General features: G+C 43.9%; 3 protein-coding genes across 3 annotated transcripts; all 3 read left to right on the forward strand.

The window, feature by feature from the left end:
- Window positions 1-10,582: 10,582 nt before the first annotated feature.
- Window positions 10,583-13,224, forward strand: LOC147866483 (uncharacterized). The gene is made up of 2 exons (XM_087316936.1): window positions 10,583-11,481; window positions 12,707-13,224. Exons 1-2 carry the CDS (start codon window positions 10,681-10,683, stop codon window positions 12,794-12,796), a joined length of 891 nt encoding a protein of 296 aa, XP_087173062.1. The 5' UTR covers window positions 10,583-10,680; the 3' UTR covers window positions 12,797-13,224.
- A 1,956-nt stretch (window positions 13,225-15,180) lies between these two features.
- Window positions 15,181-17,332, forward strand: LOC147866484 (cytochrome b5-like). Its single transcript, XM_087316937.1, has 3 exons — window positions 15,181-15,346; window positions 16,613-16,679; window positions 16,781-17,332. Exons 1-3 carry the CDS (start codon window positions 15,263-15,265, stop codon window positions 17,026-17,028), a joined length of 399 nt encoding a protein of 132 aa, XP_087173063.1. The 5' UTR covers window positions 15,181-15,262; the 3' UTR covers window positions 17,029-17,332.
- A 5,053-nt stretch (window positions 17,333-22,385) lies between these two features.
- LOC147866485 (uncharacterized) lies at window positions 22,386-24,355 on the forward strand. Its single transcript, XM_087316759.1, has one exon. It carries the CDS (start codon window positions 22,386-22,388, stop codon window positions 23,805-23,807), a length of 1,422 nt encoding a protein of 473 aa, XP_087172885.1. The 3' UTR covers window positions 23,808-24,355.
- The last annotated feature ends 31,190 nt before the right edge of the window (window positions 24,356-55,545 follow it).

Genomic DNA, 55,545 nt, shown 5'->3' on the forward strand with positions numbered 1-55,545 from the left:
AGCCGTTTCCGTAACCGGTTCTCTCCGAATCGGCGCGCTTCTTCCAACACTCACTTTCCTTGTGGCCTTTCTTGCCACAATACCAACACTCCGCGATGGCCTTCCCTTTTCGGTTCTCATCGCTTCGACTCCCCATGTTTCCGGAGGGTCCAGAGTTGTTGTCGGCATCACTTCGGTGCCTTCTTCCTTGATCTCGTCGGCCGCCTCCATTGCGCGCCGACTCGCCTCGTCCTCCACGTCCACGGGGCCTATCTCCCTCCATGTACAACATTCTGTTGTCGGTGTGCGTGCTTGTAGACGCACCCGCGTGGTTCTCCTCTACCAGGAGCATCGACTGTAAATCGAAAAAGGACGACGTATTCTCCCGGGTACACACAGTCGTTCGGAACGCTCCGAACTTCGACGCCAAACCTCCGAGACAGATCTGGACCATCTCACTCTCCTTGATGTTCACCTCTATGGAGGCGAGGGAGTCGCAGATAACCTTGATCTTCGAGGTATAGTCCGCCACCGACAAGTCGCGTTGTCGTAGGTTGCTCAACTCCTGTCGGAGCTGAAGCTTCCTGGCTGTGGTGCTCGCGACGAAAATCTTCTTCAGATTTTCCCACGCACCCTTCGGCGTCTTTGCATCCCGAACATAGCTCAATAGTTGTTCGCCCACACACGACGCGAAGCAGTATAATACCCTGCTCGCCGATTGCTCCCACGACGGGAAGTCTCTGTGTGTCGATTCGGGTGCCCCGTCATTAGCTCCTTCGACATAACTCCGGTAGCCGTGCCCGAGCAGGTACTGGTGCATCTTGTAGGACCAAGACGCGTAGTTGGTTCTGTCGAGCTTCTCTGTTGGAAGCGAGCTTGTCATGCCTCTATCCATCGTTCTTCTTGTTCTTCTTCGTCAAGCTATGTCAGCTGTAGAGAGGTTCTCAACCCTCGCACGTTGATACCATGCAGAAAGTAGCGTGCGGAAGCAGGTATAAAGACGAAACAGAAGGAAGAAAACTCAAGTTTAATGGAGAGCTTGAGCTTACGCAGTATACGCGGGAGAGACAGAGAGAGTGAGAGAGAACACAAGAACTATATTCAACAACAAACAAAATCTCGATTCACTACTCTATACATACGTGTGTTCCATGAACACTTTTATACAAGTCCTCGAAGGACTGACTGAAGTACTGACCGTACTTCAATGCTCTTTAAGAGCTCCTACACTAACTCCCAAATATATTCCTCACGGAATATCTTTCCTAACGGCCTCCCGGTTTACGCACTCGGCCTAACCGATCGGTCCCAACCGATCCGGTCCTCGGCTTCTTCAGCCGATCCGGCCGATGTTGAGCTTGTCTCTCAACAATTCTCGATGACATGAACTTCCTCAATGCCCTATTCTTTTACAAACTTGGCAACCATTTGCTCAAATTTAGAGTTGGTGAGAGTGAGTATCCTTGCTTAACAACAATAATGCAATTGGAAAATCTTGAAATTTCACCGCCCATATGCACATAACATATAACCTTCTCATAGATTCAGAAAATTGCAAGCATATATTCACTTGCTACCTTGAGATCTTCCATGCACTTCCAAAGATGTTCATGATGTACCATGCCGAAAGCTTTCATGAAGTCTAGGAAGCAACAATACAAACCTTTACCTCTCAAGTGACTTTCTTCCATTAATATTGAAGGATGAAAAAGTGATCGATAGTGCTATGGTGTTTCCATAAGTTAGCTCGTCCATGAGCTCCCTTACCAACTTTTTTCAGTCAATGCACTTTGATTTTGTTATACATCCAAATAGTTTTGTCGTGGGACAACCATGATAATGTGATTGTTGTTTACATTATTTAAATTTCCACGTTTAGGTCATCCAATTCATACTCTAAAGCGTAGGGCCAATTTCCTAAGCCTTATGCATACTCTTCAATCATAAGAGAAGGGAATCATATGTCAAATGGAATGGTAAGGTGACATTTGGTTGTTCATATAACTTCTTACATCAAATACATAAGAGTTAAGTCTCCATAACTCTCAATGTGTGTTTTCTCTTGTGTTAAGAGGAATCATTGAGTAACTTCTCATATTGTTCTTTTTCTTTGAACAAATATTTCATATTTATGCAATGCTTTTGATCATTTTCCTTATCCTTGACTACATCCAAACTCATAAGACATTTTAGAGTCTCGTGGCATTCCTAATCAAACCATTTTTTTCATCAAACTACATTTCTTGATGTCTTTCCAAGGTATGTGCTTGGCCCAAAAGCATTTGTTTGTGCATGAGAAAACGATCACTTTCTTGAAAGCTTCCTGTTTGCATTCTAGACCCGCACGATGTTGTGTCTTTGTTGATTATAGATTTCCTCAACCATCTTCGAATATATGGGTGCTCATTTTAAGGTTTATGCTCAAATATGGTTGTTTGATATTTTCAATGACCTTCTAAGACTCAAACCTTTTCATACATTTGAGGTTAATACGTAAAGTCTTATGACTAGATTCTAATGTCTATTCACCAAGTCAAATTTTGTGTATGCGTTCCAAAATGCCTTTGAAAAGTAGCACATAATCAATCACACTATTTCTATTATGTTTTCTGAAAATATTTACGTGCGGAAGCTAAACAGAACTCAACCGGCTCAACCGGACATTGGCTTTGAAATAAGTGTTGATCCCTATCAAAACAAGCATAAAAGTTAAAATCTTGATGAAAAATGTAGCATCAAACTACAAAAGTGGGCACACCATTTGGTATTTCTATTTTAAGCCATATGTAGCACTTGGGTGCCGAATCGGCTGCGTGCCAATTCACACTAGCTTCCCAATCGGCTAGGTGCCGATTCGGCTCAAGGCTAAAAGGGGGATTTTTTCCAATCCTTCTCCTCTTTGTTGTCTTTGATTTTTTCACCCATATCAAGCAATGTACATTGTAGTTGCTAGACCTTGAATCCTTTGAGTACCTGTATTTTTATAATCCTTCTTCTCTTTATTGTCTTGGATTTTTTCACCCATATCAAGGAGTGTACATTGTAGTTGCCTAGACCTTGAATCCTTTGAGTACCCATATTTTTCCAATCCTTCTCCTCTTTAGTTTCTTGGATTTTTTCACCCATATCAAGGAGTGTACATTGTAGTTGCCCATACCTTGAATCCTTTGAGTATTATGCTCCCAAATTTCAACAAGACCATTGGTGTCTTGGATTTTTTCACCCATGTCAAGGAGTGTACATTGTAGTTGTCCAAAACTTAAATCATCTGAGTATCATGCTCCTAAGTTTCAACGAGAAGTACGATATCCAATTCATTGGTCAACTCCTCTAGTGTAAAAATAATACACACGTGTATGTGCTCATTATTATTGTTGGACATTTGAGTGTGACACTTACACTATCATGCTCATCTAACAAGTCATCACATCTCTTGAGACTTTCCTCATGGAATAAGCATGCGATAAATATTAATCCTCCATTGGGTTTTCATTTTGTTATCTCAACGTAGATGCATGCATGTTGCATGTGTTATATTAAATTATGAATGAATGTTTTATGTAAGTATGGATGGATGGTCATTTCAGTATTAATAATTATTATATTTGTTAGGGTAAATTATACATCAAGTTTGCCCACAATTATGGTGTGGTAACAATTGTGAGCATACTCTTTAAGTTTTAGGTTACATGAGATAAACAAGTTACATTGCACAATTGTGGGGCCATAGAGTTTAAAGAAATTGATTGAAACATGCACGAACTCTAGATATCCCAAATCTCTAGATGGGTTTCACATATGATATTTGAAAGTTAGTGCAATCTAGTTTTGTTTCTCTAAAGAGAATGACTGGAGTTTGGTAATAGACGTTTTGCCCAATCAACGTCTACTACCTTGTTTGGATGTTCCCATCCACTCATATTGCATTGCTACAACATTATCCTCCATGAGCATACCTCCTCCATGAACTTCTTTGATCTCAACATTCATTGTATGTTTGAATTGCATACATTATTTATATGTTAATGCTTTAATGATTATTAGTAATGATAAAGAGGATACACATAATAAGTATGCCATGAAACAATTACAATGTCATGTCGACAAAGTGCGGCATAAGAAAGACAAGCCTTCTTTGACATCGATGGGATCGTGACAAGTAAGAGTCTAAATTTATATACCCTTTAAGGCTTTCAAGAAAGTCATATTTTATTTTTCCCAAAAAAGATACTACATTAGTATTAGAAAACGCCATAAGGCTAAACATACAAGATATACCACCAATCCCCTATGTTTTTCTAAATTCTAACCATCGGCTTAAATAAATACTTTGGTGTTGAGTAGAACCACTCCACCTTATCAAAACGTCGTCTATAAAATATACCTATGTCCCAAATGACATGAAACTACAAACGCTTAAGCTCCGCTTGATGTGTATTACCTTTTATACTATCCAAAAACCCTCTGAAATTATGCACAATCTCTATCCAAATTCCCGAAATTATTTGGATAGGTCTTTCAGTCACATTTTGAAATACCTTCAAACATTGAGCCTTCCAAATATACCAAATTCTAATACTACTTACCAATTGTCATATTTGAGGTTTATCAATTTGTATTTCTGGATTTAGAGGGATCAATTTTTTTCCCATCAAACCATGTGTCATCACAATAGGATATGCAACCTCCTCCTATTCATATACCATAGGTTTATCATGTACCATCGCCCATAATATTGCACCCCATGTATACACTGCTCTAGGATATACTAAAGTTAATAATTTTATGATTCGTTTCCATATGTCCAGACCAAAACCACAACTCCACAAACAATGTTTAGCAGTCTCTATTACATTTGTACAGAAAGGGCACATCTTGTCTACATTTCCTTTTCGCCACCCATTAACTAGTATAGCATTATGAACCAACAACCATAAAAAACAAACAATTTTCCTACTCATCTTTATACCCCATAGCCATTTCTAAAATTGTTTGAGATGTTGTGGAGAAATTCCATTTCATCTCCAAACAACATTTGCAGTTGATTCTTTCCATGATCTAACATCTAATATTTTCCTACAAATCTTCACAAAATACTGAAAGAATGACACGTATTTGATGTGATCTTGCACCCACACCTTCCAATACAGTTCTCCAAGATCCCAAGTTAATCTAGATATTGGTATCTTTTTGATAATCCAAATCCTCCAAAAATAATTCGCCTTTTGAGGATCCGTGTCTAAGACCCAATTTGATCCATCATTTGCAATCACCCTCACTTCTTTATGCAAACAAAACCTAAACAAATCATTTTCCTTAGGTGTAAATATTAACCTACCATCATCTTGTACATCAAAACTCATACACTCTTGTTCCCCAATATAGGCTTTAACTCCAATTAAAACATCCAAGGGAGTAAATAAACCCATCCACTTCTGTGTAGCAGATCCAATTTGCATCTGAATATTAAAAAGGGCTTTTTGTATTGCAAAATACATTATCTTCCCACCCTTTATATTACTAATTAGTATCATTTGTTGATCTATAGGTTTAGATAGAAATGTTGCCCATGCACCTATAGACTATGCTGGCCCACGATCTAATTATGCCCATGCACATCTAATACGCATTCCCAACATCTGTCCTCTCTGGTCAGTCAACCATGAATTCCAAGTCAGGGGTTGTCTATAGAATTCAGATTTTGTTTTTGGTAATGTCTTAACTAAATCAAGAGAAATATCTTTCCATGCATTAACAACATATCGAGCAAATCTCTCTTCCCATTTTGTGGCAATAACCAATATATTATGTTCCATAAACACCCATCTAAAACTAGGCCTCCAATCTCCACAAGTTTGGGACAAAACTTTTGCAATTCATTAAACAACAATTGTTTCCAAGGTTTCGATCCTAGCAACAATCCTCGAATCACCAATTTTGCAATCAAAGCTTTGGACTGATGTAATGGATCTACAGTCCCTAATCCTCCTTGATCCAATGGCTTAACAATTGTGGACCAAGAGACTTTTGCCCTGGCATGGCTTCCATCATTACCATACCACAAATAATTTCGAATCAATCATTGTAATTATCCCATACATGATCTTGAAAAACTCAAACATGACATAATATACCAGAGGCTAGACAACAAAACTTGATTAACGACTATCACTCTACCTGCAAATGATAGTTTATCTTTACTCCAAAACAATAGTTTTTTTCCTAATTTTCAATAGCAAAGAAGCTACCTGAATTTCTGAAGAAATATTAAAACCTATTTGACATCCTGAATATCTAACTAAAGTGCCCTCGAGAATCCATCGGAAATCTGGATGAGGACTCCATTGTGGAGTTGTGGAATTGGACAACACCCAAAAACCCACTGATTTATTTCAATTAATTGATGCACCTGAAGCCATACAAAATGTTTGCACAGATATGTACATTTTTTGCATATTATTATTTTGACCATCCAGATACAAACTTGTTTCATCAACAAATTCTACATCGATAACATTTGTCCCATCAATGGGCATTGCTATTCCTTTCCATCCAACCTCTTTAGGAGTCAAAAACAAACTCATCGCTTCAGCAAAAAACAAAAATAAATATGGTGCAAGTAGGCCTTGTCGTACACTTCGAGAAATTTGAAACTCATCACCTTTAACCCCTCCTGCCAAAACAAAATTGCACGTTGAATTATACAGAGAAGACACTCCTATCACCCATTTCTCCGGAAAACCAGTCTTACAAGAGTACCTTGAAGGAACTCCCAATCAACTCGATAATATGTTTTTTCTCGGTCTAGTAACAAAATCACTAAATCCTCTTTTTTCTTACGAGCCAAGGCAATGGCTTCCCAAGAAAAGAACAAATTATCCTGTATACTTCTTTCCGGAATAAAACCTGTTTGGGTGAGTTGAATCAAATCATGTAAGAAAGGTTGCACTCTCAATGACAATGTTTTTGCGAAGTTTTTATATATTGTATTTAGCAAAGTTATTGGTCTCCATTTTCTAATATCATCTGATATACCTTCAACCTTAGGTATTAAATAAATCAAGCCAATTGCCATACTACGAGGCATGTACCTAGTGTCAAAAATTCTCTTTGATAAGCTTTTGTTAAGTCTTCCCCAATATATTCCCAATATTTGAGGAAAACATGTGGAGTAATTCCATCCTCCCCTGGACAAGACATAAGACTTAATTTTTTGGAAAGAAGAAGAAGAAGACATAAGACTTAAAGCTCTAAGTGCATTATGTATTTCCATAATGTCAAAGGGCTTAAGTAATGCAACCTTCATTTCATTTGTGACTTTAGGCTTAATTTTGTCCCACACACATTTCCTACTTGTGTGAACAGATTCAGTAGCAACTCCAACGGACAACAATTTAGCATAATAAGTAGTAGCAAATTGTATAATTTCTTACTCATCTTCTGTTAAGGAGCCATATTCTCTCCTTAGTTGTTTAATCCCTACTGTCGACCATTTCGGTACAAATTGGGGAAAAAACGTCTAGTCTACTCTGTCACCTTAGACCTACTTGTGTCCATTTTGAAGCAGAAGCTTGATATTGAAATTGTAATGTTGTCCTCAATATTTCTTAATTCCCAATTCGCATTATGTAAAGCATTTGTCGTCCATTCACACAATGGATCCCTTTCTTGAAAATGTTGCAACGATGTCAAGGCACAAGAAAGTCATATTATGTTAGACTATTTATAGATAGTTTCCGATTATATTTTTTGCAAAATATAAAAGTCCTAAAGGGAATTAAACGCCTACAAGCATATCTTAGCTTTTGCTATGAGACACCTCGTCCCACCCTCTTGATGCTCTTCTATTGTGGGCATCTTTCAAAATAACCAATGAATATATTAATGTCTTCATTGTCCATGTTGATCTTTTTATACTCTTCCTCAACATTTTCAATGAGAATAATAAATTTGAGGTTTTTATCCGTGCCCTCCTTTGAGTCTAAATTTTTATGGAGGGGTGGTTACTTTGTCACTATAAGGCTTGATAATGTTAGAAAACCCCAAACACTTTTTGGATTACTTGATGATGGTAGCAAATCTATTAATCTCTTTGATAAGATTGTCATGTGTATTCCTTGTTTCGTTTTAGTCATTAGATGAAAATTGGACAATCTGAGACAGTGGTTGGTGCTCGTGTTTTAGTTTACCCTATAGTTGACACATTTACTATACCCCGACATGAACTAGAGTGCATTCTGTATTTATTAGGAAAAACATGAAGTCACATTCGTTGACAAGTTTTCATGACATGGAAGTGCAACTTGATAGGAGAAATTTCCCAAATTGTGTTTTCATGGATAAGGGAAAACTTATTTCACGTGGGATAGATTCATTGTTAACACAATGATCAGAGGACATGCTTAATATATAGTTTGTGGGATGCCACATGCATCGAGTTAAGGAGTGCGAACATACCTTTTGGGAATGTGAGCAATGATAAAGCCCTTTGACTATCTCTTACCAATTATTAGCCACGTTCCATGAAGACATCATAGCGAATGGTCTGCCATGGAATGACATTCAATAAAGGCCCTTGGTACAATCACGAGGGTTAGATGTAATTCATGTCTTTTGAGTAATAACAGAATAAGTTTTTGTCTACCATGTGTAAGAGAGATAGGTTTTTTTTATCGTCCTCTGAGGTCACACGTGACCTATATGACCAAAAACATTTTAATATAATATATACAGAGTTATGACTCCCAATGTTCCAAATTTGTAATCATGAACAACACTCGCGTTGTGCTCCAAGAGAAATGTGTGAAGGGGATAAGGTCAAATTAACAATGTGGGGAAAGCAAAATTGACCATTTCTTTTATGTATTGTATAATCCATAACTCGCTTTTTTTCTCATTTTTTTGTGCAACTCTATGAAGTCAATGCTAGGGATCGGCAACGGCTCAGCTAAAGCCTTAACCAGTTTAAAACGGCATAGAGGCTCCGCTTAGGCTTGAGCCTACCTAAACACTTTTGAGTTTGGCTTTGCTCGCCTTGAGCCTTGCCAAACCGGCTCAAACCAGTTAAGTCGTTACATGAATTAATAATTAGGGTTTAGAAAGTTAGAAATTAGACGATTAGAAGTTATAACTTGAGAGAGAGATTGACAGGAAGCCATAGGCAACAAGTGTTGAGTGATGAGAGAGAGGGAGGGTGAGGGAGCCTGCATATGAACCTCCTTATTGTTATTAATATACATTCGTTCTATACATATCAACGATTAAGCCTAAATCGAACCGTTGTCGATTCCTAATCAATGTGAATGTTTAAAAAAAAACCATACGCATGTACTCAAGAGCCCTTTCCATGTCCATAATCATGTACGCAACAACCCTTTTCATGTTCATGATCTCGTTGGGAAGTGATATTGTATCAAGTAGTTGCATGTATGACATTCGTATAGCCTCACAAAAATCCATGAATATAATCTTATATCCCTAATGATGGAAAATCATATGGGTTTTACTAAAGGAATACCTCAAATGGTAACGATCTTGATTGAATGAGATAGTCTTGCCATGGCATTCCTATTTCGTTATTGGCAACTCGATTGGAGAGAAACATGTATGTCATAAAGCAAAGGAACTTAACAAAACACTTATGGATGCTTCGAACTCTTTCAAAGTGAACTTAAAAGACACCACCGCCACTGTAAACAAACTTCACGAAAACCACATAGAGAAGCATTCAAGTTCATCAAAGCATCGAAGATATATTCCTCGAGAACCCAATATATGATCCCTCCTCCATTGCAAGCACTTTCTAATGGACAATAACCTTGAGCCTACCCATGTCAATACATATATACAACATGGAAAAAACGAATCACGCAATGTAAGATCCATGTACGTCATGAACACGGGCTCCAATGCGTGTGTCAAGGTGAAAAAATAGGTTTTATACGACATGAAGATCTCAGGGCCTCTGAACCGAAGTGCCGCCATGCCCAAAAAGACAACCTCTGAACCAAAGGGGGTGTAGTCATCGCCACCCTCTATGGAGGAATAAAGTTGTCAAGAAAGTTTTGCAAGCCAAGAAAGAGGAGAGAAGAGAAAGAAGGCAAGCATCCTACTCTATTCCCCTATCCTCATACATAAAGACATACAAAAATACATACATATTGTTTCCTTCTTCTTCCTCCCTTTCAATATACATACATACAAAAATACATACCAAAAGACAAAAATACATGATACATATTGTTCCTTCTTTTTCCTCCTTTCCATATACATACATACATACATATAGAAATACATACATACATACAAAAATGCATACATATTGTTCCTTCTTCATCCTCCTTTTCAATATATATACATACAAAAGTACATACAAAATACAAAATACAAAAATACATACATACATACATACATGATACATATTGTTCCTTCTTTTTCCTCCTTTCCAATATACATACATACAAAAGTACATACATACATACATACATACGTACATACATACATACGCACATACGTACATACGTACATGCATGCATACATACATACATACATACATACATACATACATACATACATACATACATACATACATATTGTTGCTTCTTTCTCCTTCCTACTCTTTCCATTTTCTTGCTCAGCGACAGGGAGCGAGGTAGACAGACAGACACAGACAGACGCTCGCTCGCTCGCTCGTAGCTCGCCATGGATCCTTCCGCCGATCCTGCACCCGAAAACGCCATTAACAGCAGCAGCAAGCATGACTGGGAGGTCCTCTCCATGTCCATGTCTTCCTCTGCTTTCTCTGTTGTCACTCCTTCTTCCGACCCTCCTTCCATCGCCATCGCGAAAGACCAGATCGAAACCTCCCTGCTAGCCCCCAACCCTGACCCAACCGATCTTCACTTTGCTCCTGTTGTTGATGAAGGATCCTCAGGCTCCGTGCAAGTCACCGCTGCTCTGTTTAGCGATCTTTTCCACCCGCCATCTTCCAGCGATGGTGTCTCTGACAAGATTCCCGAGCCTTTCACAGAAGGATGGAAACCTCATCTCTCCGTTTCTGCTACAGATTTCTCGTATGCTTCTGAGGAGCGTCGTGGTCACCGCCATCATCATCTTCATCATTCATATGCTGATGGAGACAGCTTGGAAGGCGAAGATGAATCACTTGATTCAAAGAAACAGAACGTAAGGCCTTCCGTTCACGAGAGAGAATCATCGTTCATGGCTTCCAAAGCAGATGTTTTTTCTGCCACAGGAGGCGATGTGAAGGAGCTTGTGGTAAATGAATCCGAGGTGAAATTCGTGCAGAGGGCTGTGAAGAAGAAAACGAAGAAGAAAATTTATCAGAAGAATGGATGGTGGAATGAAGCTAAGGTATCTAGAGCCGTTTGGCCTATGGCTATGGCTGCTGCAATAGTTGGAATTGTTGTGATAGGGCGTAGCTGGAGGCACGAAAGGTATCAGAATCATCAGCTCAGACTTGATCTCTCTGCAAAGGAAGAGGTACTGTTCTCTCCCTCTCTCTGCCGCTTTCTTTCTGCACAATGAGATATCCATTATAAGTTTGAACCATGTTTGGAATTTTCCTACTTAGCCTTTTAGGCTAATCACAGTTTTCTGCATATTGATATCTACAAGCTGTTCATACGCACTGTTTGTGAAGTTTAGATTTGATCCTTATATATCTTCCACACTAAATTCACACCATCTGTTGAAAGTTCACTTACCTTTAAGCTGTCAGAGTTTCTTCAAGTCTCACTTGCATCTGGTCTCTCTGCAAAGATTGAGGTATGAGAAAATCTTGAGACTCACTCTCATAAAATTTCGTTGTTTTCAACCATGCTTGTTTCAGTTGAGATTTAATCTGTATACCAAATCATAGCTTTCTTCTAAAACCGAGATTCTCTCGGTAAGTTTACTTTTTCTTAAATTACGTCAGAAGTTCTGATTTATTTGTCTTGCACTACAGTTTTTGGCTACATTTTGTTCATACAAAATTTTCACCATGGTTGTCGTTTGGTACTGCCGAAAATGCCATTTATCTATTTGAAAATCACTATTTTTGGCTAGAAGTCGTCCATATTAAATTTACATTGTTGCAGACGTTTATTCAGCTGCATTTCATCATATTTTCTGTTATATGAGATGCCATGAATTCTCTATACTAAATACACACCACGTCTGATTCCTGTTTAGTAGCTGTATAATATCACAGGTAAATAACAGCTTTTATTTAGTGATATTATATACATTTACATCATATCAAAAACTTGTTTGGCTGCATAATGAATATTGCACTAGATTTACAGCATGTCTAAAGTTCCAATATTCGTATGCAGATGATGAGATCCTCTATCGCGTCCATGCAAATTCTCACTGAAGTTCATGTAGTTGTTGTATGCAGATCAGAGCTTTGAAAATAATGAAATCCTCTAAATTGTCCATCCTTCATATGTGAAGTTCTGATATAGGTGTATGAAAATGCTCTAATGAGAAAGGCATATGATGGCCTTCCTAGATATTTTAAAATATGTTTGTCCCCAAGATTGAAGCCTTTAAGTTTAGGAAGAAATGTTGTGGAGCATGTACCACAACTGCACTTTCACCACATCACGTGCCTGAAGTTTCAAGGTGTTCTGTATTCTGCAAAAAGCATTACTTTACCCTGACTATTTAATCTAATGTTTTGATGAATATGGTTTCTGTGGTTGTTTGCTATGTTGTGCAGAAACTTAATGACTTAATATACCAGGTCAGCCGACTAAAAGATGTTTTAGGTGGGCATCATAAGGTAGCTGTCATAGGAGCCTCTACTTGATGATTCATCTGCTGGGAGATCAATTTTACTGCCGTCAGTTGAAGAGAGCCATGTTTGACCTATATGAAACCAAGTACATTTCGTCAATTTTCACACTGAATGAAAAAAATGCTACACAATGATTTCCAACAGCTTTTTTAGGTCCATGTTGATAATGTACATATGCATAAAATTTTCTCCCTTTGTCTTTTTTGCATCTCAGTAAATTTACAAGTATCTGGACTCCTTTTTGAGGTGCCTAGATGGTTATAGTTTCAATGGTCTAAAAGAAAACAAAAAAAAGACTGTAAGTTGACCTGATTGCATAGGTGGGCAAATAATAAACCATACTGTATCACAAGTTCAATGGAATTACCAGATTTGCATCTTACAGAAAAGAAGAAGCTTTTACTTAAGAAATGCAGAGATTTACTTTTTATAATTATAAAGTCATTGTGTTTGTGAACATTTAATGGTATAGTTTGACAACAATCGGATCATGGTCAGGTTGTGATGGAGATGATTCGAATACAAAGCCATTGTTTTTGTGAACATTTAATGGTATAGTTTGTCAACAATTGGATCATGGTTGGTTGTGATGAAGATGTCTAGGATACATAATTTTGGAATCTGAGCTGTGAACATGTCTCTTTTATGTATGTCTAGAGATAATATTCCGACACGTGATGTTTGCAAACCAAAAGAACAGTTGAACATGATTGGTGCATGGTTTAATCCTTGCTCGTGTTTGTGTTTTTGGTATTGGTAGTATAATTTAGCTTTAATCAACGAGGAAGAGGATTTGTATTTGCTCGTCTAACTTCATTGCTTACCTTGGTTCATGCTAGGAACATCTCTCTAATAAGTTTCTTGAAGTCAAAATACAAACATCCTACATTATCCAACTTCTTAAGATCAGATCGCTTCCCATTTAGATCATGGGAATGGTCAGTTTATGTTAAGTTTCAGAGAACTCTCGCATCTTGATTTTCTAGAATTGTGTGAATCAAGCAAGTTCCAAAGCTCAAAAGACAATCAAAAGTGGAAATTTGGATGGATGCTAAGTGTGAATATTTAGAGATGATGTGCACCACACTTGCTGCTCCATAATGTTGTGATAAATTCCTTAACTGGTGAGGTTTTGTTGCAGAGCCAATGTATCATGGCGTGGGGATGATTTGAGCACTTATGCTTCACACATTGTATCATATATGTTATACCAAAATGTAAAACCGTCTATGAATGCACAAACCTTATTCATCCGTACATGCTAGTATCATCCCCTTGGGTATTATTTGCAATGTTTTCCATGTGATTTAGTGCATGTTCTCTTTGAAGTGAAGGACAATGTTGAGGCATGTTCAAGGAGTCACATCAGTTGTGCATGTTTTACTTGGGCAAGGTCAATGAGTCTGAATGTCACATTTGAGTTTGCAATCCATCACATTTGAGTTTGCGTTGGCCACAATAAAAACCTCAACTTGTGCATACATTTCTCTTATAGTGAAAATGTGCACACACACACACACACACACACACACACACACACACACACACACACACACACACACATTTGTCTTTTGTATTAAACATGCCATATAAATTCCACCTTCGTTATCAAATACATAAGGTAAATGTTTAAATAATGTTCTATGGCTAATTCTCATTTATCATGCAATCATCTCTCTTGGACTCTAGGTTTAAGCTACCATGCTCTCGCATTGATAGATTAGGACATTGACTGTAGGAGTTGAACTTAGCCACGAGTTTACGTTGGTAGCCTGGTTACATGGATGGGAGGTGAGTCAAATGGCATCCTTTATTATGCATATGTACAAATGTATTGTTGTCATGTTTTGCATTCACGTTGTGGACCATGGAGGGGTGCACAAATACATGTGGGCACATAACATATCGTATATTTAACCACTTGCAAATAGTCTACAAATATATTTGGAAAATGAGTGAATTTCCTTAACTCATATTGTGAGACCAAGCATTGGGGATCCAATGAGGAGATTCATTGACTGTGCATGTTTTACACCCCAACCACATATTCCTAACACACTACTTATTCCTTCTCTCTCAATCACAATCTATATGGAACATTCCTTTGAACATCTCCCTCCCCCCCTCTCTCTCATCACGATCAAATACAACATTACACCAACGAGTCATGTATCGAATCGTGGGACAATACGGCACTATGCTAAAGAGTCACTTATCAAATCCTGGGACAATACGACACCGCGATAGGAGAGTCACATATCAATTCCTCGGACAATACTACGATACAACGCTATAGAGACACGTATAAATTCCTCTGACAATTCAGCACCATGCCACTCATAGTTCCTCTTCTCACATTTTTTACCTTCTAGGGAGGCACATATGTATTCTCATATTATTTTCTGACTTCTTCTTCTTCTTCTTCTTCTTCTGTTTCTGTGTGTCTGCTTGCGGGATCTCGACACGGGCAGTGCAACGATGGCGATGGCGGAAATGTACACCTTAGAGCAGGTTTCAACACACAGTACCCCCCAAGATTGCTGGATCATCATCCAAAACAAGGTTAGCTTTCTAATGATCATGATCATCATCATCAAGAAGCCAAATGTCTACATGCTCAGTTCAGGATTCATATTTCCGTGTACATTTACAGCAGTTCTTTTTTATCTTGTCGATATATTATGGATAGTAACACAAGAAAATTTCGTGAAAGATTTTACCACTATAAGTCTTCTCATGATGAATGTTGAATTCTGTAAAGCGGAAGAAACATGAGGGGAATAGAGGTCACTCTCTTTCTGAACCATTTTTAACGAGGGATAGGGGGAGCTAACTTTTTCTGTGTGTACTAAATCCTCATAACCCGAACAATGGATCTAAAACTTTCGTATGCTGCGCTAAAACTCCCCAGTATTGAGGTTTATTAACTAGAATACATTTGTCTCAAAAGATGCATCTTTAATTAACACCTCGTCCATCCAAAAGTTGCCTATCATAAACTCTATTCATGGCGCAGAAAGTTGAAGCAGGAAGGGGGCGAATGAAAAAAGCATTTGATTTCAGTAAATTTACGGAATTTCAAAAGTGAGTTTTGAATCGTCTCGTACCTTAATGCCAGAATATACCTCATATGAAAGAAGGAATGACGAACGCAATGAATTGAATGATGGTCAACCTTTTATGTGATTAGGAAATTCAATAACAATGATCCCAGAAATGTTTAGAAGAAGACATTGAAATAAGAAGAGTCATTTCTCTTTCGTATTTTTTGGGGGGACTATTTTTGTTTTCTTCTACCTCATAATTACTCCAGTTGTTTCTCTGTCATAGATTTCATATCTTATGCCTTGAATGATCTACTTTGCTGCTTCTTTTCCTGTTGTGTGGTAATTACGTCATGTATAGATAATTATGTATTAACAATAAAAAGTTGAACAATTGAAAGCAGACATCTGATTTGGATGATTGCAATTCATCTTATGACACAGTTGATATTATTCTACATTTTGATAACACTATTCTATGAAACATCATCTGGAACTGATAATATATAAACATTTAACAAAGTTCTGGCTTTGGGTTTTCTATTAGATGATTGGATTTAAATGTGTGGTTTGATGAAATTGAACGGATTGTCATTACATTGAGAGTATTATTAACATTTTGAGTTCAAATTCTAGAAGCTTGATATATCATCAGGACGTCCAATGTTTGCTTAGTTGGCATCATTAAATTCTAATCGTCAATTACAAATGATTGATACTATTCATCAAACAGCCTCACCTTTGTTGACAAGTTCGTTTTTCTTTTCTGCTATATATTTTCTAGGTATACAATGTCACTAGCTACTTAGAAGAACATCCAGGAGGAGACGAAGTAATTTTATCGGCTACAGGTCTGACATTCTGTTGCAATGTGTTAGACGTCATAAATTCACATGTTCTGGTGTGCTTATTGGTATTTTTTCTTTTCTTTTCTTTTCCAATAATTGTTTAGGTAAAGATGCTACTGATGATTTTGATGATGCTGGACATAGTAAAGAAGCAAGACAATTGTTAACTAAATACTACATTGGAGATGTAGATTTTTCAACAGTCTCAAAGAGTGTGTCTTCTAAATCTAGCAAGTGGCTTGCATATATTCCTGATAACATCTTTATCATCAGAGTTCTCCAGTTGGCCGTGCCTGTTGGAATTTTGGGTTTGGCCATTGCTGTCCGACACTACAGAAAAGCTTCTTCATAATACAGTTTAGAGCAGCAAATTTATTCCATGACTGAATGTAGATGGGAAATGATGTTGAATTTATTTTTGGACCTTACAAAGCCAATTCATCCCTGAAAACAATTTATAATTTCGAATCATTGTATTGAGGAGCAATGCAATTATTTGGGATTTAGAATTCATTCCTCAACAATTTTAAGCTCCTCAAAGCTAACCATTCCTTGTTATCATATTTCTTATTCTAATTGAGCTGGGATTATACGCCCATGTCAATGGACAGATACTGAATCTGAATGAATAATCAATAATAAAGTGTTCCTGCATCGAGGCAACTTGCAACCTTTGGTATATTACCTTTTGCTCAATCTTCTCCAAGACATTGCCCACATGCCTTCAAGATGCAAGTTACAAGCTTGCTATGCTTTGAATAATTATATATGGAAGGATTTTTTATATTTCATGGTTGAACAGTGTAAATGTGTACATCACAATTTAGTTTTAGGTTTATGCTCCATAACAATTTCGACTCCTACTTTGGGAAGGTATTCTAACACATTGTACAAATGGTGGATGATCAAGTGGATTATCATTAGGGATAGGTACAAGTATTCCTTGGTCGTATGAAATGGTGACAAGTTCTATTTCAGAAAAGGGAGAAGCAAAGATGACGTGACCAAATATGAGAAAGAAGATTCAATAACAAAAAGAATGGATTCTGATGTTGAGGGAAATATCTAATTGTACCAAAGAAAAATGAGGGGTCAAAGGATGCTCTTGATGAAGCAGACTTCGATTTAATGAAAACATTTATGGCTATAGCGAAGGAGAATCCTAGATAACATCTTTTGGCTGAAAAAAGTAGGCATAAACAAGATAACGAAGATAAAGATCTTGTCACTAGTTGATAGAGCAAAGAAGCAACACGATAGACAAAGGTAGGCTTCAAGACCAGCAAGAAAAGATCAATTACTATGCTAAGAAAACTTGGAAGAATAGATTGGTTGAATGAAAAGAGATGACATAGACAAAAATAAAATGAGCAAGTGGAAAGCTTGAAGGTCCATCAAAAAGGCCTCCATGGTCAAACCAAGATCCAACCAACAAATATGTGAAGGGGTAATATCCTCATCAATAAAGGAAAGAGAGAAGTGCATATAATCATCTCACTAGGTGGACCTTCTAAAATATGAACAGAGGAGAAAGAAAAGAAAAACAAATCATCCACGAATACATTATGGCAATATCACCATTGACTATGGAGTATAATACATTTCTCAAGAAATTGAACTCCCATAAACTATTAAATATAACACAATTCTCAAGAAAAGGAATTCCCATAAACTAGTAAGTATAACATAATTCTCACAAAAGGAACATTACTTGATTTGATGCATAGATCATTGTTGGAGACAAGCAAGATCATGCAACATGGAAAAAGATAATGACACTTATGGTTCAAGAAACATAGGAGGAGAAAATCAATCAATGGCCATGAGAGCTTAGTTGAAGAGCGAAATGAAGAACCCATCCCTAAATAACAAACCTTGGAGTGTGTAAACTCTTAGAGTGAGAGTTTTCTCATCTCAAAGAAGAAAAAAATTCTTTGTTGTACGTTTTAGCAATAAGCTAGATAAGGTTAAAGTAATTCTTCATGCTTTGGGTTGAGAATTGATGGAATATGCTTGTAGGCATTCTCCATAGAACTAGATGAAATCATAGAACTATAATAAGAATCAACAAATGGTACACATGACCAGAAGCCAATGAGATCTACAATCTAATGGTTAGCTTGAGGTAGGTTGTAATGGAGTAGTCCACCAATAGACCTTCCAAGTTTGCGAAGAAGGATTTGATGGAATTACACTGTAAGGATAGGCATGTAGAGAAAAAGTTTAGTAAAAAGTTAGAAAGTGTAAATTTGCCCAATAGACGCTAATAGAGAAAAATATTGCACTATTTTGAACAATAGTACACCGAAAGAAAGATCGCAAGGATTTAATGGAGATCATACATGAAATATGGAATAGAGAAGGCATGAAGAACATGGCCCTTGGTTGAATTTTGTCCAAGTATATTTGTTTGATGATCCAATCTAGAGGCAAATGTGGTGAGGGGCATCTATTGATTTTGGAACATTCAACAATATGGCAGAGAGAGTTAGAACTAAATGGAGAAATAGACAATTGATGTAAGCAACATAGCAACAAAAATGTGACCTGTGTCATACCAGGTCGAGATTGAAGTGAATTCCTCTAACAATCGTGAAGGCCCAACTGAGAAAAGGAAGGGAAAGTGTTGTGTGGTGGTGCTTGCCGAGGTGATTAGTGTTAATGGCATGACCATAAATTACCCCATGGTGAGTTATACCATAGTATATTCTACACACGAGGATAAAGTGTGAGGGTTAATCAAGAGGATTACTTTTAATCCTCGAAGATGAGACAACCCATAAGAGCCAAGTGTGAACTTGCATGGGGACCTTAGGTCTGGCTATAAATATGAGGCCTAGCTACCCTCATGAGGATTTCATTTGACTACGTGAGATTGTGATTGAGTGGTGATCAAATTCTCATGATCCCTTTGCTCGGGGGTGCTCGCATGGATTGGCACCCTTCTTTCTCTCTCTTTTCTGATCTATCTATATTATATTTCTTGATTTCATGCTTACATTAGGATTTAGCTCTAACAATTAGGTAGCATAATATTTGACAAATAGATAGCGATGCAATAGAAGAGAAAGTAAATAAAAGTAGTACGTGTTGATATGAAGGATAACATGGTGTAAATGGAGGAAGCCTACAAGAATCTCTATTATAGAAGTTATACAAACATGTACAAGGCATGGTTAGCTATCATAAAACTTACAACATCATACCTTTCTCATAAAATGTTCCGCTATCAAGCTCATTGCTTCCAAATTAATCGCACAAATTTGGACTAAATTTTGTTTGTTTATTTATTTACATTCATTTGAGCTTCATTTTTTATTTTATTAAAATGTATGAAACAACCCACTGACTGCTGAATGGTCGCACAAGCAAATTTATGTGAAAAAACATTGACCTCGAAGAAGTCAAACAAGAAAATACATTAAACATATTTTCAATGTTCATGGTGTATGTATAACGAAGATTGAACAATGATTTCCAAGCATGACACCTTTAATAAAAGGAAGATATATGGTATTGCATTGAGAAAATTTACTATAGAAAAGATAAGAGAAATGATCATTTTGATGGAAATAAGTAAGAAAAGTCCTCTAATTTTATTACTAAATATTATTGCAATGTAGGATTGATGTGCTTTCTGCACCCAATATCCAAGTGTGATCAAGGAAGCATCGCCTATTAAGCGTAACCCGAGATTTAATTTAGAAAATGGAAGGCTTCTTCCTAGGGCACTACGTTGGATTCTTAATTGTAGGAAACATTTTTTCGTGTGAGTTTTTCATATTGCAAGTGCAAATAAGTACCCATTGGTTCAAATGATGTCGTAAGTCACTCGGGACTCGTAACTCCCTCTAATTGTATGGTGGCATCAATCCTCACACCCCCAACTACAACCACACCATTGTTGTGAAAACCATAATTGTATCCATGCACATTACTTTGCTAAACTTCTGCATCATGTTCCCTTAGGTTCCCTTTTAAATCCTTGTCTTAGATGACATGATGGTCCATTCTCGAGAGGGGGACGTGTGTTCATTTCGTAGGTGCCATAAATTTCCCTCTGCTTTCAATACCTAGACACGCTCCCCATTATGTCAACGAAGGATCACCCTTGGGGTTTAGTTCGGGGGTTAGATGTGCTCCTGGCAAATTATGGGAGTCACACATGAACAAACTCGAGTTTATTCACAGCATGGCCACAACGGGAGAGGCACATGGACAGATTTTTTCGAATCTCGTCGGTGATAGGATGGATTCTTAGAAGAATTGCCCATTTGTAACAATAGGGTAGGGTAGGTTAGGGTAGGTCGGGGGTGTAAGGGACTCGGTGTCAATACAATAATAATGGTCGGGAACCAGACGGACGGGAGGACAATTACGAGTTCCATAATAATCGTATGCAGTGTGAAAGGGGGGCGGGGTGGGCACAGGATAGATAGCTCCCCCCCCCCCCCCCCCCCCGGAGAGAGAGAGAGAGAGAGAGAGATAGAGAGAGATGGATGGATGATTTAGTCAGTCAAAAGTCATTGAATGTGAATTGACTGAGTGAATGGAATGAATGAAGTTGAAGGGGGGGCACTGGGCAGGCAGGTTGGTCAGAGGGGGATGGGAGCGGTCAAAAAGCTTGACCTTTGAAGCATGAACCGCCGTTTCGAAGCCCTTTTTATTTATTTCTTTTTATTAATATTTAAGTCACAAGAGTTGGCGGGAGGCGGCGGGTAGTGGACCTAAAAAAATAAAAGAAAAACAGAAGAAAAAAACCCAAACAAAATAAAGAGAGAGAGAGAGAGAGAGAATGGTGGTGGAGTTTTTGGGCGGCGGCGTTTTTTGTACATATGTTGTTATTTGGCGATGGGCTGACCGTACGCCAACCGCCCCCGGCGGCGGCGGCGGCCATTTCTACTGTTTTTGTCCCCCCCATCCCATTTATATTTCAAATTTACCACATATATAATACATATGCAAAAAAACTAAATTTATATTTCAAATTTACCACATATATAATACATATGCAAAAAAACTACATTTATATTTCCAATTTACCACATATAATATGCAAAAATCTGCATTTCTACAAATATTTCTAAACCAGAAAATCGAAAGAAAAAACATTAAATAATTAGTAGTATGTATATTATAGAAATATAAATAAATTAAGAAAGCAAATACAAAAAAAGAAAGAAAGCTTTCTTTCATCTCAGAAAGGAGCCAAACAAAACTCAGTAATTTCTTATATATAATATATTTATTTATTTAATTTTTGTTTGTTTCATATTTGATGTTTGAATGCCGCCACCCTTCTTCTTTGTTCTTTCTTCTGCAGAGAAACAAACTGTCTTGTCCGGTCCCTGTCTCCTTCTCCGCCATAGCTAAAGCTTTGCTAGGTCGGTCGCAGACAGAGAAACAGATCTAAATATAACTACTTCTTCTTCTTCTGCTTCTCTCTCATTCACATCATCTTCCAAAAGCTTTTGCGTCGCTCTTACATGAATGACATACATTCATTTACTCCCTCTGCAGAATCTGTCAGAAGAAATCGCTGATCTGAGGCCCACCTCACTCTCTTCCCCCCCCCCCCCCTTTCCCTCACTTTAAACCTTAGAATTCTTCCCGTCTTTCTTCTGCATCATCCCCTTCCGATTCCCTTGACCTAGTACTGCACGATCCGCGCGATCCCGCGCCTTGTCCCTTCTTTCCTGTCAAATCGCCATGGCTGAAGCTGCTTCTGTCCCCCAAGATTCTTCATTCACAGACGTCCATATCGCTACTGTTACTGCGACTGCGACTGCGACTTCTGCCATCGCTACTCCCTCTTTCGCAAGCCCCCCCCACGATGGAGACAAGGCCCAGCGCTACAGAGGCGTGAGGAAGAGACCTTGGGGTCGATTCGCTGCAGAGATCCGAGATCCATGGAAGAAGAGCCGTGTTTGGCTGGGGACCTACGATACTGCAGAGGAGGCGGCACTCGCCTACGATAATGCTGCTCGATCCTTGAGAGGTAGCAAGGCCAAGACCAACTTCCCTGAACCTTCTTCTTCTTCTTCTCCTTCTCCTTCTCCTCCTTCTCCTCCTTCTCCTCCTTCTCCTCCTCCTCATCCCTCTCGTCTTCAGCTTGCTTCTGTCGAAGAAGCTTTAATGGCCTGTCAGACCATGAATCGTGAACCATCAAGCAGTCACACGAGCTCTAACAGTCGCGTAGATCAGCCAACGCCATGGAACGCGACCTCCCTGCACTATCTCCATGACCTTCTTCGGGCTGCCTCTGCTGTAACTGCTCCCATTCCTGTAAAAGACCAAGCATGGGAACCGTCTGCTATCAGTCATGACAAGAACGCTTCTTCCTTCTCTCAATGGCCGGCGATGGCGATTCCTTTGACTAGAAGAGTCCTTCGGGAGGACTCTACTGTCTTCCGGTCTTCTGCTGAGATCTGTACCGCCATTCCTCATACAGCTGCTTCCACTGCGTGGAGGAGAAATCTATTACCTTCTTCCTTGAATGGAGCAGGAGCTAATCATCCTCAGCAACAGCAGAACCAGAGATTTGTTCATAATTACAATCCCGGTGGCCTGTTGACTGCCCTAGTCCAGCAGTGCGTTGGACAGCACGAGGCTCCTCGGCCGTCTTTTGCTTCAGATGGTCAGAAACGGCCTCAGTGTATCAGAGATGGTGTCTTATGTGGGACAGATCGCAGTGATACTGAGCATGCAAGTGCTGTCGAGAACTTCAAATTAGGGTTGGGTCTTTCAACTGGTTGGAGGTCGACGAAGGAACCTGATTCTAGGGATATGGCGAAGATGAAAAGAATGGATAATAGCTGCTGTGTTCAGATGTTTCAACATGAGCCATCTAGGCCCTCAGGGATGGAGATGGAGATGACTAATGAGGAGGAGAAGGGATGGAAATTCAGTGTGCTCAATCTGGAAGAGGAAATAGTTGTTGATGAAGAAAAATCAGAAGCAGCAGATGATTCTAATTCAAACAGTGATAATGGAACCTCATCCTCATCCTCATCCTCATCATCATCCTCACAGACTTCAGTTGTGCTAAACATGGCGGAAGAAGCTTCTCCTGCAGTAATCGAGACCCGAAGTTTGTTTCTTGACCTGAATTGCCTTCCATGTAGTGATTGATTTTCGCTTAATCTCCTGTGGGCTTTGAGCAGCTCACTCACAGATGTAAACACAAGAATGTTTCTACTGCCCACTCGAGCATGAAAGGATTGGACTAGATTGCAGACAATTTTGATGGATGCAATGGGATTAGACTAGATTTGCAGACAGTTTTGATGGATGCAAAGGGATTGAACTAGATTTGCAGACAATTTTGAGTGATGCAAACGGATTGTTCTAGATTGCAGACAATTTTGATGGAGGCGAAGGGATTGGACTAGATTGGGGACAAATAATTTGATGGATGCCAAAGAACCGGCTGAGAAACGTGTGCAGGGATTGGATTGGATTGGAATGCAGACAATTTCCTAGCATGCGAATGAATGAACGCAGATGTGATTTCATAGCCTATCGCAACGAATGTGCAGTAGAATTTGTGAAATCTTTATACAGTTTGGGTGGGGTGGGGTTGTAAGAAAGTCACAATTTTGGATTAATCTCCTGTGGCCATTATATGAAGAGAAAGCATAATGCATTCGATAATTTTTGGCAAACCCTTAATTCATATACTACAACTTACAAGAATAAGGGTTGATTGAGTAAACCCTAAATCCTAAACCCTAAACAATATGTGAGTGATGGATATGCGGTTGAGAGTGTAGTGTATTTGTAATTAGCTCTGAGTTTTATGGGTTTAGGGTGCCTGGTCCTAGTTTTAGTCTGAATACCAGCTAAGTTTAGGCGAGCAACCGAATAGTTGGATTGATTCGGTTAAAAGAGTGGTCTGATTCGGTTAAAAAGAGTGGTTGCTTATCTATCTTAAATGGGGTTTTCTTGAATTGTTGGTCGTGAACCAACTTTCCTTTTAGCCATTAAGCTACTCGATCCGACCTAATTGTGACTCTAATTGTCCTTATCGATCTCAAATGGGGTTTTCTTGAATTGTTTCTTGGAAACCAACTTGATTCGAGCTAATTGTGACTCTAATTGTCCCAAGTGTAGGCACTCCCTAACATAATGCCCTTTAGTTTGCTAGTCACATGTTGTGAAGGTACTACTAATTCAATGTAGTTGGATGACTCCATTTAATCTTAAGATATTAAAACTAACATCACGAATTTCACCTCTTAAGGTTTTTGATTGGTTGGTTTCTTCCTTCTCCTCCTTGACTTCACAATTTGAATGTTCTTCCCTTTGGAGCAAAGTAATTGGTTGTCTTTGAGTCTTAGCTTATTGTATACCTTGGGAGCATTTCAACATGCACATCTTCCTTCATTTTCTTTCATTATAACCAAGTTCAAAAACTATGAGAATACCAACTTTACTTGATCTATTGCTTCATAAGTGTAAGTTTTACTAACGAGCTAAACTTGTCTTGCATGTTGGCACTCACGTAGCCACTCATATTGGCCACACACAAACACATACACCCTTCTTACATAGACTCTGTAATCTAGTATGATGGGAAATCCAAAGTGTGTTGGGGACCTTCAAGTAATCTATATTGTACAACAAATCTAATTTAGGACATTGAAAAATAGGGGGCATAATTATCATTGTGAATATTCTAGGAAACATAATAAGCATGAAGTTATTGATAGTGGGAAAACATAAATAAACGGTATGCATAGAGAGTTGACGCATGTACATTGGAACATAGTGGTGAAAAAAATGTATACTCTACATTTAGAATATGCTATGAAGTATTTATACTTATTTTAGGTTTTAGAAATGCCAAATTTCAACTTTTAAGGTATTCTAGTCATTTAAAAAGTATTTAACATTTCGAAAAACTTTAAAAAATCTTAAAGTCGTAAAAATGTTTGTTTTGACAAAAAAACTTTAAAATTTAAGAAGTATTTAATGTATTTTTATACGTATACTGAGTATTTAACATATTTTCTCTGTAGAATATGTATTGTAAGTATTTTTTTTTAAAAGAGTTAGTATACTTGTGTAATACTTAGCATATGTATTCTATGCCTATTAAGCTAAGTATTCTACAACAATCCATTGAAGAATATAATAAACCTTAAGATATCATCAATGGGAAAACATAGGTAATTGGCATGAACCAGAAGTTGAGACACAAGCATGCATATGAATTCAACACATACAATGATCAATCTCTTAACCTTCAACCAAGCATTTAGTATTTTGGTACAATTACTACCTTCAAAAATTGGTGAAATGCGATGAATCTTGTGGAACATGCATGGGAGCTTAGAAACCCGAAAGAAATATCGTGTCACATTATTATGATGTAAGTTAACTATAGTATTGCACCCTTTATGTAGCTCTCAAATGAATTTGGCTTGTGAGACAATGTCCCAAATTAAGACGAGTGAGTTCTTTTGACGGTCAAATTAAGGTACAATACATCACATAGTGGTCATTGCCGCTATTTAAGTTACTACATTTATCTAATCCTAATTGATACAAGTGTAATTTTGAGTGGAGTAAAATGAGATATCATTGATCCTACAATATAACAAATGTAAAAGATGTGGGAAATGATGTGAGCAAAGAGTATAAAATGACTCTTATTGTCTTTTGGAGAGGACAATGTTGAGTAGAAGAACCTAGCATTTGGGTTGTACGGTGTAATTAGGTTATAAGTTCTACAAGTCCCAAATATGATGGAGTAAAATGAGGCGTTATTGATCCTCTATGAGATGAGACCGTACACCCTCCTTGTTGTAGACGAAGTCGTCTGTGCGGAAGATCAAGAAGCATTCGATTTCTTCTGAGTACCTGCGTATGACAGATTGTAGGTCGTGCACAGAGAGAGAGAGAGAGAGACACAAAAGACTTTCTTATTTCACAAAGAGACAATACAACAACCAACCTCACAAAAAGGTTACAAGGTCACTATATATAGTGACCGACTTAGGGCAACTACCCTTTATGCTAATTACATAAATGGCCAAAACAGGATAGTGTGAATACGTCCATTATACACATGTATTCGACACTCCCCCGTAATGGGCGTATACATGGGTTATCTAAGATTACAGGTATAGACTTAGGTTCTCGGACATATCAGCTTTGTTCGAGTCGGCAGGGTCCGAAGACAGAAGACCGAACTGGTCGGGTCGGAACAGTTGAAGCCGATCATTAAGGAACTGATGTCGGTTGTCGGGAACCATCCTGCTCTGTGTCCGGCTCTAACCGGACTGGTTTGTCGATACGCCCATCTGATGCCGAAGAGACCGAAAACGGTCTGCCGAAAGACACTTGGTCATTCCATCTGCGACATTGTCGGTTGTGGATATTTTCTCTAGACCGATTTTCCCTGAAATGACGCAGTCCCGAACGAAGTGATATCGAACGTCGATATGTTTGGAGGCGTTGTGGTGAACCGGATTTTTCGACAAGGCAACAGCACCTTGACTGTCGTGTGCGCCAGCCGACCGAGCCACAAAGCTTCTTTTGCTGCGTCGGACGCAGCTACATATTCTGCTTCGGTCGTTGAGGTCGCTGTGCACTCCTGAAGTTTCGACTTCCACGAGATTGCTCCATTGCCGAATTTGAAGCAGTATCCGGTTGTTGATTTCCGACTGTCTATACAGCCAGCGAAGTCCGAGTCGGTGTAACCGACTACGCCTGAGGTTCGGTTCGGACCGAAAAGAATGCCGTGGTCTTTTGTGCCAGCCAGATATCTGAACACATGCTTGACTGCGTTCCAATGTGATCGGCCAGGATTGTGCATAAATCTGCTAACGACTCCTACGGCGTGAGAAATATCAGGCCGTGTCGCGACCATCAGGTACATAAGGGAGCCGACTGCCGGTGCATACGGTACCGACTTCATATCTTCCCCCTCCGGACCGGATGTCGGGCAGTCTCGCTGAGAGAGCCGAAGATTCATAGGGAGCGGGGTTGAAGCAGATTTGGCTGATTGCATGTTGAAGCGTTCTAAGACACGTCGGATATAGTCGGTCTGAGACAGAAAAAGATGTCGTTTATCGCGATGCCGACTAATCTTCATGCCGAGTATGTGTCGTGCCGGACCGAGGTCCTTCATGGCAAACTTCAACCGCGGTTGCCGAATGAGATCGGCAAGTTCGCCCGCGTGGCGTCCAGAAATTAGCATGTCGTCCACGTAAATGATGAGGAAGATGGGTGATCCATCTTGAGCTGTGTTGGTGAAGAGACAATGGTCCTCATCGCTTTTGGAGAAGCCGATCGATTGGATGAAGTCGTCGAACTTCTTGTACCATTGTCGTGGTGCCTGTTTGAGGCCGTATAGACTCTTCCTGAGTCGGCAGACTAGATGTTCTTGGCCAGTTGCCACGAAGCCTTTTGGCTGCTCCATATAGATTTCCTCCTCGAGATCACCATGGAGGAAGGCTGTTTTGACATCTAGCTGAATCAACTCCAAGTTGTCGGCTGCCACTACGCCGAGTAGAAAACGAAGGGTTGTCATTTTCACCACTGGTGAAAAAATCTCGTCGAAGTCGACGCCATATTCTTGTCGGAAGCCCTTCGCAACTAATCTGGCCTTGTACTTTGGGGTGGTCGAATCAGACGTCTCTTTTAGTCGATAGACCCACTTGCAAGGAAGAGCACGTCGGTTCCTAGGTAATTCGACCAGATCCCAGGTCTTGTTTGCCCGAATGGAGTGCATTTCCGACTCCATCGCCAGATGCCAGGTGGCGGAATCGACAGATGTCGATGCTTCTTCGTAAGACGTTGGTTCGCCGGCGTCGGTGAAGAAAATTCCAGGAGAATACCTCTCCGGAGGTTGCGACAGTCTCTCGGATCGTCGAGGTATGATTGGACTGGTCGGATGGTCCGAAAGCGGATTGTTCTGCTGTGTCGAGTCGGAGTTGTCCGAGTCGGTAGTGTAAGGTTCACTACCCGTGAAGCTGACCGTGTGTTGAGAGAGGGGCCTTCTTGAAGGGTCGGCACATCGGAAAACGTTACCCTTCGGACTTCGATCGGTTTTTCGACTGATGGATTCATAGCCGACTCGTTGAACACAACGTCCGAACTTCGAACGATTTGCCTGCGTTCGGGGTCCCAGAGTCGGTATCCCATTTCGCCGTCGGATCCATATCCAAGGAAAATGCATTTCCTGGACCGAGGTGCAAGTTTTCGGCGATCATCTTTCGGAATAAGGGCGTACGCCTCGCATCCGAAGATCCTCAGCTTGTCGTAATTCGGCTTACTGCCGATCCATAGTTCCTGAGGAATTTGAAGTCCTAGAGGTCTACTTGGCGACATATTGATTATGTGTACTGCCGTGAGTAGAGCCTCTGCCCAGAAGCCATCCGACAGTCCGGAGTGTTGGAGCATGGAAACTATCCTTTCTTGGTTTGTCCGATTCATTCGTTCTGCAATCCCGTTTTGCTCCGGACTGTGTGGTGCCGTAAATTCACGTCGGATGCCGCGTTGTCGGCAGAATTTGACGAATTCTTCGGATTTAAATTCTCCCCCATTGTCTGTCCGAAAGCATTTCAGCTTTCGGTCGGTTTGATTTTCTACCATAGCGAGCCAATCGGTGAAGATCGAGAAGACCCGATCTTTGGTGCGAATTGGATAAGCCCACACCTTTCGAGTCGAATCGTCAATAAAAGTGACGAAGTAAGAGGCACCGCCGAGAGACTGATGCAGCATTGGGCCACAGACGTCCGAGTGGACCAAATCAAGAGGTCTCGTTTCTCTGGGTGCTGATGTCGGGTGTGATGCGGCTGCTTGTTTGCCATACTGGCAATGCTCGCAGAATTGATGGTCCGAGAAGGAGAGTTTGGGGATGTATCCGGCTCTAGATAGGTGCGTGATGCCGGCCTTGCTGAGGTGTCCTAATCTTCGGTGCCATAGTGATGACACAGGAATATCCACCAAAAACAGGTTACCCTCTCTGAGCGTAACATGTAACGGATACAGTGAGTGTATCTTGGGTCCTCTAGCAAGCAGGAGGTTCCCCCTGTGGAGTGTCCACCCTCCCGAAGAAAAACCGGCACGAATGCCGTCTTCATCTAGTTGTCCGACTGAGATCAATGGCCTTGACAGCTCGGGTACATGTCGGACATTGTGGAGTACAAGTGTAGAGCCCCCTGCAAGGTTGAGCTCTACTGTGCCGATTCCGATGATGTCACAGTGTTGTGAGTTGCCGACTCGAACTGAGTCGGAGTGACGGATCGTATATTGCCGAAATTGGGATCGATGAGGAGTCACGTGAAATGACGCGCCCGAATCTAAGAGCCATGTGCTCGACTCTTCAGTCGTGAGTAGAACTTCTGATCCGACTGGATTTTCGATTGATAGTATATTCGGGTCGTCTGGTAGCACATCAGCTGAGAAGTTGACGTAATTGATCTCCTCATGCCGGCCACTCTTCTTGTTGTTCTTGTTCTTGAGTGCGCGGCAGTCGGCTTTGATGTGTCCGGGTTTCTTGCAATAGTTGCAGATTCGGTTATCCCGTGACTGGCTCCGTCTTCGCTGATTGTTCGGCGGCCGTGAGGAATCTCTTCCTCGTATGTTCGATCGGTCTGTCGAACCTTGCACTACGTAAGCGTCGTCTGTTGAGTCTTTGGCGAAAGACTTTCTCCGAGCTGCTTCGGTCAGGATTGCGCTCGTGACTTCGGAGTATTTAACAGCCGTGGTTGACGCGTTGCACACGGTTGTGACGAAAGTTTCCCATGATGAGGGAAGGCTGCTCATGAGTATCATTGCTCTGAGTTCATCCTCGATTGCCATCCCCTGTGACGAGATTTGGGAGCTTATGCTTTCGTACTCATTGAGGTGTGCTTGAACCGAATCGGATTCTTTCATCCGCAAGTTGTAGAGGCGCCGGATCAGAAACATCTTCGTTGCGGCGACCTTCTTTTCGTAAGTGTCCGACAGTGTTTTCCACAGTTCGAATGCTGTCGTACACGATTGCACCGTAAAGTATACCGATTCCGATAGGTGCATCCGAATCGTGGCGCGGACAATTCTGTCCAGCTTCTGCCACTCAATTGGTTTGTATCCTTCTGGAGGTTCTTCATTTTCGATGGGATCGATTTGCCCCTTGACTATGAGATAGTCCTGCATTTGTTCCTTCCAGAAGTTGAAGTTCGATCCATCGAACTTTCGTAGACTCATTTCTGACGAGCCGGATGTTGATGCCATCAAACTTGGTTTCTGTTGACGAAGCTCGGTTCGGAATTGACTACGAACCTTGTTGGAGTGCAGCCGGTTGGCTCACCCGATATCGTTCTAGTCGGATTTGAACCCGAGTCGGTTCGGCTTCGGAACTTGCTCGAATTGACTCCGGTAGCTTGAGGGACAGAACCGACTGGTCTTCCCGAATGTTGCCGAGTCGGAGTGAGCCCGGTTCGCTTCGGATATATATGCCGAATGCCGATTATTGAAACCGATTATCTGGACCGATTCTGCTTCGGTTGACTGCAGCAACGAGAGAGACGGATCCAACTGATCCTCCCGAATGTCGATCAGCCAGATGAAGCACGAATTTGGGGCTGTTGTCAATGTTGCACAAGGGGATTTCACCTCGAGTGGTTACGATCACAAGGAACGGAGTACAGCCGGCTGGCTTACTCCAGGCGAAGATGATCTAACGCGATGAGGTGCAATCCTCGTTTTTCTTGTTATTCGCTTAGCCGGACAAGGCCTAACACAAGGTGTCACGGAGACACTTCACCAAAGGGTGATTACGGCATAGGATTAAGATTCAACGATTACACCGACTTACGTAGGTTACACGATTAGATTGCTTGGTTAATTACACGCGTAAGATATAACAGTGATTACAGAACGGAAATCAAGACAGAAGTACAAACATCATAAGCTCTATTAATTATCCGCTGTCATTACAATAGGGTCCGGGCCTTTAAATAGGTTTCCGGCCCGTAGTACAAAACGGTGCCCCTCGCACCTATTCGGGATCCGTCCGGATCTGGAACGGCATACCGTTTCCAGTCCGTCCGTCCACACTATCCTCATTTACAACCATATATAATTAATTCCGTATTTTGGACTCCTTGCCGGCCGGTAACACATGGCACGCCCGTGGGACAATACCTTGTACGTCGAACCCTTCTCGGCCCCTTCATTGTTCACCCGAATTGTCCAAAATACTTGGTTCAAGAATTTCCGCTTGTTCTTTCGGTTGTGGTTGTTGCGGCTGTGCTTGCTGCTGCTGCTGTGATTGCGGTTGTGACTGAGGTTGCTCCGGCTGCTCTGCTTGCTGCTGCTGCTCCATTTGTTTCGCTGACTCCGGCTGCTCAGTTTGTCTCTCTGGCTCCTGCATCTCCGTTTGACTGCTTCCGGTCCGGTCTCCTTCCAGTAACGGTTCCTCATCACTGAGGTTGACCGTAACTGGTTCTCGTTCTTTCTCTCCCCGGATCCGGGACCTCTCGTAGCTTTCAAACTGGATCTGCGCCTCCAGCCTGTCGTCGTCCAGCTGAGCTACAAGTTGCCGGACTTGCTCTAGTTGGTCCTCTGCCAAGGCTTGAAAGTCTTCGGCAAGCTCATCTCTTATGCCGGTGAAGTCCTCGGAAGTCAGCATATAGCAATCATCTCCCTCCTTTCGCCGGTTCTCTACGTCGGCCCGGAGCAATTGGAGTTCCGCCGCGTCCGTGGCCCACTTGGTCCACCATTTGACGGAGCCGTTGTCGATCAAGCTCTTGGTCTGGTTCAACCAGGCCCGCATGATATCTTGGATGCGACTTGCTCCCATTTGTGCTCTGCTTTCCACCACTTGTCGCTCCTCCTTCAGCTGCTTGATGAGATTTGACGTATCCTCCGCCTGCTCTCGGTAGCGCGTCAGCTGCCCTTGATATGTCGTTTGCAGCCTCTGCAGTACCTCCGCCGCTCTTTCTTTTTCCGCCTGCTGTTGCCTGAGGAGCTCTGTCCGAACCTTCTCCGCCTCTTCCAACCGTCTTCTGTTTTCTGCTTGTTCCTTGGCGAATGCGGTTGCGGTCCGATCAACTGCTTGCCGGAGCTCATCCGTCCGTTCCTTGTGCTCCGTTTGCAACCGTTTATACTCCCGGTGCAATTGCTCAAATTCCTCCGTTTTTTGTTTGAGCTTGCCGTTGATCTGGCGATTGTTCCGGTCCTCCCGGTCCTTTACCTGCCGGAGTTCCTCTTTCAGGCGCTCTACTTCTGTTTCGGCGTTCCTCCGGAGCTTGTCCTTCTCTTGCAGCATTTTCTCCTTTTCCTCCTTGAGCCGGTCGTAAGCTTGGTGGCCTTTCCGTAAGCTCTCCTCGGCCCGGCGTAGATTCTCAGCAGTCTTTTTGAGTTCTGCCTCCGCTGCCGTCTTCAATTCTCTTTCGCGGCTCCTCAGCGCTTCTTGGGCAGCAAGCTCATCCTTTAAATCCGCAAGCTCTTGGGCTTGTGCCGCATTTCTCTCCGGAACGGTTTCCGTTGCCGGGGTCTGATTGCTATGTACAGGTTGATTTGATACTTTATTCTGTACATTGCCCGGAGTCACCGGTGCTTGGACTTGTGTTTCCCTTGTGATCCTGTCCAAGTCTTCTTCAAGGCTCCGGATTCTGGACCGGGCCGTCTCTAGATCTACGGTTGTGACGAGCAACCGTTCCTGGTGCGTTCTCTCTTCCGCCTCTATATACTCGACCACTCCGGCGATTTGCTCGCCTACCCACCGTAGCCACATGCTACTGGTGCCCTGTTGCTGTACTGGTCGAGTCGCCTCATTCATCGTGGAATTGTCTGGCCTGATTGCCTGCATATGCCGTTCTGGTTCTACTCCTTGGCCGCCGTGTGCTCTGGCTGGGCTCGCCGGCTGTTGAGTTCCGGTTCTCGCCGTCTCCGGAGCCGTTGGACTGACTTCTTCTATAGAAGTCGACAAGACCGGTTCCCTACGTACCGGTTCCGGTTCTTCCCTTGTGGTTTGCTCAGGTTGAGTTGGGGGCGTCTCTGCCTCTCGCGGGTACGACCGCTCCCCTCCTGCCTCGGCGGTCCTACTTCTTGACCGTCGTTGGAGGTGCTCTTCTGGCTCCTCCGTTTCCTCTTCCTGTGTCACGGCATGTTTCTGTGCCGTCAAGGGTTCCGGTTCCTTCTGTCCTGGTCTCCGTAAGGTTATTTTGACGGGTCGGACCGGTGACACCTCCTCCGGTTCTGGGGCCCGTTTCTTCCCTTTCGTCGCCTTCGACGCCAGCAGCTGCTGTCGTTTGGACGCCGGCTTCGAGGTGCTCCCTTCCGATACTCTTGGCCGCTTCTTTGGCTGGACGGTCTCCACCGGCGGCACGAGCAATGTTATCCATTGAGCTACGGCGTGCCACAGCTTCCGGCCCTCCTTGCCGTCCTTCCCTCGTACCATGTCGATTGCCATGCACAGCCCGTCTGCAATCAGCACCGGCCAGTCCACCTTGACCCCTTCATATGTGGCTATGATCATCCCTGCCCAATTTTTTGGCATGACAGGGGGTCGGGGGTACACGTGACCGTACTCATGCAGCACTCGAGCTATCTCCCTGAATAGCGGATCTTCGCCGCCCTGCGTCCGATAGCCTTTGCCGGCAACAGAGTACTCACCGAAATATCGGGTGAGTTGCTCCGAGGTTGGGTTATCGATCTGAAAGATTCCTCCCTCCGGAAGGCCTGTTAGCGCGCGGATCGCTTCCTCGGTGATGACCTCTGTGGCGAGCTCCTTGATGACCCGGTCGGCTTCTCTGTGCGGCGGTGCCTCCATGATGGCCAAGAACCCCTCCAGTCCGTTTTGCCTGAACCATTTCCTGGCCGCTTCCGACAGCGTTTGGGGTTCCATGTCTGCTTCAAGGTCGAGGGAAGATGGCGAGGTAGAGTGGTGATGAGAGTGAGAGCGAGAGAGAGAGCGTTCTGAGCGCGGAGGTTCTCTGCGTGCAGGTTCGCGTTTGCTCAGCTTCCACTGTCTTGGTGCTTCTGTGCTTCTTGGCTCGCGAAATGAAAAGGTCTCCATGCGTTCTGCTTCTTCTTTGTGCGTTTTGGCGCCTTTTTCGAGCATGCACACGTCGTGTACCCATTTAGTATTAAGTAGCGTGGCGTCTCTTAAATGCCCACTACGTACCTTTTCGCGCCTCGCTTTCACACCCGTTCATACCTCGATTTTTAATGATGTTTTTTTTTTTTTTTTTTTTTTTTTTTTTTTTTTTTTCAGTCTTTAATGACGGTGTGTGACCTTACACATCCGTAGGTCCCTTCGGACCCTGACCGTTTTCCTTACGGGTTGCCGTGTCTTCCTTTGTCTCTGCTACGGGTTCCCCGTCGTCTCTTTCTTCCGGATCGATCCGTACCGATCCCGGACAGGTTCCTGGTGTAGTGCCGGTGAGCTGCATAAACGGGTTCTTTGGCATCGGTCCTTTATAGGGTTTTAGTCGAAATCCGTTTACCCACTTGCCTAGTACTTCACCGGCAAGTGTCCCTATCTGATAGGACCCGTTGTATTCCCGTGTCAGCCAATACGGGCCTGTCCATCTGAACCGGAGTTTACCCGGCATTTTGCCCATCCTCGTTTGGAAGACTAGAACCGGCTTTCCGATTTCGAACATCTTTTCGTTACCTTTTCGGTGACGGTCAACGAACGCTTTCCGTCGTCGTTGCTCCAGTTCCATGTGGAGGATGCTGGCCAGCCGTTGCTCCTCCAGTTCGCATAGTGCTGCTAGCCGCATTTCCTCCGACTTCTTTTCATTCAGCCGTTCCCGTAGTTGGATCCGTAAGCTTGGTACCTGGAACTCGACCGGCATGACCGCTTCCAAGCCGAATGCTAACCGGAACGGTGTTGTCCGGATACTTGTTTTGTATGCCGTTCTGTACGCCCATAGCGCGCTATTGAGCTTTGTATCCCAGTCCGTCCGGTTTTCGTTGACGATTTTGCGGAGAATGTTCTGCAGCGTTTTGTTGGTGGATTCCGCCAACCCGTTCGCCTGTGGGTAGTACGGTGTGCTTCTTTTATGCACCACGGCATAGAACGTTGTTAAGCTTTCCACTACCTGGCCGAGGAAATGCCCTCCTTGGTCGTTGATCAGTTCAATCGGACATCCATATCGGCACCAAATGTTTTCGTATAGGAATTTTGCTGTGGATGACGCGGTGTTGTCTCTCAGGGCCTTAGCTTCCACCCATTTCGTGCAATAATCCGTTGCCACGATGACATAACGATTACCCGTTCTCATTGCCGGTGGCTTGAACGGTCCGACAAAATCCAACCCCCACTTCTGGAATGGCTCTAGTGGAAGTACCGGTTGGTGTGGCATTCGTGCTTGCTCCGTAGGCTGGCCCATTCGTTGGCATAGGTCACATTCCTTAGCATACTTGACGGCGTCTTTTAACGTCGTGGGCCACCACAAGCCGCTCTGCCATACTTTCCTCGCCGTCGCTTCCCCGGCATAGTGTCCTCCGGCAACCCCACAGTGTGCTTCCCGTAAAATTACTTCTTTCTCGTCACTACGGACTGCCCGTCGCCATATTCCATCTGCTCCTTTGTGGTAGAGAGTGTCCCGTAACAGACAGAAATTGCGGCTCTGCACCGCCAGTCGTTTCCTCTCGTCCCGGTTCATTTCCTCCGGTGGCAGGCCCGTGCTTAGGAACTGGTGCATGTTTGTCAGCCATTTATCTTCTGATGCCACCGTGTCGTCCGCTGCCGTTTCCGGGGTGATACGGAATAACTCCGCGTCCGGGAATTCATCCGCTACTCCGTCGCCTGGTTCTCCGGACTCTAACCGGCTCAGGTAGTCTGCTACGGCATGCTGGATACCGGGCCGGTGGAAAATCTCGAATTCGAACTCCTGCAACAGCAAGGTCCAACGGGCCAACTTACCGGTCAGGGACGCCTTGGAAACTAAGTAGAGGAGCGCCGAGTGATCCACATGGAAGGAGAACTTCCTTCCCAATAGGTAGTGACGAAACTTTGTGACACTGTAGATCATGCCGAGGGCCTCCCGTTCCGTCGTTGAATAGTTCTTCTCCGCTTGGGACAGCTTCCGGCTGGCGTAATATACCGGCCGGTACCATTTGGGCTCCGTAAGCTGCATTAAGGCGCTGCCAATCGCGATGTCGGACGCGTCCACGAACACGTGAAATTCCTTGCTCCAATCCGGAGGCTGTACGACGGGTGCTTGCGATAAAAGTACCTTCAGGGCATTGTATGCCTTATCCTCCGTCTCCGTCCATTGGAACGGTGTCCGATGTACCGCGGTGTGTAATGGTGTCGCCAAGTCCGCCAAGTGACGGAGCATCCGGCTATGCCACCGGATTTGTCCTAAAAATCGGCTTAGTGCTTTGGCCGTTTTCGGCGCCGGTGCCCCTAGTATGGCGTTTACTTTGTCCGGGTCGACCGCAATGCCCTCCTTACTTACGATGTGTCCCAGCAATATTCCACTTGAAACCCCAAAGATGCATTTTGCTGGGTTTAAGCTTAGCCGGTATAACCTGCACTTTTCAAGGCATAACCGTAGGTGCTGCAAATGGTCTTTTCCCCGGCTATAGACTGCAAAATCATCTAGGAAAACTTGCATGAAGGCAGGAATGTATTCGCCGAAGATCTCCATGATGATTCGCTGGAACGTTGCTGGTGCCGTTTTTAGGCCGAACATCATGACTTCGGCCACAAACACCCCCCATTCGGTGACGAACGCTGTCTTTTCCTGGTCGTCCGGGTGCATCCGGATTTGATTGTACCCGCTGAACCCGTCTAAAAAGCTATAAACTTCATGACCGGCGACGGCATCCAGTACTCCGTCCGTGAACGGAAGAGGGAATGCATCCGTAATTGTGGCGGCATTTAGTTTCCTGTAATCAACACACACACGGATTTTACCGTTTTTCTTGGGGACGACGACGATGGGGCTCAGCCACGTCGCTTTCTTTACCGGCCGGATGAAGCCCACTCTTAGGAGTTTGTCGATTTCCTCTTTTACTTTGGCGGCGTAGTTGGGGTTCATTCGGTATCGTCGTTGCGCCACTGGTTTCGCGTCCTTGCCTAAGTGGATTTGATGCTGATATAATTGAGGGTCCAGCCCTCGCATGTCTTCGTATGACCAGGCGAATACGTCGCGAAACTCCGTAAGCAGTTTGATCATCGCCGCTTTATCTTCCGGCTTCATTTCTTTGGCGATGTGAACCGGCTTTGATTCGCCCTTGCTTCCTAGGTTCACTTCGTCGAGCTGGGATGCTTTTACCCGTTGGGAAACGGCCATTTCCCGTTCCAATGCTTCCTGTGCTTGCCGTAATTCCCGAATCGCATCTTTGTCTGGTTCGGCTTCGGTGTCGTCGTCCCGCTGCGGCAAGTATGCGGCTACGGCTTCAGCTACATCAATCTCGAAGAGTGGTACGATCCTCGGATGTTCCTCCAAGTACTGGGCTTCTTCGTCGTCTGCCAATCCTTCAAGCATGTTCACACATTCCGCATACAGCGGTGTGCATTCCTTACCGTTGCTCGTCCGTGGTTGTGTCGGTACCCGGACCTTGGCTTTTCCGCGCCGGAAGGTAATCATATTTTTTCGCCAATTTTGCTTGATGTGTGCTGTTTTCAACCATGGTCTGCCCAGCAATAATGGGTACGCGCCTTGCGCCTGTAGCTGCAGCACGACAGCCGAGATGTGAAATGTGTGGCCTCCTATGGTGACTTCCAATTTCCGTATTAAGCCCGTCGGCCGCACCGAGCTCGTATCCGCCATCCGTAGCCAGAACGGGCATGGCTCCCATTCATGTATACCCAAGGCATCACACGTACGGAGGCTTATTACGTTCACCCCGGAACCTCCATCGATTACGGTGCCGGGAAGTTCGTGCCCTTTGACAATAGCTGTAATCACCGGACTGCTAGTGTCCACTACCGTTGGTCCCTCCTCCGGGTTTGAGAAGAGGACTGGTGCCGGTGGGGCTATGCCGTCTGACATGCCCGTTTTTAGCCCTTCCGTAAATCGCGGCACGAGCTGTAAGAGTCTTCCTAGCGGCAACGTGATCTGACATTCTTGCAGTGCTTGCCATGTCTCGTTTTCTGGGTGTCTACCGCCGGCACTCCCTATGCTATTTGCCTTTTGCCGTTCCGCGTCAGCGACGTTCTTTTCATTGGCTTCCTTCACCCATTCCGTCGCTTGTTTTCGTATGACCTCTTGTGTTTCCCACTCTTTGGCCATGCCCCTCGACCGTGTGGTTACTTGCTGTAAATCCGCCACTTCTGGAACCACCATATTAACTGCTGGTCGTTTCTCGTAGCTCTTTACCGGGCACTGGTTACTGTAGTGGCCTTCCTGCCTGCAGTAGTAGCAGTACTCTTTACGGGTATTGCTGGATTCAGCATTGCTGGTAGCCGGCGTTGGTCCCGTAGCGAGCGGTGCGTTCTGTGCCGGTTGGCTCCTTGGTGTTCCATGTTCCGGGTCCCTGGGGTGACCACCTTTCTTGAAATTACGTTTCTTATTATTCTTATTCTTATTTCGGTAGTCCGGTCGTGGTGGATCGTAAAATCGGCCATAGTCCTCCTGGTGCCGTCGGTAACTAGGCGAATGGTCTCTGTCGTATTGCTCGTGTCGTCTGTTGGGCTCCCGATAACGGTCCGATCGCTCGTACCGGTCGTAGTTATCACGCCGATTCCCGTACCGGCCATCATTCTCTTGCCTGTCTCCGTACCGGACATCTTGTGCCGGTGGGTACCGGTTCCCTCTTTGCCAACAATCGTCATCTTCGTCTCGGCTGCTTCTTGGCTCGATCCGTCGGACGGGTGGTGCTTGTCGATTTAACAGGTTGTACTCGCACCGGTCCGTTGTATGACTCTTGGATTGACAAATCACACACTGAGTGCGCATGGTGCACTCTACTGCCGAGTGTCCGGCATTCAAGCAGATTGTGCATTGAATTGCCTGCCGGAACCGGAGATCTTCCTCGGTGGGTAACGCCCGTTGTAGTGTTCCCAGCGTAAGCCATGAGCTTGTCTTTTCCATTTCCCTGACCCGGTCAATGACCTGATCGATGGTGCATCCTCGAAAGTCGATCACCGTACACACCGTGCGTAACGGTTCCCGGAGTGCGTTTAAAAATATCGTCCGTAATTCCTCCTCCGGGGGTGCACGAGCAAGCTGGCTATGCATCCGTTGGAAACGGATGACGAATTGGGGAATGCTTTCCCCTGCCTCCTGCCGGATCGTATAAAACAGGCCCACCATTGTCATCTGGTCGACTTCCTTGTGGAAAAAATGCAAGAATTTTGCTTTTAATTCTGCAAATGTTGTGATGGTCGCCGGGTCCTGCGACCGCCGCCATCGTGTCGCTGGTCCCTCCAACGTGACTCCGAATTCCGCTATCTTCGAGCGTTCTTCTTCCTCCGGTGTCATTCGCTGGGACGTGTGATTTGCTTCCCATGTCTGCTCGAAGTCATCCACATGCGCTTCCGCATCCGGATCATCGCGGTACTTTGAATATTGGAACGGCATGTCGTCGTCCAGTATTAAGCCGCGGTTTAGTGGCGTTTGTTGATATTTTTCCGGTTCTTTCTCCGGTTCCACTTCCGGTACCTTTGCCGGTCCGTTCGTCGGTGTTGGTGGCTTTGCTTCTTCCACTTCCGGTGTTGGTGGGTTGACGGCTTCCGTTTGCGGTTCCGGATAGCCCTGGTTGAGCGGTTCCGGTTCTGGAGTCGGCACGGTATCCGACCCGTCGTCTTCCGGGCCGCCGGGGGTATCGTTGCTGCTCCGGTAGTTCGTGTGCACGCTGTATCCCCCTTCGGAATCTGATTCGTAGGCTGAAAAGGCTTCTGCCTCGTTTTCTCCGCTTGCCAGCGCCTCCAGGAGTCGTTCGGTTTCCCGGAGACTACTTAGACTGCTTCCGTCGTCCTGGTTGCGAGTTTGCCGTAACCGGAGAGATTCCTCCGCGACTCTCCGGATCTCGTTGGAGAACGAACGATCCGAGCGAATTTCCTGCGCTGCTTGCTGGAAAGTCTCACGCCGTCTTTGCCGTTCGGCGATGCGTCGAGCTCGGTCTGTAACCAAGTCGTGCGTTGGTCTAGTCATCCATTACCGTCGTTCGCTGCGAGTAAGCAGGAATCGTGGTCGCCAAAACTGTGTTATTCGCTTAGCCGGACAAGGCCTAACACAAGGTGTCACGGAGACACTTCACCAAAGGGTGATTACGGCATAGGATTAAGATTCAACGATTACACCGACTTACGTAGGTTACACGATTAGATTGCTTGGTTAATTACACGCGTAAGATATAACAGTGATTACAGAACGGAAATCAAGACAGAAGTACAAACATCATAAGCTCTATTAATTATCCGCTGTCATTACAATAGGGTCCGGGCCTTTAAATAGGTTTCCGGCCCGTAGTACAAAACGGTGCCCCTCGCACCTATTCGGGATCCGTCCGGATCTGGAACGGCATACCGTTTCCAGTCCGTCCGTCCACACTATCCTCATTTACAACCATATATAATTAATTCCGTATTTTGGACTCCTTGCCGGCCGGTAACATTTCTTCTTCTTCTCTCTTCTTCGAATGACGCAGGAAACCGAATGTTGTGCAAGCTGAGACGACGGCCGACAGCGGATTGAAGGACCGAATGCTGTGCAAGTCGCTCTGATACCAGATGTTGTAGACGAAGTCGTCTGTGCGGAAGATCAAGAAGCATTCGATTTCTTCTGAGTACCTGCGTATGACAGATTGTAGGTCGTGCACAGAGAGAGAGAGAGAGAGACACAAAAGACTTTCTTATTTCACAAAGAGACAATACAACAACCAACCTCACAAAAAGGTTACAAGGTCACTATATATAGTGACCGACTTAGGGCAACTACCCTTTATGCTAATTACATAAATGGCCAAAACAGGATAGTGTGAATACGTCCATTATACACATGTATTCGACACTCCTCCATGAGAGGAAACTACTTCCCATTGAGATCATGGCCATGGAAATGAGAGTACGAGTGCTAGGTGCGGAAACATGTGTGGATTTGTAGTCGGTACTGGACAACAAACAACACATACAGAAAATACAATAGGCGTGGAGACTTACACAGATGAAGATTTAATGGAAAGCTTCTTATTACTTTGTTCTTTCTCAGAGATCCAATACTCTGCTCGTCATCACTCATTACAATGTTAGGTATTTGCTTATATACTAAGCTCTAACTTATTAACGAGTTCACACTCGGACGAATACAATTTGGAAGGAGTCGGCCTTTTATGCCAACAAACTCCCCCGTAAAAGGACTACTCTTTCTTGCATGTACAAGTGCTTTGGGTTATCTCCCCCGTAAACCTAGATTACAAATTTAACTAGATCTTATGTTACAAGTTTGTCGTCACGTAGCCGAGTCGGCACATGTATAATGTGAGTGACGGTCAGCTCTTACCTTCGGCTCCTCGTTCGGCTTTCTTCTGTTGGTCACTTGTCGTAGCCCCAACTTCGTCCTTAGCGTTCCGAACCATTGATCTGGGAGTGGCTTCGTCACACAATCGACGATGTTCACCTCGGTGTCGATCTTCCAAACTTCGAGTTTCTTCTCGGTCACCAGCTCCCGAATATGATGATACCGCACCTCAATGTGCTTTGTCTTCGCATGGTAGCCGGGATTGTTGATGAGGTGTATTGCACTCCGTGAGTCGCAATAGATAGTTGGCGTTGGTTGGTCTATTCGGTTTGCAGTTCCGAAGTCCACAGTCAGTCGGTACAGCCAGATCGCTTCCTTTGTTGCCTCTGATGCTGCTATATACTCGACTTCTGTGGTAGACAGAGTCGTGCACTCTTGAAGTTTCGACCTCCATCATATCACACCGCCACCATAGGTGAATATGCAGCCTGATGTCGATGCCTTCGATTTCGGATGAGATTGTCAGTCTGAATGTCAGCTGTGCATTTGTGGTTCCTTTTAGATACCTAAGGATGTGCTTGACGGCCTCCTAGTGCTTCTTTCCTGGGTTTGACATTTACCGACTCACCACCCCTACGGCATAGGCTAGGTCAGGTCGGGTCGCCACCATTGCGTACATGATACTTCCTACTGGCAATGCCTAGGGTATTTTTCCATTAAGCTCTCTCTCCTTGTCCGTTGCAGGAGAGTCTCTATCCGATAGTTTGATCGACGTCGGAAGCGGTGTTGGTGTTGGCTTCGCTTCGCGTTCTCCATGTTGAAGCGCTTCAGCACCTTGCGGATGTATTCGAATAGGGAGAGTCAAAGAGCTTTGGTCGTCCGATTTTGCTCTATCCTTATACCCATTATGTGTCGGGCTTGTCCTAGTTGCTTCATCGCGAACTTTGCGTGAAGGCTCCGCTTCAGCTGACCGATTTGTGCTTGGTTCTCCCTGCAATCAACATGTCATCACGTATAGGATTAGATGGATCCTTGACTCGTCGGCCAGTTGCCGAACATACATGCATGGGTTGGAGTCTGATCTGTTGTATCCAAGCTACCGTATGTAGGAGTCAAACTTCTGGTACCACATTCTCGACACTTGTTTTAGGCCATATAGACTTTACTTTAGTCGACATACGAGGTGACTGTCCTCCTCCGTCGTCGTGATGCCTGTCGGTTGAGACATGTATATGTCTTCTTCCAGATCTCCGTGTAGGAATGCCTTCTTTACATCCATCTACTCGAGCTGTAGATCTTCTGTCGCCATGACTCCTAGTAGGAGTCGGAGGGTGGTCATCTTGACTACTGGTGAGAATATCTCGTCGTAGTCGACCCCATATTCCTGTTTGAATCCTTTCACGACAAGCCGAGCTTTGTACTTGGGTTTCTCTGAGTCGGATACATACTTGTATCGGAAAACCCATTTGCAAGGTAGCGGCTTCCTTCTAGTTGGTAGTTCAACCAGCTCCCATGTCTAAGTCTAATGAATCGAGTCCATTTCGGATTTCATGTTTCGGCGTCCAGTGTGGCCATAGCTTCTTCATACGTGCTTGGTTCGCTTGCATCCGTGTAGTTGACATGGTCGAGGCCTGATTGATAAAACTCTGTTGTCCTTCGAGCTCGTCCAGATCTCCTGGGTGCCGTAATATCTGGTTCGGATCCTTCGATCGGTATTTGTTGGACCATTTGTGTCAGAACTCTTGTTAGGTGTCCCGCCCTTGTGTTTGGTTGTTCTCCCCGATGGTTGTTGTCGACTGGATTCTGACTGGCCTCTTAGCGACTATGCCTTTGTCGACTCTTGTCGATTCGGTTGTGTCTTTGATTGCTTGGTCTTTGAGTTCGACGTTAGGACTTGTTGCCGATTCAGTGTCGGCAAGGAAGTTGGCAGTTTGTTGGAGTTTGACTGTTTGTCGAGTCTCCGATTCGGCCCGTTGGGTCGGTCCTTCTACGACATTGCTGTCCTCTTTGAAGGATAGCTTCTTACCTACTGTTTTCTGTTGGTTCCGTTGAGAGAAGATAGAGTCTTCATTGAAGACTATGTTGCTTCTCTGGATCAATTTCCGGTTCTCAGGGTCCCATAGCCGGTAGTCGAAGTCCCCATTGATTCCATAACCGAGAAATATGCAGTTTGTATCATGGGGTGCCAACTTCGTCCTTTTGTCCCTGGTATGAACACGTAGGCTTCGCATCCGAATATACGAAGCCTATTGTAGGTCGTCTATTTGCCTAATCATAGCGCATGTGGCACTTCGAGCCTGTAATGGCTTAGCCTAGAATTCCAACTTCAGTCTGGCTTGCTGGAGCATTATCATCACCCTCTCCTGGGTCATTCGGTTGATCCGTTCAACCACCCCATTCTGCATAGGTGTGTAAGGAACGATCTTTTGGTGCCGGATCCCTTTTTCGGACAAGTCCTGTTTGAAGGCTCTAGAGGTTTACTCACCGCCGTTGTCGGATCGGAGTGTCTTCACTCTATGTCTCGACCGGTTCTCCACTTCAGATATCCATTGAGTGAACACCTCGAGCGCTTCATCTTTGGACTTGATGGAGTATGCCCAAACTTTCCGTGTATAGTCATCAACAAATGTGATGAAGTACTGGGAGCCTCGTAGTGATCGCTTTGGCATGGGCCCACATATGTCTGTGTGCACGAGCTCTACTGGTTGTCGTACTGTCTCGTAGTGGAGAGAGTGTGGACTTCGGGTCTGTTGCCCATATCGACCAGGCTCGCAGAAGTCCGTCTTTGCTTGGAGTTTCGGGATGTAGCCGACCGACATCAGCCGATCAAGTTCGGCTTGAAACATTTGGCCGAGTTGGCCATGCCATAAGTTTGGGTCGGTTTTCGTTCACGGCCCCTTCAAGGTTGATCACCATCAATGGGTATAGATTATTATACTTATGCCCACTACCGATTTGGAGGTTTCTTCGGCTAATCACCCGTGTCAACTCATGTAGAGTCCTTCGATACCCGTCTTCGGCTAAGATGTCGATGGAGACCAGACTCCTCTTTAGATCGGGTACGTGCCTAACTCGGTGCAAGGTTATTGTGTTGCCATTTGGCAATCTAATGGGAACCTCCCCGGTTCCGGCTATCTTGCACTCCTGCTCGTTTCCCAGGTGGACTATGCCGCTGGCGTCGGCTAAATAGTTCGAGAACCATTCAACGTTAGGGGTCACGTGAAATGTGGCACCAGAGTCTAGTAGCCACGTGTGTGCAACTTGTGCACTGTAGAGGACTTCTCCTATCATCAAATCCTCTAGGGAGAGGATTTCTCCGGGTCGGGTGTCGGCAACATTGATCTGGTTGCCGATTGGAGAGTGGTCCGAGTCGGAACGTCCCCGATTCCACTCGAATCGCCGACCACTCTCTTTTCTTTTTATTGACCAACAGTCGAAAACATTGTGGGCAGCTTTCTTGCAGCGTGTGCAATACTCACTTGTTCGACCCGTTCTCGACTTCGACCGTTGCAGGTCACCCCTTGTTTTTGATCGGCTGTAGCGCTGATCGGTTCTGTCGCCTTGTTCTTTCTTTCGACTCTGTCGGTCGAACGACTCGGTCGAGTGATGGGCTTTTGCTAACTCATCGATGGTTAGTCCCATTGATTTTCACTTGATGGTTTCGTCCAGATTTAGGATCGGTTGGCTATTGGCGTATGTCGTATAGAATACCTCCAAGCTCGTTGGCAAGCTCAATAGGAGGGCAAGGGCTTTCACTTCTTCTTCAAAGTTGATCCCTTGTGACGAGAGCTCTGACAACACCTGACTGAAGGTGTTGATGTGGGAGGTTGCCGGATCGGTCTCTCTCATCTTCATGTTGAACAATTGTTTGATCAAGATCAGTTTCAAAGATGAGGACTTCTTCTCATAGACGACATGTAGGTTCTCCCACAATGAGAACATTGTCGTCTCTTTCGCCATGTTGAAATAGACGTTGTCGTGAAGATTCGTCACTACGCATGGATCGTGAGGCGGAACCGCCGGGGTTCTGGACCAGAAGGATTTAGAGTCGATACAAGCTTTGGCGAGAAAGTACTTAAGATAGATTGGGAAAGAGAGAAGTTGAGATTACACGATTGATTTGAAAACGAATTTCTTCCTCTTAATTTTCGTAAAAAAAAAACCGTGTTTTTCTCCTCCCCCTTCCCTCTTTTATAGATGCTCTCATGCATATGATGCATGTGAGGGTACAAGACATGCATAAATTGCATGTTTGCCATTTGGCGCTTAAGTATTACATGTGGTGCATGCTAACCATGTCACTCATTTTAGCTCTCATGGATGAGAATTTACATGTAAAAGTACAATGATAGAAATATAATTTTAACTAAATAGCATGGCTTAATGGTAAGCCAATTGACTCCTAACTTGGAGGTGCAAGGTTCGAATCCATACTTGCCCTCCTTGTATATGTAAATATGTATATATATTTATATATTTATTTTATCTAGTCATCGGACGCCGGTTCGCCGGATACCGGTGCCTCGCCGGATGCCGACGCCGACGTCGGATACCGATGCCGCATGCTGTCGGATCACCGGCTCCATCGCCGGTCCGGTTTTGGTTGGCCAAAACCCTTTTCGAGTAGCTAGCCACCTCCACTCTTAGTTCAAGTTACCTTGAACTCTCTATGCTCCACACATAAACACAAAGATAATATCTTTTGCTCCACCTTATATATGATGAGAGCCGTATTTGTCGTGCCTATGTGGGATATCTCACAATTTTCTCTTTTCTTTTCACAAACTTTATACCCTCATATCTTGACCTTTAGTTGTCCATTTCTCGTGTAATAAAGTGCATTCGAAACCTCCATCATTTTGTACTTAGATATTAAAAATGTTATCTTCACAATTATTGTATTACGTGATTCATACTCGATTTCGTACGTTTTATGGGATTTTCACACTATTGCCGAAAATCTTCACGACAATGTTTTCGGCCAGATGCATTCGGATGGTGGAGCGTGTGATTTCGTCCGTTGATCTCCACTCCTCGGTTGTTATTGAAGCAAGTTTTTCGCTTTGCCGAATGGCTTCGACCTGTCTTCAAATGATCAACACATCCTGCATCATCTACTTCCACAAGGCAAAGTTTTTGCCGTTGAATTTTCTGATTTCTACTCCTATTCCGGATGTTGAAGCCATATTCTCTTTCTGAACTTGACATTTCTGACTTGGTCTTTTCTTTCAGTTTCTTCTGTTGTCTGATGCCGCCAAACAACAAAACTTCGGCTCTGATACCAGTTGTGAGTACGAGTGCTAGGTGCGGAAACGTGTATGGATCTGTAGTCGGTACTGGACAACAAACAACACATACAGAAAATAGAATAGGCGTGGAGACTTATAGAGATGGAGCTTTAATGGAAAGCTTTAATACAAGTTTGAGCCCATGCCATTGTCTGTTGTTCGAAGCAATGCTTCTAGGCGACTTAGCTAACATGCATTGTGACGTGAGATGAGGCTTTGGGGCACAACTAATGAGAGTGATTGACTATGTACACCTTGCCCTAAACAAGTTCGAGAGTTTGAGTATCACACTTTGATCCAATGTTTTGTCATTGATCATATTTGAACATGCTTTCCACAAATCTTCGACCAAGCCCAATCCTTGCACCAATTTCTCGCACAACCACAATATGCACTCTCGATTGCAATATTCATTGGTAAAGTTCTTGAACGAGACTCGCTACTCACTTTCACATGTTTAGCGAGAAATGTAATATTATTGGTCTTATAATAGAATCTCTCTCTCTCTCTCTCTCTCTCTCTCTCTCTCTCTCTCGGTACGTAATTATATTAACAAATGTTTGTGAAAAAAACTACTTACAATGGGTGTCAAAATGGAGTATTGTCATGCATTAAGTACATTGGTAGGTGAACATGTTGAATTGCCAATAGACAAGATGAACACTCCACTAAGGAAAGAATTTCCAATTGCTTCAATAAAAACAATTGTCACATTGGTAGATATCCATTGGAGCCTACAATTAAATACAAAAGCATTGCATGTACCCAAATTATGACGTGTTAAGAATTAGGTAAGTAATTAAGAGTTAATTAGTACCTAATTATGTGATTAAGTTAAGCGCGGAAGATTAAGTGATATGTGTGTGTGTGTGTGTGTGTGTGTGTGTGTGTGTGTGTGTGTGTGTGAGAGAGAGAGAGAGATACACTTATGAATAACACAAGATGGGGGATGAGTAAACTAGAGTGTATATTATAAAACATCATCAAATACAAAAATACCCACAATGAGGTATATATACATCTCATGTGCAAAGGTGCACATGTGTGAGTAGAATATAGGTACTAATGTGTAAGTCCTATATTAAATGTACTTAGGAGTGGAAGATCTAGAATATCCCACTTAAGTACAAGGTCCTATTTAAGGCGTTATAGTCAACACTTCTAACTAGATTCTATCTAGATAACTACGAAGTTACATGGTTGACTAACTAACTAAACTAAGTTGAGCTTGATCTCTGAACATGACGCAATCCCCAAGACTTCAGAAATAGAAAAACGATCTCCATATTTGATTTTGGGTCAACCTAACACCACTATATAGGTGTTAAATCACACAATGATAAAACTTGCCAAATTTGAATAATGTAACTCTAAATTTGACAAGCAATCAAACATTGTATGAAACGATGAGTATTATCTTCCTTTTGAATAATGTAAAAGAAGCAATTGACTATTGATGGTCCATGTTGCTTTAGAGCTAATCTGAAAGGCAAACCCCCAATTGAAACTCTCATGCCTATGAGCTTGTATACTCTAATACATATTGTAACAATTCGGAGTCCGTGGGCTCCCGTGGGCTCTCGTGGTTTTCCCCTTTCAGGGTTTTCCATGTAAACATCATGTGTCATTGTATTCATTTTTCCTATTTTTCATTTCCACTTGTGAGTGATAATCGATTGTGGCCGATTGTTAAGTGCTTGGATCGCACCACGACTGGTAATGAAGAAGAGTGCATCAACAAGGACGTAGTATGGCTAAAGGACCTACGAAGAGGGAATGGCAAGAGGAAAGAGGGCTAAGAGACATCCAAGTGTGGAAGGTCCATACCCTAAATGTAAATGTTATATAAACCACATGGTGGTGGCTTTGTAAGGGTTCTTCCATTTGTAAAGATCTCCCTATTGATTAAGAGCTAGAGCTTCCTCTCCTCCTTCTTGTAACCTTTAAGCTTAAGAGAGATTAGTGAAGTGTTTAGTTAGAGAACACTAATATCTCTTCCTTGTTGGTACTAGACCTCTTAGCAAAGAGAGTTAATAACATATTCATTACTCCTATTGTCTATATTCATTACCCTATTGTCTATGAGAGTGAGCTTGAGAGAGTGAGAGAGATATCGTGCTTAATCATTTATTAATCGTTAAGTGAGTGTGAGGCTCGGAGGTGTCCGACAACCATCTTCGACCGATTCGCCATCAAAAGGGTATACGCGGGTCCGAACTCCGCAAACGACATCGAGGAGTTAACTCCATCGATACATAGATCTTACACATCTATTTGGCGCCGCTGGTGGGGATACGACCGACGCTTGAAGTCGACTTCGAGTGGTCAAACACTCGTAGGCAACACACTTAATGAGGGAAGAAATTGAAAGGAAACCACTATTTGTGTTAATTAAAATGCTCGCTATTTCACATTTTAATTAAGTTAATTTTCTATTTTTTATGCTCACTAATTAAGTTAATTTTCAGTTTTTTATGCTAACTATTTCACATTTTAATTAAGTTAATTTTCTGTTTTTTTTAGTTGTAATTTACTCTTCCTTAATTGCCCGGACATTAGCAAGCTATTCGTCTGGTTAACGCTAAGCATTGTTGAGATTTAGCCGTTGCAAGGCAAGAATAATCACCGTGATCCTCGCTGATTACGATCATCCCATGAGACAAGAAACGGTCGTTGGCGCCAACAAATTCAAATTCCCCACTCAAAGTTTGTCGAAAGATCAAAGTTTGCCAAACCCGCATCTTTCGACGAACCCCCATCTTTCGACGAAAGATCAAAGTTGGCCAAACCCTCATCTTTCGACGAGCCCACATCCTTTGACGAAATATCAAAGTTGGCCAAACCCTCATGTTTCGACGAACCCACATCCTTCGACAAAAGATCAAAGTTTGACAAACCCACATCTTTCAACGAAAGGTCAAAGTTGGTCAAACCCTCATCTTTCGACGAACCCCCATCCTTCGGCGAAAGATCAAAGTTTGACGAACGCATATCTTTCGACGAAATGTCAAAGTTTGCCAAACCGACATCCTTCGATGAAAGATCAAAGTTCGACGAACCCATATCTTTCGACGAAAGGTCAAGGTTTGCCAAACCCTCATCTTTCAACGAACCCACGTCCTTCGACAAAAGATCAAAGTTCGACGAACCCATATCTTTCGATGAAAGGTCAAAGTTTGGCAAACCCTCATCTTTCAATGAACCCACATCCTTCGACGAAAGATCAAAGTTTGACAAACCGACATCTTTCAACGAAAGCTCAAAGTTTGCCAAACCCACAAAGTTCGACAAAAGATCATCTTTCGACGAACCCGCAAAGTTTGACAAGAGAACTTGGCCGGATCCTCATGGACGGAGATGTTCAAAACCCGACCCACACGCCAAGAGGAGTCCACACAAACCAAGCAAACACACGGTGTTGACCCATCTAACCCAGCTTGATACTACAGAGGGTGGTTAACCCCAGGGACGCTACCAAACATGAACCTCCCATCGAGCCCGGCAACTAAATCGCCTCTCAACACAGCCCCACTATAGGAGAGCCCAATGGCAGACCCGTTCGGCGTAGAGCGACACATACAAGATGTCACGCAAGAGTTACGTGTGATAGAACAAGAAATGCTCGCCCGAGATATTGAAGCCGCTTTGGCATAAAGGAAAGACAGGTTTGCGCGAGTGCAACAAAAACTTCACCTCCTAGAAGCATCGTTACATACGCACCATCGAGGTCGTGAGCTCAGCCCCTCACTGCTTTCGAGCACAATGGGCGACAACCCAAACAAAGCACACACGCAACGACACCTGACACCGCCACGTATGGACACGACCCCTACACCCAACCAAACTATCTCAGCACCCACGAACATTGAACTCGCACTAGCATTACAATCCATCTATACCCTTGTGGCATTGATGGAAAAAGAGCGAGTGCCCACAGACAATGTGAGAAACCCCACAAACGACAGCGGGAAGAGTACTTCCATTTCTAAACTAGTACCCCGTTTTCTCGGTTTCGGTGACGCTTATGATCACGTAGAAAGGTTCAAGCAAATATGTCGAGCTTATGAGCCCCTCACAAAGACCACCAAAGTAGCGGCGTTCGGACTTACACTCGATGACCCAGCCGGAATTTGGTTTACGACCTTGAATGAGGACATCGTCATGAATTTCGAGTATGTCATCGAAGATTTCCTAATAAACTTCGCTCGTCAAGGGAATAAATGGAACCCGATCGACCAACTTTTCGCCCTCAAGCAAGAAGCGAACGAAATTATCAAGAACTACATACGTCGCACGAAAATCCTTCACCATCGTTGTACGCCGAGCAACAAGATGTCAGACGACAAATTGATGAGCCGATTCATCAATGGGTTGTTTGACCTGACACTCCAAAATTTCATGATTGTCAGGATGTGTCGATCATTCACAGAAGCTTGCATGGTAGTGATGAGTTTTGAAGATTCAATGAGCGGGTTACGGATACCCACTCAAGCGCCTACGAACAACCGTGAGAAGCCCTCGGATCCCACTCCACCCATGCCATCGAGACCACCCTATATAGAAAGACCCAAAGCATACGCCCAAAGAGAAAATGAAGGTGTACGGTGTCACGAAGTTTCACGCACGTGTGTTGCTTGGGCGGGACCACGGGGGTCTCAGACTAGGGAGTACTCAAGGGATAGAGAAGACCCGAGGTTTGCTTTACGACAATACTGTTGGGAGACAGGTCCCTCCGGATGGAAGAGAGAAGAACAGTGCCGATGAACAAACTCGGCCGAGGCCGAATCCGGAAGTTCGACTCCTTCATGACTGATCAAGGGTACCACAAGACGCAAGCCGATCATTGCGTGTTTGTGAAGAAGTTCGAAGGAGGTGACTTCCTAATACTCCTTCTGTACGTGGATGACATGTTGATCGTCGGACGGGACCAAGTCAAAATACGGATGCTAAAGAAGGCTCTCAACTGGACCTTCTCAATGAAAGACTTGGGTCTGGCAAGACAGATGTTGGGGATGCATATTATCCGGAACCGGTCAGCGAAGAAATTATGGCTGTCACAGGAGAAGTACGTGACAAAGGTGCTTCACCGGTTCAACATGTCAGATGTGAAACCGGTCGGATCGACACTTCCGACAAACTGTAGGCTATCCGGTAAGCAAAGCCCGAAGACAAAAGCAGAGAAGGCGGATATGATAAAGATTCCATATACCTCTGCCGTCGGGAGCTTGATGTACGCAATGGTGTGCACCCGACCAGATATAGGATACGCAGTCGGAGTGGTGAGCCGGTTTATGAGCAATCCCGGCAAGGAGCACTGGAACGCGGTCAAATGGATACTCCGGTATTTGAAGGGCACTTCAAATATGTGTCTCCGATTCGGCTCCGGAAAACCTCAACTTGACGGTTTCACCGATTCGGACATGTCAGTTGATGTGGATACTAGCCGGTCTACATCCGGGTATGTAATGACATATGCAGGGGGAGCTGTTTCATGGCAGTCGAGGCTGCAGAAGACGGTTGCATTGTCAACCACGGAGGCGGAGTACATGGCGGCTGTGGAAGCCGGCAAGGAAATATTATGGATGAAGGACTTCATCGGAGAGCTCGGTATCCGGCAAGATGAATACCGACTCTATTGCGACAATCAAAGTGCCATCCACCTTGCTAAGAATGCGGCCTACCACTCCCGGACGAAGCATATCCAGCGAAGGTATCACTGGATCCGGGAAAGAGTAGATGACCAGGAGTTCACGCTGACGAAGATCCACACGACCAAGAACGGGTCAAATATGCTGACCAAAGTGTTGATACTCGATAGCTAGATGCATGTCGGAAGTGGATCAGACTAGTAAGACACCCCATGCCGGAGTGAAGGGGGAGTTTGTTGGGAGACAGGTCCCTCCGGATGGAAGAGAGAAGAACAGTGTTGGATGAGGAGTACCCGGCTACGGAGAGCCGGATGGTGCAAACCCGGTGAGAACCGGATGAGTACCCGGCTACGGAGAGTCGAATGGTGCAGACCCAGTGAGAACCAGATGAGGAGTACCTAGCTACGGAGAGCTGGATGGTGCAGACCCGGTGAGAACCGGATGAGGAGTACCTGGCTACGGAGAGCCGGATGGTGAAGACCCAGTGAGGAGTGTTCACCGGATGAAGAGACATATTCGTAAATATGCTTCTGAGAGTCCATCATGGCTATATTTGTAAATAGCCAAAAAGTCATATTGGTATAAATATGACTTAGGGCAAACTTTTTTAGTGGTTGTTGTCATTCTTGTTGGTGTAAGGAGAGAGAGAGCGCATAACTGTGTACAGAGAGAGAGAGAGAGGAAGCGGTCGTTGCCTCTGTTGTAACCGCCGCCTGTGGCGAAGATAGTGAGCACAAGGTCGTTGCGTCCGTGAACTCACGGTTGTACATTCTAACATAGTGATAGTTTGCAGCCTGTGGGCTGTCGTGGTTTTTCCCTTAGTTTGGGTTTTCCACGTAAACATCATGTGTACTCTTCTCTTTTTTGTGTCAAACATCTATTTCCCGTTTTTCTGTGTATGATTCTAAGCTCAGTTGTGGCCGAGCGTTGCGTATATACGAACAACCGTGAGAAGCCCTCGGATCCCACTCCACCCATGCCGTCGAAATCACCCTATATAGAAAGACCCAAAGCATATGCCCAAAGAGAAAATGAAGGTGTATGGTGTCACGAAGTTTCGCGCACGTGTGTTGCTTGGGCCGAACCACGGGGGTCTCATACTAGGGAGTACTCAAGGTGATAGAGAAGACCCGAGGATTGCTTTACAACAATACTACTTCCCGACCCCTTCCCGAGCAAGGTCTCGTTGCCCTTTGTTTTGTGAGGCTGGTGGCTCTCGTTGATCACGACTACCAATTTATGTTGCGATGTTTCACGCACGTGTGTTACTTGGGCGGGACCACGGGGGTCTTGGACTAGGGAGTACTCAAGGGATAGAGAAGACCCGAGGTTTGCTTAAATTACGACAATACTACTTCCCTACCCCTTCCCGAGCAAGGTCTTGTTGCCCTTTGTTTTGTGAGGCCGGTGGCTCTCGTTGATCACGACTCGTCGACCTTCTGTAGATCACCGTACGAGCCAAGTGACCAAACGGGTACAAGCAAGATGAGCACGCAACATGAACGCACAAGGGGACGATAACACAAACACGAATGTCCGTACGTCTTTATGAGGAGGAGAGGTGCATGGGCGCACCCGAACGCTCCCTCGTCACAAGACGTTGAACGTACGAGGAAGACACAAAACACACGCACAAATGCTCGTACGCCTTTATGAGGAGGAGATGTGCATGGGCAAGCCCGAACGGTCCCCTCGTCACAAGACGGCCGAACGTACGAGGAAGACACAAACACACACATAAAATGCTCGTACGCCTTTATGAGGAGGAGAGGTGCATGGGCAAGCCCGAACAGTCCCCTCGTCACAAGACGGTCGAACGTACAAGGAAGACACAAACACACGCACAAATGCTCGTACGCCTTTATGAGGAGGAGAGGTGCATGGGCAAGCCCGAAAGGTCCCCTCCTCACAAGACGGCCGAACGTACGAGGAAGACACAAACACACGCACAAAATTCTTGTGCGCCTTTATGAGGAGGAGAGGTGCATGGGAAGCCCAAATGGTCCCCTCGTCACAAGACGGCCGAACGTACGAGGAAGACACAAACACACATACAAATGCTCGTACGCCTTTATGAGGAGGAGAGGTGCATGGGCAAGCTCGAACGGTTCCCTCGTCACAAGACGGCCGAACGTACAAGAAAGACACGAATAAAGAAAGAAGGAGAGAAAGAAACACGAATGATATTGACCAAAGAGATAAATACGTGTTCAATTCTAACGCAAGAGGACCCTTTATAAAATAGGGTTTTGTTTACAATGGCAACTTATAGTTAATCACAAGCTCAATCAAAACATAAATATTAAATGCCCTTAGAGACAAGGCAAAACCGAACACGGCGAAGATGAACACATGAGCACCACCAAAATGCCAATCCCAACGAACCACGACCACCCGAACGGCGAGCACACGGGCTCGCAACAACGAACGTGGCGGAGCAACGTCGAACCAACGAAACTTGGGCTCACGAGCACTTCGAGTGCCGACGCGAATAAGACGAGCACGTGGTGATGGGGGGATGAAGGGCTATGAGATGAAAGAAGTGGTGAATAAGGAGATGAAGAGCTTC

This window comes from Azolla caroliniana, unplaced genomic scaffold (genome assembly GCF_043228905.1).
Source record: "Azolla caroliniana isolate FFs.n. ecotype wild unplaced genomic scaffold, voAzoCaro1.0.p SCAF_3, whole genome shotgun sequence".
Lineage (NCBI taxonomy): Eukaryota > Viridiplantae > Streptophyta > Polypodiopsida > Salviniales > Salviniaceae > Azolla > Azolla caroliniana.

What these genes read in the sequence shown, in the direction of transcription:
- LOC147866484 (XM_087316937.1), top strand. Translation starts at nt 15,263, where the DNA reads ATGGCGATGGCGGAAATGTACACCTTAGAGCAGGTTTCAACACACAGT. An exon ending in GGATCATCATCCAAAACAAG is followed by an intron (nt 15,347 to 16,612) that starts GTTAGCTTTCTA and finishes TATATTTTCTAG; the next exon opens with GTATACAATGTCACTAGCTA. An exon ending in AGTAATTTTATCGGCTACAG is followed by an intron (nt 16,680 to 16,780) that starts GTCTGACATTCT and finishes ATAATTGTTTAG; the next exon opens with GTAAAGATGCTACTGATGAT.
- LOC147866483 (XM_087316936.1), top strand. Translation starts at nt 10,681, where the DNA reads ATGGATCCTTCCGCCGATCCTGCACCCGAAAACGCCATTAACAGCAGC. An exon ending in ATCTCTCTGCAAAGGAAGAG is followed by an intron (nt 11,482 to 12,706) that starts GTACTGTTCTCT and finishes TATGTTGTGCAG; the next exon opens with AAACTTAATGACTTAATATA.
- LOC147866485 (XM_087316759.1), top strand. Translation starts at nt 22,386, where the DNA reads ATGGCTGAAGCTGCTTCTGTCCCCCAAGATTCTTCATTCACAGACGTC.